The following is a 72089-nucleotide window of genomic DNA, read 5'->3' on the forward strand; positions in this document are numbered from 1 at the left end:
CTGGAAAACTTACTATGTATGATTTCAAGCCTCTTGGGCTTCCCTGGTGACTCAGTGGTAAAGACTCTACCTGCTAATGCAGGAGACATAGGTTTGATCCCTGGGTTGGGAAGATCCCCTGGAGAGGGAAGTGGCAACCCATTCCAGTATTCTTGCCTGGGAAATTCCATGGAAAGAGGAGCCTAGTGGGCTACAGTCCATGGGATCACAAAAGAGTCAGACACGACTTAGCAACTAAACAACAGTGACAACAACACAAACTTATTGAAGTTTGTTTCATGTCCTTATCAGTCAGTTCAGTTCAGTCACTCAGTCGTGTCCTACTATTTGCAACCCCATGAATCGCAGCATGCCAGTCCTCCCTGTCCATCACCAACTCCCAGAGTTCACTCAGACTCACGTCCATCAAGTCAGTGATGCCATCCAGCCATCTCATCCTCTGTCGTCCCCTTCTCCTCCTGCCCCCAATCCCTCCCAGCATCAGAGAGACTTTTCCAATGAGTCAACTCTTCTCATGAGGTGGAAATGATCTAATTAGGAGAATATTCCTTGTGTACTTGAAAAAAATGTGTAATCTGCTGCAGGTGGTGGAGTATTCTTGTATTAGACCTCGTTGATTTATAGTGTTTGTCACATCTTTTATTTCTTTGTTGACCTGATTAACTGATGTATGCATTATTCATAGTGGAATATTGGAGTTTACAGCTATTATTGTGGAATAATCTATCTCCCCTTGATTTTGGTTATTTTCTGCTTCATGTGTTTCGGGGCCCAGTTGTTACATTCATATGTTTGTAATTGTTATATTTTCAAATTCATTGAATCATTCATCTGTTGGTTCATATCTGTCATTAAGCCCCTAGAAGTAAAATTTTAAATTTCAGTTCTATTTTCAAATATCAGAATATTTATTTTTTTCTTTCTTAAAATATAATTTCTATCTCTTTATTGACATTCTCTACTTGATGAGATATTGTCATCATAACTTCCCTAATTTTTTAGGTGTGATTCTTTCTGTTCTTTAAATATGTTTATATTTGCTGCTTTGATGCCTTGTCTTCAAATCCAGTATCTGGTCCCTCTAACAGGCAGTTTCTGTTGTCTGATTTTTTTCCAGTATATGGATCATAGTTTTCTGTGTCTTGTAGTTTTTGTTTAAAACTTGACATTTTAGGTAATATAGTGTAGCAACTCTGGATACTGATTCACCTTCTCTTCTTCTGGGGCTTGATTTGCTGCTCTTCCCTATTTGCTAGATGACTTCGCTAGGCTCTAGTCCACATGTCTCTGTAGCTCAGTTGGTAAAGAATCTTAAGAGCCTCTTGATGAAAGTGAAAGAGGAGAGTGGAAAAGTTGGCTTAAAACTCAACATTCAGTAAACTAAAATCATGGCATCTGGTTCCATCACTTCATGGCAAAAAGATGGGGAAACAGTGACAGACTTTGATTTTATGGGCTCCAAAATCACTGCAAGATGGTGACTGCAGCCATGAAATTAAAAGATGCTATCTCCTTGGAAGGAAAGTTATGACCAACCCAGACAACATATTAAAAAGCAGAGACATTTTTTTGATTGGGTCATTTATTTTTGTGGAGTTGAGCTGTACATTTGAATCAGTTCTAATGAGGTGGATGAAACTGGAGCCTATTATACAGAGTGAAGTAAGCCAGAAAGAAAAACACCAATACAGTATACTAACGCATATATATGGAATTTAGAAAGATGGTAACAATAATCCTGTGTACTAGACAGCAAAAGAGACACTGATGTATAGAACAGTCTTATGGACTCTGTGGGAGAGGGAGAGGGTGGGAAGATTTGGGAGAATGGCATTGAAACATGTAAAATATCATGTATGAAACGAGATGCCAGTCCAGGTTCGATGCACGATACTGGATGCTTGGGGCTGGTGCACTGGGACGACCCAGAGGGATGGTATGGGGAGGGAGGAGGGAGGAGGGTTCAGGATGGGGAACACATGTATACCTGTGGTGGATTCATTTTGATATTTGGCAAAACTAATACAATTATGTAAAGTTTAAAAATAAAAAAAAATTTAAAAAAAAATGGCAGAGACATTACTTTGCCAATAAAGGTCCATCTAGTCAAAGTGATGGTTTTTCCAGTAGTCATGTGTAGATGTGAGAGTTGGACTACAAAGAAAGATAAGCGCTGAAGAATTGATTCTTTTGAACTGTGGTGTTGGAGAAGACTCTTAAGAGTCCCTTGGACTGCAAGGAGATCCAACCAGTCCATCCTATAGGAAATCAGTCCTGAATATTCATTGGAAGGACTGATGTTGAAGCTGAAACTCCAATACTTTCACCACCTGATACAAAGAACTGACTCATTTGAAAAGACCCTCATGCTGGGAAAGGTTGAAGGTGGGAGGAGAAGGGAACAACAGAGGATGAGATGGTTGGATGGCATCACCGACTCAATGGACATGAGCATGAGTAAACTCCAGGAGTTGGTGATGGACAGGGAGGCCTGGCATGCTTCAGTCCATGGGTTCACAAAGAGTCGGGCACGACTGAGTGACTGAACTGAACTGAACTGAACTGCCTGCAGTGCAGGAGTCCCTGGGTTGATCCCTGGGTCAGGAGCATCCCCTGGAGAGAGAAATGGCAGCCCACTCTAGTATTCTTGCCTGTAAAATCCCATGGACAGAGGAACCTAGTGGGATCACACCATGAGATCACAAGAATTGGACTAGTTGCTAAATTAAACCACCACCAGGCTCTTTTGGTGAAATACGTTTCTCCCACCCATTCCTGTCCATTTTGCTGTTGGGAGAAATACCAACAAACTGAGATATGCAGATGATACCACTCTAATGGTAAAACGTGAAGAGGAACTAAAGAACCTCTTGATGAGGGAGAAAGAGGAGAGTGGAAAAGTTGGCTTAAAACTCAATTCTCAACAAATCTAAGATCATGGCATCTGGTCTCATCACTTCATGGCAAACAGGAGAAAAATTGAAAACTGTGCCAGATTCTATTTTCTTAGAATCCAAAATCACTATGGACAATGATTGCAGCCATGAAATTAAAAGACACTTGTTCCTTGGAGGTAAAGCTATGACAAACTTGGACAGCATATTAAAAAACAGAGACAGCACTTTGCCAACAAAGGTCCAAACAGTCAAAGCTATAGTTTTTTCACTAGTCATATATGGATGGATATGAGAGTTGGACCATAAAGAAGACTGAGCACCAAAGAATTGATGCTTTACAATTGTGGTGCTGAAGAAGATTCTTAAGAATCCCTTGGACTGCAAGAAGATCAAACCAGTCAATCCTGAAGAAAATCAACCCTGAATATTCATTGAAAGGACTGATCCCAAAGCTCCAATACTTTGGCCACCTGATGCAAAGAGCTGACTCATTGGCAAAGATCTTGATGCTGGGAAAGATTTAACGCAAGAGGAGAAGGGGGTCACAGAGGATGAAATGATTAGATAGTATCACCGGCTCAAAGGGCATGAAGTAAGCAAACTCTTGGAGATAGTAGAGGACAGGGGAGCCTGGCATGCTACAGTCCATGGGGTTGCAAAGAGTTGGGCATGACTTGCTAAGCTGCTAAGTCGCTTCAGTCGTGTCCGACTCTGTGCGACCCCATAGATGGCAGCCCACCAGGCTCCCCCATCCCTGGGATTCTCCAGGCAAGAACACTGGAGTGGGTTGCCATTTCCTTCTCCAATGCATAGAAGTGAAAAGTGAAAGTGAAGTCGCTCAGTCTCGTCCGACCCTCAACGACCCCATGGACTGCAGCCTCCCAGGCTCCTCCATCCATGGGATTTTCCAGGCAAGAGTACTGGTGTGGGGTGCCACTGCCTTCTCCGTGGGCATGACTTAGCAACTGAATAACAACAATAACAATAACAAAAATTTCCCCTGCAGTATGAAATCTCTGATGTTGCTCCTCAGAAGGTGCAGTCACTGGCATTCACACAATTACCTGGGATGACAATAGTTTTAGCAGTGCTCTCTCTGAAAGTTTCTTTCCTTAATCTCTCTGCTTACCTCTGTGTCTCTATTGGTATTATACCCAGCTGTTAGGCTTACTAGTTGCCAGTTGATTGCACTCTAATTTTTAACAATGCCCATGGACATAAATTGGTCCACAGTCTTATCTAATTAAATTTGGTTTACTTTGCAGGGATAGTTTTCTTGGCCAGCTTTTCAGGTTTCTCTGATCCTAGACGGACTCTTCTCACCTGTTTTTCTAGTTCTTGCTGGTAAACTTGCTGGCCTATGGTTTCTCTTATGGCTCTCAAAGGATTCCCCTTTAAATTGCTTAGCATTAAAATCTGTATCACTTGCAAGAGAACACTTTGACCTGAGCTTACTACCCTATGTTTCAAATTTCCTTTGGGGAGGGCTAGAGCATGACTACGAACAACGCTAGTGGAGGTGATGGAATTCCAGTTGAGCTACTTCAAATCCTGAAAGATGATGCTATGAAAGTGCTGCACTCAATATGCCAGCAAATTTGGAAAACTCAGCAGTGGCCACAGGACTGGAAAAGGGCAGTTTCATTCCAATCCCAAAGAAAGGTAATGCCAAAGAATGCTCAAACTACCGCACAATTGCACTCATCTCACACGCTATTAAAGTAATGCTCAAAATTCTCCAAGTCAGGCTTCAGCAATATGTGAACCGTGAACTTCCTGATGTTCAAGCTGGTTTTAGAAAAGGCAGAGGAACCAGAGATCAAATTGCCAACATCCGCTGGATCATGGAAAAAGCAAGAGAGTTCCAGAAAAACATCTATTTGTGCTTTATTGACTATGCCAAAGCCTTTGACTGTGTGGATCACAATCAACTGTGGAAAATTCTGAAAGAGATGGGAATACCAGACCACCTGATCTGCCTCTTGAGAAATTTGTATGCAGGTCAGGAAGCAACAGTTAGAACTGGACATGGAACAACAGACTGGTTCCAAATAGGAAAAGGAGTACATCAAGGCTGTATATTGTTACCGTGGTTATTTAACTTCTATGCAGAGTACATCATGAGAAATGCTGGACTGGAAGAAACACAAGCTGGAATCAAGATTTCCAGGAGAAATATCAATAACCTCAGATATGCAGATGACACCACCCTTGTGGCAGAAAGTGAAGAGGAACTAAAAAGCCTCTTAATGAAAGTGAAAGTGGAGAGTGAAAAAGTTGGCTTAAAGCTCAACATTCAGAAAACGAAGATCATGGCATCTGGTCCCATCACTTCACAGGAAATGGATGGGGAAACAGTGGACACAGTGTCAGACTTTATTTTTTGGGGCTCCGAAATCACTGCAGATGGTGACTGCAGCCATGAAATTAAAAGACACTTACTCCTTGGAAGGAAAGTTATGACCAACCTAGACAGCATATTAAAAAGCAGAGACATTACTTTGCCATAAAATTTCATCTAGTCAAAGCTATGGTTTTTCCTGTGGTCATGTATGGATGTGAGAGTTGGACTGTGAAGAAGGCTGAGCACTGAAGAATTGATGCTTTTGAACTGTGGTGTTGGAGAAGACTCTTGAGAGTCCCTTGGACTTCAAGGAGATCCAACCAGTCCATTCTGAGGGAGATCAGCCCTGGGATTTCTTTGGAAGGAATGATGCTAAAGCTGAAACTCCAGTACTTTGGCCACCTCATGCGAAGAGTTGACTCATTGGAAAAGACTCTGATGCTGGGAGGGATTGGGGGCAGGAGGAGAAGGGGATGACAGAGGATGGGATGGCTGGATGGCATCACTGACTCGATGGACGTGAGTTTGAGTGAACTCCAGGAGTTAGTGATGGACAGGGAGGCCTGGCATGCTGCATTTCATGGGGTCGCAAAGAGTCAGACACGACTGAGCGACTGAACTGAACTGAACTTGGAGTTTTCAGTTATTATGAACTTTTTTTCTTCCTGAACAAAATCTTTGAGTCCAGCTCTAGGCCAAGAGCAGGGGATTGTAGCCTTTCGTCTTTTAAACTTGCCTCTCCTAGCATAAAATGTCCATCCTATGAAGGAGCTGGACCTGTCATGCCTGGAGTAGAACCTCTGCTCTACCAATAGAGAAGCTGCAGGGTACTGCTAGCTGCACACCATGAATTTAGTCTCTGGAACTCAGAGTCGGAGGGAATGCTGTTCCTATTGGTAAGATACTATACTCTTGATGAGTAGCTATTGGAGAGGGAGCCTCATCTTTTTAGCCACCCTTACCCAGAATTCCTTCAAGCTTAGCTGATGGTGATTTGGGGAAGGAGGAATTTGGTCATGGCTCAAATATAATGCAGACTCTCACTGTTCTAAGATTCAGTAGACTTTTTTTTGAATAAATGTTTCTTCTTCATTATATAATCATAAGACAATGTTTAGAGATTTCATTATTTTTTTAAATAATGTTCACCAGTAATAAGTTTACAGGGCTTCTCATGATGCATTGTGGAGCTGGAAACTCTGTCAGTAGTTTTAAATTAAATTTTGGTCACTTTGCTAGCTCCCCTCTTCTTCCTTCCTGCCATGTGCATGGGTTTTACATAATTTACTTTCCCCTTCGTGTTGTTCTTTATTGTAGTTGACTAAAATATAGCTAACAGGGACCTATGTGATGGCTGCCATTGTCTTCCTGGTTGCTATTTTATTTTGAACTCTTGATTCTCCACTAAATGCAAATACGTTACACTCATAGAGGATCAGATAAATTCTAGTGTCTCCTTATATTTCCAAATAGTCATGTGTGACCTCCCAAAGTTTAGAAATGAGTCATTTAAGTACCACTTTCAAGTTACCTATTTTCATGATAAACAATAATCAAAAGCAATAAGGCTGTTCAGCTATTTACTAGCTATCTACGCTTTGAGAACTTCATTGTTAGGATTTTGAAAAAAGTTTGTGGTGTGATATACTGAGATGTCCATTGCAGTTGTTCCTGCACCCCTTGTTAAAACTTTATTTATAGCATCCATCTTCAGTAAGAAAGCACTGAAGAACATTCTCTTTAGGGAAGGATTGAAGCGAAGCAACAAAAGCTGTGAAATTGAAACCAAAAAGAAATAAAAATAATGACAGAAATTGTGCAAACTAAATGATAAATCTCAGAAAGAGGGCAAGTCATCAAATGCTGTCAGATGATTTATTGCAGCCTCTAAATTCTTTTCCCAATTCCTGTTTTCCTAATCAGCCTTTTCTTCCATTATTAGGATCATGGAATGGCTAAGAATCCAGGGGATATCAAAGTAAACATTGTGAATTTTGGAGGCGTGGGACTAAGAAACCTAGGTAGATAAATAAGGAAGGGAACTGTGGATTTCCTGAGAGTAACAGAAAAATGTGAAAGAAAAACCTATTTCCTTGCTTCTTGCTTTTTTGGCTGTTGGAGCCAAGCAGTAAATACAGCTGATATCTGTAACTGTCTATAACCATCCAAAGCTCTGATGACCCTTGGGACTAAGGAACACTGGGAGAAGAGGGCCAGGACTAACAGTGGTTCCTCATCCCAGGCCCATAAATCCAAGAACCCAAGAAATTGTCTGCACATGGTGGTTGCCCTTTTAGGACCTCTGTTCTCTGTACCTCTACCGGAGGTTTAGAACTATAAACAACCAACATATGAGAAGCAATGTTGGTAAGCAGGCCAAGGTGCATGATTCCTACCAGTGGAGACTCTGGGAGTTCATTCTCATTGGCTGAGGCCAAAATATTAGAGTAAATTCCATTCCATAAGTGTTAGTCGCTCAGTTGATCCCATGGACTATAGCCTGCCAGCCTCCTCTGTCCATGAGATTCTCTAGGCAAGAATACTGGACTGGGTTGCCATTCATTTCTCCAAGGGAACTCCCAGACCAAGGGATAGAACCTGGGTTTCATGCATTACAGGCAGATACTTTACCATCTGAGCCACCGGGGAAGCCCATTAACACTCCATCAGTTCAGTTCACTTCAGTCGCTCAGTCATGTTCAACTCTTTGTGACCCCATGGATTGCAACAAACAGGCCTCCCTGTCCATCACCAACTCCCAGAGTTTACGCAAACTCATGTCCATTGAATCAGTGATGCGATCCAACCATCTCATCCTCTGTCGTCCCCTTCTCCTCCTGTCCCTAATCCCTCCCAGCATCAGGGTCTTTTCAAATGAGTCAGCTCTTCACATCAGGTGGCCAAAGTATTGGAGTTTCAGCTTCAGCATCAGTCCCTCCAATGAACATTCAGGACTGATCTCCTTTAGGATGGACTGGTTGGATCTCCTTGCAGTCCAAGGGACTCTCAAGAGTCTTCTCCAACACCACAGTTCAAAAGCATCAATTCTTCAGTGCTCAGCTTTCTTTATAGTCCAACTCTCACATCCATACATGAGTACTGGAAAAACCATAGCCTTGGTGAGACGGACCTTTGTTGGCAAAGCAATGTCTCTGCTTTTTAATATGCTCTCTAGGTTGGTCATGACTTTCCTTCCAAGGAGCAAACGTCTTTCAATTTCATAGCTGCAGTCACCATCTGCAGTGATTTTGGAACCCTAAATAATAAAGTCTGCCACTGTTTCCACTGTTTCCCCATCCATTTGCCATGAAGTGATGGGACCAGATGCCATGATCTTCGTTTTCTGAATGTTGAGCTTTAAGCCAACTTTTTCACTCTCCTCTTTCACCTTCATCAAGAGGCTCTTTAGTTCCTCTTCACTTTCTGCCATAAAGGTGGTGTCATTTGCATATCTGAGGTTATTGATATTTCTCCTGGCAATCTTGATTCCAGCTTGTGCTTCATCCAGCCCAGCATTTTTCATGATGTACTCTGCATATAAGTTAAATAATCACAGTGACAATATACAGCCTTGACGTACTCCTTTTCCTATTTGGAACCAGTCTGTTGTTCCATGTCCAGTTCTAACTGTTGCTTCCTGACTGGCATACAGGTTTCTCAAGAGGCAGATCAGGTGGTCTGGTATTCCCATCTCTTTCAGAATTTTCCACAGTTGATTGTGATCCACACAGTCAAAGGCTTTGGCATAGTCAATAAAGCAGAAATAGATGTTTTTCTGGAACTCTCTTGCTTTTTCCATGATCCAGCGGATGTTGGCAATTTGATCTCTGGTTCCTCTGCCTTTTCTAAAACCAGCTTGAACGTCTGGAAGTTCATGGTTCACATATTGCTGAAGCCTGGCTTGGAGAATTTTGAGCTTTACTTTACTACAATGTTAAATGAGGGCAATCATGCAGTAGTTTGAGCATTCCTTGGCATTGCCTTTCTTTGGGATTGGAATGAAAACTGACCTTTTCCAGTCCTGGGGCACTACTGATTTTTCCAAATTTGCTGGCATATTGAATCCACTACATAGAAAAGCACTAAATTCATTAAGTTGAGATGTCTGGTTTTCTTTAATTAACAGTAATCTTTTGATGTTCCTGACCACCTGGTTTTTGTTGCAAAATCCTACACATCCTGGCTCTTCCTTTGAGTCTTGGGAGCAGTCCCTCAGAGCTACCTGAGAGGCTTCCTCCTGGACCGAAGCCCTCAGGAAGTCCATCAAATAAAATATTATTCTCAACTTTTAGGTTGTGCACTTTTCCCAGTAGATTTGTTGTAAGAACTGTTGACAAAAGCTAAATTCTCCTGAGAATTTGAAAGCTAAACTCTCCTGAGAAAACCACAACTTCTCGAATCACTAAGCCTTCCATGGCCCATCCTGGCCAGATGTGTGGGTAAGGAATGGGGAAGGACACATTATAGTAATCTTACACCAGTCAGACCCTGTAAAGCAGGAGGAGAATATGTGGGTCAGTAAGAGAAACAAAAAGCAGGCAGGAGAAAAGGTAGAGGAAAAGAGAGTGGTGATCGATTAGATTCCTAGAACTTCTCTATCAGATTACTACAAACTAAAAGCAGGGACATTTATTTGGTAATAGTTTGAGAGTTCAAACTCGAAATGTTGACAGAGCCGTGCTCTCTGAAGGCTCTCAGGTCCTTCCTGGTCTCTTCCGGGCTTCTGGGGTTGCTGGCAACCCTCAGCTTCTAGACATATCACTGCAACCGCTTTCCTCTTGCATTTCACTATAAGCAGAAGGAGGAACCAGGCTGCACCTTCCACACTTTGCTTAGAAATCTCTTCAGCTAAATCATCTACTTTCCACCCAATAGTAGAACAGGCAGTATCCCCAGGATACAGCAAGCCACGTGTCTGACTTCCTTCTTCCCTGAAGGGCCCTGTGGTCTCTTCCAGCTCCCAGGAGAGATGATCAGACACTGAGTCTGACTTTCTGGACAAGATTTAGGTCATTTAACAAGGGTCTTTTGGATCTAACATGATAACTCCAAACAATGAATATAATTTAAGAAATTTTGGTGCTATATCAAGCACATGAAGAAAAAGCTTTCCACTTCACAAAACTGAAGCACCCACCATATTATAGGGCAACATTTCTGTCTCTTTAAAACAGTTTCTTCACTGTCCCCACCCAATCTGCTTCCTGACTCCGAGGTCTCAGAGGTGCAGCAGTTAGAGCAAAATCAGGGGCTCAAAAAGTTTCTCTGGAGGAAACCAGACAGCCCATCAAGTCCTTAAATGAGGTGAGCCTGGCTGAGAACAGATCCCAGGGAGACAGAGCTGCAGGGACAGTAGGGTAGGGGAGTCTGGGGAGGGTGTGGATTCTGGCCTGAGAAGGGACCAGGTGCTGTGCAAACAAGTCAGGAGATGATGCCAGAGTGGGGGAGATGGCAGTAGGGAGGGGAGTAAGGATGTCTGTTAACACATTCTCCATGCGTCTCATTTTAACAAGACAACCTTTTGCTTAATATTGCAACTTTCCTCCAGGAATCCCCAGAGGCTCAGCGGTAAAGAATCCACCTGCAATGCAGGAGATGCAGGAGTCCCTGGGTTGGGAAGATCCCCTGGATGAGGAAATGGCAACCCACTCCAGTTATTCTTGCCTGGGAAATCCCATGAGCAGTGGAGCCTGGGAGGCTGTAGTCCACGGGATCACCAAGAGTCAAACACCACTCAAAATACATGCAGGCATCTTCTATCCAGTTGCTGTTGGGACAGACATTTAGTACCACTTGATAACCCAGAGTTTTCTCTTAGTGTCTTCAAGGCAGGTCTTTAGAACTACAAGGCAATTTAGGCCATTCAGTCTAAATCCCTTGTTAAATTTAATTTTATATTGCAGTACCATTTATTTTTAATGTATTAGTTTCTTGTGTACAGGTAAGCGACTTAGTTATACATATACATATACCCATTCTTTTTCAGATTCTTCGCCATATAGGTTATTACAGAGTATTGAGTGGAGAAGGAAATGGCAATCGTCTCCAGTATTCTTGCCTGGAGAAACCCAGGGTTGGGGAGCCTGGTGGGCTGCCATCTATGGGGTCGCACAGAGTCAGACACGACTGAAGAGATGTAGCAGCAGTAGAGTATTGAGTAGAGTTCAATATGCAACATGCTTTACAGTAAGTCCTTGTTGATTTTATGGAAATAGAATCCCTGAGAGCCTGGTGACTCCATGAGACCTTGGTGAATTCATGAGACAATGGATTACCCAGGTTATTTATGGCAGAGGAAACCTAGAACTCAGTTTGAATTCTTTTCAATACTTAACAGAGAGAAGTTGTGTCCCTAGGAAGATGACAGATAAGTTGAGGAGCAGGTGCTTTGTGGACAGGGTTAGCTATTCTAAAGAAACAATATTTGTGAAACCCTCCCCTTGCCTTCTCTAATTCTACCTGTTAGAATTCTGCTACCTGTTCACCATTTGGCAAAGAGAGTGAACTATTTTCCCCGATCTACCTCTGATCTGATGTAATCTATAAAATGATGAAACAGAGAAGGAACCTAGAAGAGGCTGGAGTATGCAGTGGTTAAGTGTAACCATGGTAGTCAGACAGACTTTGAATTGGATCTCTCTCTGCTCAATACCAATTGGCACCATGACTGTGGGCGAGTGTCTCAGAATTCTTAAGCCACATCAGTTTCTTCATTTAAACAATTCTGATAATAAAATTAGCTTCCCTGCAGGTCTTTTGGGGGAGTGAGACACAATTATCTCTTGAATAACACAGGTTTGAATTGTGTGTACTTTATATATTGTGCATTATTTTTGCATCACATTATCTTCTTGATTTTTATGTAATCAAATTGATATTCTCTTTCCTTACTCTTTTTCAAATCTTGGACATATTTTCCCCCCTCCTCACATTACAAAGATTTACCTATGCTTCTTCTGTTATTTATATGGATTATTTTTTTTTACGTTTAAATTTCTAATTTATTTGGAATTTGAATGGCATCAGGAAATGGATGCAGTTTTATCTTTTTCTATATCATTATTTCAATATTGCTTTTTCAGTTCAGTTCATTTCAGTCGTGTCTGACTCTTGGCAACCCCATGAATCACAGTATGCCAGGCCTCCCTGTCCATCACCAACTCCCACAGTTCACTCAAACTCATGTCCATCGAGCCAGTGGTGCCATCCAGCCGTCCCATCCTCTGTCGTCCCCTTCTTCTCCTGCCCCCAATCCCTCCCAGCATCAGGGTCTTTTCCAATGAGTCAACTCTTCGCATGAGGTGGCCAAAGTATTGGAGTTTCGGCTTTAGCACCAGTCCTTCCAATGACCACCCAGGACTGATCTCCTTTAGAATGGACTGGTTGGATCTCCTTGAAGTCCAAGGGACTCTCAAGAGTCTTCTCCAACACCACAGTTCAAAGCATCAATTCTTCAGTGCTCAGTTTTCTTCACAGTCCAACTCTCACATCCATATGTGACCACAGGAAAAACCATAGCCTTGACTAGATGGACCTTTGTTGGCAAAGTAATATCTCTGCTTTTCAATATGCTATCTAGGTTGGTCATAACTTTCCTTCCAAGGGGTGTCTTTTAATTTCATGGCTGCAGTCACCATCTGCAGTGATTTTTGAGCCCCCCAAAATAAAGTCTGACACTGTTTCCACTGTTTCCCCATCTATTTCCCATGAAGTGTTGGGACCAGATGCCATGATCTTAGTTTTCTGAATGTTGAGCTCTAAGCCAACTTTTTCACTCTCCTCTTTCACTTTCATCAAGAGGCTGTTGAGTTCCTCTTCACTTTCTGCCATAAGGGTGGTGTCATCTGCATAGCTGAGGTTATTGATATTTCTCTCGGCAATCTTGATTCCAGCTTGTGTTTCTTCCAGTCCAGTGTTTCTCATGATGTACTCTGCAGATAAGTTAAATCAACAGGGTGACAATATACAGACTTGATGTACTCCTTTTCCTATTTGGAACCAGTCTGTTTTTCCATGTCCAGTTCTAACTGTTGCTTCCTGACCTGCATATAGGTTTCTCAAGAGGCAGATCAGGTGGTCTGATAGTCCCATCTCTTTCAGAATTTTCCACAATTTTCTTATTAGTCCACCTTTTTTCCTGCTCATGTAAGATGCTGCTTTAGTGAATACAAATATAGCATAATATAACTAAACTGAATATAAATGAGTATAGTGTGATCAATTTAGTCTATTTCTGAATTTTGTTTGTGTTTCACTGTTCTATCTATTCATGCACCAGACTGTTTTAATTATAGAAATGATAATGTTCTACTATCTGGTAAAGCTTCTGGTCTTTCTGGTCTTCCTTCATTGATGACTTTTCTTGACTGTCAAGGCTACATTTTCTATTTTCTTCATTCAAATGAACTTTATAATTAACTGTATTAGTTGCATGAAAAAAAAAGTGATGACAAAAATGTTTTAAATTTATATTTATGTAAAGACATGCTAAAGAAGTATCTAATGTAAATTTTGTAAACTGCCTTAAACATGAATCAGTGTTGAATTTGGCCAAATGACTCTTCTGCACCTAGTTAGTTTTCTTCTTAATCTATAACTAGAATGGTTGTAAGAATCAATTTCTTCATGTTGGGCCACCCTAGTGTTTCTGAAATGATCATACTACCATGGTGCATTCCTTTTTAGTGTCTAATAATGGCCTCTTCTTCCACCATCAGGATCATGGAATGGCTAAGAATTGAGGGGTTATCAAAGTAAATATGGGTTTTGGAGGTATGGGACTAAGAAACCTTTCTAGGCAAATAGGGAAGGGAATTGTGTCTTTTCTGAGAGTAATAGAAAAATGTGGGAGAAAAACACATTTCCTTGTTTCTTATTTTCTTACTGTTGGAAACAAGTGGTAAATAAAGCTGATATCTATAACTGTCTGTAACCATCCATTGCTCTCATGACTGCTGAGACTCAGGAACACTGGGATGAGAAGGCCTGGACTAGAAGTGGTCTCTTACCCCAAGGCCCCTGAAGCCAAGGGCACCAAGAACAGTCCCCTTCATGTAGCCTCCCTTTTACGACCACTGTTCTCTTCACCACTGCTGGAGGTTTATAACTATAACCACCAATCCTGAGAAGCAGTGTGGGTAAGCAGACCAGGGTTCCCAATTCCTGCCAGTGGAAGTGTGGGTATATGTTCTCGTTGTTGCTGTTGTCTTTGTTGTTCAGTCACTCAATCGTGTCCAACTCTTTGTGACACCATGGACTGCATCACAGCAGGCTTCCCTGTCCTTCACCATCTCTCAGAGTTTGCTCAAACTCCCATGTCCATTGAGTCGATGATGCCACCCAACTATCCCATCCTCTGTCGTCCCCTCTCCTGCCTTCAATCTTTCCCAGCATCAGGGTCTTTTCCAATGAGTCACCACTTCACATCAGGTGGCCAAAATATTGGAGTGTCTGCTTCAGCATCAGTCCTTTCAATGAATATTCAGGATTGATTTCCTTGAGGATTGCCTGATTGAATCTCCTTGATGTCCAAGGGGCTCTCAAGAGTCATCTCCAGCTCCACAGTTCAAAAGCTTCAATTCTTCAGCACTCAGCCTTCTTTATAGTCCAACTCTCACATCCATACATGACTACTGGAAAAACCATATCTTTGACTATACAGACCTTTGTCCTCAAAGTCTCTGCTTTTTAATACACTGTCTAGGTTTGTCATAGCTTTTCTTCCCAGGAGCAAGTTTTTCTCCCAAGGAGGGGCCTCTGACTGGAAATAAATCTGCTGCCTGCTGTGGTGCCCTCAGCCACTGCAGTCAACCCCATGGAGCACCCTGAGGGCACTCGATGTGAAAGCACCAGATACTGGCCCCAGATAGCTCAGTGTACATCAAAGGAATCAAAGAGCCCCATTCTTGCACCTTTCCTACATAGAAAACTACTAAATTCACTAACTGGAAATATCTGATTATAGGTAATTTACCATAGTCTTTTGATATTTCTGACCACCTGATGTTTGTTGCAAAATCCTATACATAGTGACTCTTCCCTTGTCTCTTGGGAGTGGACTCTCAGAGCTATCCGAGAGGTTGCCTGCGGGGAGCGAGCTCCGCCCGTGGCAAAGGTCATGAGGAAGGAGGCTTGGCATACTCAAAGGTGGGATCAAGCCTCAGGAGTCTCCCTGGAAATTCTCGAGCATCTACCCCCAAAACCAGAGTCTGCCTACTTCCTGCTTTGTGCTTTCACCTACACCTCAGACTTTATGGGGGCCTGTCTCCCACTACCTCTCTCTGAAAAAAGAGTTAGCTTACAGCTCCAGTTAATAATTCCTGGGTGTGACAGTGTTTCAACCTACAAACTCCTTTGGAAATCCTCTAGGCTGCCTGAATAGGTTTTTCCGGCCACATGTGATTGCTCAGAGCCTCCCAACTGTGAGAGGCATGAGATGTTCTAAACTGTCTAAATACAGATTCCTTTGAGCAGTTAAAAGATTGATTAGAAATTGTATTGGTGAAGGGTTTTTCACTTGTTGGGCCAATGTTTGCTGCTAAGTCTCCATATCCCTTAACTGCTGTGTCCCTGGCAGTGTATTGATTAATATAATTGGTGTAAATAGTAGCTTTAATGTTTGTAACCTGGGACCCTTGAGTTAATTCTTTTTCTTGTTATAGCCCACCACACCTTTGCTCTGTAGGAATGCAACTTTATCTAATGCTTTTGGAGGGTGGCGCTTGACTAATCACCTTTAGAGAAAAATAAGTTTTCTGAAGAAAGGGTCTTAAAATGTTAACAGGTCTCCGGGGCAGAAGATGATGCAAATCACCTAAACTTTTGCATATGATAAGTTTGCAGGAAGAAAGCCTGGCTTACTGCATAACTCTACCCCTTCCCCCATTATCTTCTATGCATAACTTAAGGTATAAAAACTACTTTGGAAAATAAAGTGCGGGCCTTGTTCACCAAAACTTGGTCTCCCCATGTCGTTCTTTCTCTCACCTTCTGGCTGAATTATTCAGCCTCTTTTCTCCACTGAATTTCCTCACTGAGCTATCCTTATTCTATTACTCTTTATATCCTTAATTAAAGTTTAATTAAGCAGTTGTTTCCTGATCCTCGCCGACGCCGTCCCCGCTTCGAATTCCCTAGATCCACTGGGGTTGGACCCTGGCAGTTGCCTCCTGGGCCAAATTCTCAAATAAAATTAATTCTCAGCTTTTAGGTTATACACTTTTTTCAGTCAATTTCTTGTTTAAACTGTTGAACAAGACAGATTCTCCTGAGAATTTGGAAGCTAAACTCTCCTGAGAAAGCCACAACTCTCTCGTCACTGAGACTTCCATGGATGGCCCATCCTGGCCAGAGGTGTAGGTAGGGAATGAAGAAGGACACAATCTAGTAACCGTGTACCGTCGGACCCTGTAAAGCGGGAGGGGAATGTGTGGGTCAGTAAGAGGAACAAAACACAGGCAGAGCAAAGAGAAAGGTGATAGATTAGATTCCTAGAGCTGCTCCAACAGATCACTACAAACTATGGAGCTTGAAAGCAAGACATTTACTGCCTCACAGTTCTAGTTCAAACCCAAGATGGTGGCAGAACCGTGCTCTCTGAAGGCTCTCAGATCCTTTCTGGCCTCTTCCGGCTTCTGGGGTTGCCGGCAATCCTCAGCTTCTAGACGCATCACTGCAACCTCTTTTCTCTTGCATTTCACTGTAAGCAGAAGGAGGAACCAGGCTGCACCTTCCACACTTTGCTTGGAAATCACTTCAGCTAAATGGTCAGGTTCATCACTTACAAGTTCTACTTTCCACCCAACAGAACATGGAGTATCCCCAGTATACAGCAAGCTTCTTCCCTGAAGCACCCTGTGGTCTCTCACAGCTCCCAGGAGAGATGATCAGACACTGTCTGGTTTTCTGGGCAAGATTTAGGTCATTTACTATAACCCCAAACAATAAGTATAATTTTGGAAATTTTGATGTGACTGCAGGCACATGGAGAAAAAGCTTCCAACTTGGCAAACCTAAGCGCCACTTGTGGGCAATATTTCTGTCTCTTTTTTTAAAAATGGTCTTCACTAGCCCCACCCAATTTGCTTCCTGGCTCTGAGGTCTCAGAGGTGCAGCAGTTTAAGCAAAAGCAGGGGTTCAAACAGCTGCTCTGAAGGAAACTTGACAGCTCATTAAGTCCTTAAAGCAGGTGAGCCTGGCTGAGAAGAGGCTCCAGAGCACAGAGCTGTAGGGGCAGTAGGATACCTGGAGTTGGAGAGGGCGTGGATTCTGGCCTGAGAAGGGACCACGTGCTGTGCAAGCAACTCCACCGAGAGGATGCTGCCAGAGTGGGAGTGGTGGAGGGTAGAGAGGGGAGTAATGGTGTTTGTTAGCATAATATCCACGCATCTCATTTTAACATGACAAACTTGCTGAATACTACACCTTCCATCCAGTTGTTGTTGGGATAGACATTGAGAACACTTGATAACCCAGACATTTCTCTTAAGAAGAAATGTGTTCCCAAGGCAGGTTTTTAGAGCTGGAAGGCAAATAGAGGCCACCTAGTCCTAATCTCTCTTTTTTAAAATTTAGTTTCTATTTTATATTGCAGTATAGTTGATTGTAAATCAACTACTTTTTTGGGGGTAAATGGTATTTGAAGACTTAAATCTGGCATTAAGGGTGTTCATTGCTACTGGGCTCGTTTTTATGCTTTTTCAATGAAGTTCAAAACTATACAAACACACACAACCAAGAATAGGATTCCTGAAAATAATTTTTTTGCAGGTTTTTCTGGAGGGAGAATACTGGGGGAAGTTAAATATATCCCACTGGGGATGGACAAAGAAATGACTGCATTGTCAAGTCTCTTGGAACAGTCTTTTGTGTGGTTCATTCATAACACAAAATACAATTAGGCTCATTTGTTTCCTTTGATTTTTTACTAGTATTCTGAAATACAACTTTTGCTGTATAGTTGTGTAAACTATTTATATGGCTTTAAGATCGGCTCAGCTGGTAAAGAATCTGCCTGCAATGTGGGAGACCTGGTTTTGATTCCTGGGTTGGGAAGATCCCCTAGAGAAGGGAAAGGCTACCCACTCCAGTATTCTGGCCTGGAGAATTCCATGGACAAAGTCCATGGGGTCTCAAAGAGTCAGACATGACTGAGAGCCTTTCACTTTTTATTTTCAAGATCAAATCTGTGAAATGTAAGTATATCCCAACAAGTCTAGTTCCCAGCATCTATCCCTGTCCCTGCCTTCCTCTTTTTCCCATCCCCATATAAGTAACTTATTGTTTGTTTAGTTTTCAGATTATTCTTCCATTGCTTTTACAGATGAATGAAAAACATATATACTACATTTTCTATATGTAGGTCTTATTCCTCCTCGTTAGAGAAATGCTAGTAAATTGTACATTATTTTCTTCACTTTGCTTTTTTTTCTTAATGATATATTCTGGAGATGTGTCCATACTGGGATATAGAGATATACTTCATTCCTTTTTACAATTGACTAGTACTGCACTGTGTGACTATACTTTAGTTAATTCCATCAGGTCCCTAATAATGGGCAGTTGATACGTTTTTGGTCTTTTGAGTTTTCAAACAGTGGTGCAATGTCAGGGAATGTTTAACAGGAGGATTCTTACATGCTGTTTCTCATAAATCCTCTGTTCCTTATTAGTTTCTGCTGCCAGAAAGGAGTAGAGCTGCACGCAGTTCTCAGGACTGAGGTCATAGGATGAGACAGGCTTGAGTCTCCTTCAGTAAACATTCTCCTTACAACAAAACTGCTTAGTCTCGATCCTCTTTCTTGAGATATGGTTTGTCTTCTGACCTTGTGACCATTATTAATCCCTTGTTCCCTTGGTAATGGTTGCTGTACATTTGGTTTTCTCATCTTTATCATTGTTGAAAGAAATTTCTTGTATAACAGCCTATATATACTCAGAGAAAGATCATTAAAGCACATTTGCTCCATCAGAGCTTGGGTCCCCGTGTCTTTCTCTCTCTCTCTCTCTCTTTCTCTCTCTCTCTCTCTCCACCCCCTCCTCCAGCTCTCCCTTTCACTTTCTTATCATTGACTCCAGACCACCAGGTTCCGGTCTGCCCCAACAAGTGGCAACCAGAACAGGGACTCTGGTATACGTGGCATTTCAGACGGAGTGACTCAGGGCCTATTGAGGTCAGGACATATTGAGGTCAATAAGTACTAAGACATGGGTCAAACGGCTGGAAAGCCCCATCATTTCTGTACTTTATCTCACCATTTATTTAAGCTCAGGGACTTTTGGTTTCATGCCAATGAATAGAGGCTTGCTTTCAAACAGTGGTTAAATGTAATCCTTGATTCCCTGATAAAGGCAGTTTTGATTTAGAAATCTGGCATCGGGTCAAAGACAATGTTGAATGAGCCGCCGGGCAAGGAGAAAATATTCCAATTGATTTCTGGCCCCTATGGTCTCTCATCTGGAGAAGGCGATGGCACCCCACTCCAGTACTCGTGCCTGGAAAATCACATGGACGGAGGAGCCTGGCAGGCTGCAGTCCATGGGATCGTGAAGAGTCGGACACGACTGAGCAGCTTCACTTTCACTTTTCACTTTCTTGCATTGGAGAAGGAAATGGCAACCCACTCTAGTGTTCTTGCCTGGAGAATCCCAGGGACGGGGGGAGCCTGGTGGGCTGCCATCTATGGGGTCGCACAGAGTCAGACATGACTGAAGCGACTTCGCAGCAGTAGCAGCAGCATGGTCTCTCATTAAAGCTGTAGTTCTGCCACTTCAAAGTAAATTCTAGCCCTCCCAATATTCAACAACTACAGAACACTTATTACATGAATATAAATTAAATAATAAAACTTTACAAAAGGCCCAATTAAAACAACATAAAATATTTCAAAAATTTCCTACTAATCCTACCCCGGCTACTCCAAATGCTCCTCCTCTCCCAATAGACGCAACTCCAAAAGTCTCTCCTTTGCTAGAACCTAATGATTCTAACAATGACTCTCCTGAGATACTTTTTGACATCAAAACTGGCAATACTTTTTTAGATAATAATGATAAGTCCTTAGCACAGACTCATATTTGCAAAAAATCGGCACTTACTCGCTCTCCTCCACAATAGAGGCTCTCTGAATTACTGGCTTTGCAATCACAAGTCTCTGAAGCCAGTGGTTTCTTTGCCTTTCCAGTTTTAAGAAATCCTAATGCTCAAGAGCACATAATACCTCAATATGAAGGTATTAATTTTTTTTTCATGCAACAAATGAAAAAGGCTGTAACTATGTATGGCCCACATTCACCTTTTATTAAAGAGCTTCTAAATGCTGTGGCATTTTCTATTGGAAACTTTATTCCCTATGATTGGTGAATTCTAATAAAAGCTCTCCTTAAACCAGGAGAATATCTTCAATGGACAATGTGGTTTCATGATATAGCCAGAGATCATGCTAACAAGAATGCTCGAGCTGGCACTCCCCAAAACCAAATTACCTTTGAAATGTTAACTGGTGCCAAACAATTTGATACCATAGAAGCTCAAATACAATGCCCTCCCTTGTTACATGAAGAATTAAAAACAGTGGCCCTTGAAGCTTGGGATCAAATTACTCAAGAAGAGTCTACAGGTAGCTACACTAAAATATTACAAGGACCTAATGAAAATTATGCTGATTTTTCCATACTGTAATCAGAGAAGAAACCAAAAAACAGCTAGAGAAATTACTTGCTTATACAAATCAGAAATGTCAAAAAGGTATCTTTCCAATTCATGAGACTGGGACTATTATTGATTATTTGAAGGCTTGTCACAATCTAGGATCAGAAACTCAAAAGATGCAAAGCTAGCTGAAACAATGGCTGCTACCTTTAAAAAGGGAAATAAAGGATATTTTACATATGGGGATAAAAACCATTTAAAAAGAGACTGCCCTAAAAAGGCTAATAAAAAAACATCCAAGAATCTGCCTTCGATGCCATAGAGAAATGCATTGGGCCAAAGATTGTAAATCTAAATTTAATATTGAAGGGAAACCTATTCCAAGAAACTCCAAGCAGGGGACCACCCGCCCCCCACCCCCCACCCCAGGTCCCCTTCAACAAAAACCAGGGGCAAATTCCATCTTTTCCCTCAAACCCTCACCATCCAGCAGTGCTGCCATTGATATACCAGCCCTAAATACTTTTCTCCTTTACCCTCAAGCAGTCCCTTCTAGAATACCTACCAGACTTTCTGGGCCCTGCCCCCACAAACCATTGGTCTTTTACTCGGCCAATCTAATTTGACTTCTTCTTTTTTTTTTTTTTTAACTTTACAATATTGTATTAGTTTTGCCAAATATCAAAATGAATCCGCCACAGGTATATCTGTGTTCCCCATCCTGAATCCTCCTCCCTCCTCCCTCCCCATACCCTCACTCTGGGTCGTCCCAGTGCACCAGCCCCAAGCATCCAGTATCGTGCATCGAACCTGGACTGGCGACTCGTTTCATACATGATATTATACATATTTCAATGCCATTCTCCCAAATCTCCCCACCCTCTCCCTCTCCCACAGAGTCCATAAAACTGATCTATACATCAGTGTCTCTTTCGCTGTCTCGTACACAGGATTATTGTTACCATCTTTCTAAATTCCATATATATGCGTTAGTATACTGTATTGGTGTTTTTCTTTCTGGCTTACTTCACTCTGTATAATAGGCTCCAGTTTCATCCATCTCATTAGAACTGATTCAAATGTATTCTTTTTAATGGCTGAGTAATACTCCATTGTGTATATGTACCACTGCTTTCTTATCCATTTATCTGCTGATGGGCATCTAAGTTGCTTCCATGTCCTGGCTATTATAAACAGTGCTGCGATGAACATTGGGGTATACATGTCTCTTTCCCTTCTGGTTTCCTCAGTGTGTATGCCCAGCAGTGGGATTGCGGGATCATAAGGCAGTTCTATTTCCAGTTTTTTAAGGAATCTCCACACTGTTCTCCATAGTGGCTGTACTAGTTTGCATTCCCACCAACAGTGTGAGAGGGTTCCCTTTTCTCCACACCCTCTCCAGCATTTATTGCTTGTAGACTTTTGCAACGCAGCCATTCTGATTGGTGTGAAATGGTACCTCATAGTGGCTTTGATTTGCATTTCTCTGATAATGAGTGATGTTGAGCATCTTTTCATGTGTTTGTTAGCCATCTGTATGTCTTCTTTGGAGAAATGTCTATTTAGTTCTTTGGCCCATTTTTTGATTGGGTCATTTATTTTTCTGGAGTTGAGCTGTAGGAGTTGCTTGTATATTTTTGAGATTAGTTGTTTGTCAGTTGCTTCATTTGCTATTATTTTCTCCCATTCTGAAGGCTGCCTTTTCACCTTGCTAATAGTTTCCTTTGTTGTGCAGAAGCTTTTAGGTTTAATTAGGTCCCATTTGTTTATTTTTGCTTTTATTTCCAATATTCTTGGAGGTGGGTCATAGAGGATCCTGCTGTGATGTATGTCAGAGAGTGTTTTGCCTATGTTCTCCTCTAGGGGTTTTATAGTTTCTGGTCTTACGTTGAGATCTTTAATCCATTTTGAGTTTATTTTTGTGTATGGTGTTAGAAAGTGTTCTAGTTTCATTCTTTTACAAGTGGTTGACCAGATTTCCCAGCACCACTTGTTAAAGAGACTGTCTTTTCTCCATTGTATATTCTTGCCTCCTTTGTCAAAGATAAGGTGTCCATATGTGCGTGGATTTATCTCTGGGCTTTCTATTTTGTTCCATTGATCAATATTTCTGTCTTTGTGCCAGTACCATACTGTCTTGATAACTGTGGCTTTGTAGTAGAGCCTGAAGTCAGGTAGGTTGATTCCTCCAGTTCCATTCTTCTTTCTCAAGATAGCTTTGGCTATTCGAGGTTTTTTGCATTTCCATACAAATTGTGAAATTATTTGTTCTAGCTCTGTGAAGAATACCCTTGGTAGCTTGATAGGGATTGCATTGAATCTATAAATTGCTTTGGGCAGTATACTCATTTTCACTATATTGATTCTTCCAATCCATGAACATGGTATATTTCTCCATCTATTGGTGTCCTCTTTGATTTCTTTCACCAGTGTTTTATAGTTTTCTATATATAGGTCTTTAGTTTCTTTAGGTAGATATATTCCTAAGTATTTTATTCTTTCCGTTGCAATGGTGAATGGAATTGTTTCCTTAATTTCTCTTTCTGTTTTCTCATTATTAGTGTATAGGAATGCAAGGGATTTCTGTGTGTTGATTTTATATCCTGCAACTTTACTATAGTCATTGATTAGTTCTAGTAATTTTCTGGTGGAGTCTTTAGGGTTTTCTATGTAGAGGATCATGTCATCTGCAAATAGTGAGAGTTTTACTTCTTCTTTTCCAATTTGGATTCCTTTTATTTCTTTTTCTGCTCTGATTGCTGTGGCCAAAACTTCCAAAACTATGTTGAATAGTAATGGTGAAAGTGGGCACCCTTGTCTTGTTCCTGACTTTAGAGGAAATGCTTTCAATTTTTCACCATTGAGGATAATGTTTGCTGTGGGTTTGTCATATATAGCTTTTATTATGTTGAGGTATGTTCCTTCTATTCCTGCTTTCTGGAGAGTTTTTATCATAAATGGATGTTGAATTTTGTCAAAGGCTTTCTCTGCATCTATTGAGATAATCATATGGTTTTTATTTTTCAATTTGTTAATGTGGTGTATTACATTGAGTGATTTGCGGATATTGAAGAATCCTTGCATTCCTGGGATAAAGGCTACTTGGTCATGGTGTATGATCTTTTTAATGTGTTGTTGGATTCTGATTGCTAGAAATTTGTTAAGGATTTTTGCATCTATGTTCATCAGTGATATTGGCCTGTAGTTTTCTTTTTTTGTGGGATCTTTGTCAGGTTTTGGTATTAGGGTGATGGTGGCCTCATAGAATGAGTTTGGAAGTTTACCTTCCTCTGCAATTTTCTGGAAGAGTTTGAGCAGGATAGGTATTAGCTCTTCTCTAAATTTTTGGTAGAATTCAGCTGTGAAGCCGTCTGGACCTGGGCTTTTTTTTTGCTGGAAGATTTTTGATTACAGTTTCAATTTCCGTGCTTGTGATGGGTCTGTTAAGATTTACTATTTCTTCCTGGTCGAGTTTTGGAAAGCTCTACTTTTCTAAGAATTTGTCCATTTCTTCCACGTTGTCCATTTTATTGGCATATAATTGTCTCTTATGATCCTTTGTATTTTTGTGTTGTCTGTTGTGATCTCTCCATTTTCATTTCTAATTTTATTGATTTGATTTTTCTCCCTTTGTTTCTTGATGAGTCTAGCTACTGGTTTGTCAATTTTATTTATCCTTTCAAAGAACCAGCTTTTGGCTTTGTTGATTTTTGCTATGGTCTCTTTTGTTTCTTTTGCATTTATTTCTGCCCTAATTTTTAAGATTTCTTTCCTTCTACTAACCCTGGGGTTCTTCATTTCTTCCTTTTCTAGTTGCTTTAGGTGTAGAGTTAGGCTATTTATTTGACTTTTTTCTTGTTTCTTGAGGTTTTGGGTTGTTGTGTTTTCATTTTCATTCGTTTCTATGCAAATTTTGATTTCTTTTTGTATTTCTTCTGTGATTTGTTGGTTATTCAGCAGCGTGTTGTTCAGCCTCCATATGTGGGAATTTTTAATAGTTTTTCTCCTGTAATTGAGATCTAATCTTACTGCATTGTGGTCAGAAAAGATGCTTGGAATGATTTCTATTTTTTTGAATTTACCAAGGCTAGATTTATGGCCCAGGATGTGATCTATCCTGGAGAAGGTTCCATGTGTGCTTGAGGAAAAGGTGAAATTCATTGTTTTAGGATGAAATGTCCTATAGATATCAATTAGGTCTAACTGGTCTATTGTATCATTTAAAGTTTGTGTTTCCTTGTTAATTTTCTGTTTAGTTGATCTATCCATAGGTGTGAGTGGGCTATTAAAGTCTCCCACTATTATTGTGTTATTGTTAATGTCTCCTTTCATACTTGTTAGCATTTGTCTTACATATTGCAGTGGTCCCGTGTTGGGTGCATATATATTTATAATTGTTATATCTTCTTCTTGGGTTGATCCTTTGATCATTATGTAGTGACCATCTTTGTCTCTTTTCACAGCCTTTGTTTTAAAGTCTATTTTATCTGATATAAGTATTGCTACTCCTGCTTTCTTTTGGTCCCTATTTGCACGGAAAATCTTTTTCCAGCCCTTCACTTTCAGTCTGTATGTGTCCCCTGTTTTGAGGTGGGTCTCTTGTAGACAACATATGTAGGGGTCTTGTTTTTGTATCCATTCAGCCAGTCTTTGTCTTTTGGTTGGGGCATTCAACCCATTTACGTTTAAGGTAATTACTGATAAGTATGATCCCGTTGCCATTTATTTTATGGTTTTGGGTTCGATTTTATACACCGTTTTTGTGTTTCCTGTCTAGAGAATATCCTTTAATGTTTGTTGGAGAGCTGGTTTGGTGGTGCTGAATTCTCTCAGCTTTTGCTTGTCTGTAAAGCTTTTGATTTCTCCTTCATATTTGAATGAGATCCTTGCTGGATACAGTAATCTGGGCTGTAGGTTATTTTCTTTCATCACTTTAAGTATGTCTTGCCATTCCCTCCTGGCTTGAAGAGTTTCTATTGAAAGATCAGCTGTTATCCTTATGGGAATTCCCTTGTGTGTTATTTGTTGTTTTTCCCTTGCTGCTTTTAATATTTGTTCTTTGTGTTTGATCTTTGTTAATTTGATTAATATGTGTCTTGGGGTGTTTCACCTTGGGTTTATCCTGTTTGGGACTCTCTGGGTTTCTTGAACTTGGGTGATTATTTCCTTCCCCATTTTAGGGAAGTTTTCAACTATTATCTCCTCAAGTATATCCTCATGGTCTTTCTTTTTGTCTTCTTCTTCTGGGACCCCTATGATTCGAATGTTGTAGCGTTTTAATACTGTCCTGGAGGTCTCTGAGATTGTCCTCATTTCTTTTTATTCATTTTTCTTTTATCCTCTCTGATTCATTTATTTCTACCATTCTATCTTCTAATTCACTAATCCTGTCTTCTGCCTCTGTTATTCTGCTATTTGTTGCCTCCAGAGTGTTTTTAATTTCATTTATTGCATTATTCATTATATATTGACTCTTTTTTATTTCTTCTAGGTCCTTGTTAAACCTTTCTTGCATCTTCTCAATCCTTGTCTCCAGGCTATTTATCTGTGATTCTATTTTGATTTCAAGATTTTGGATCAATTTCACTATAATTATTTGGAATTCTTTATCAGGTAGATTCCCTATCTCTTCCTCTTTTGTTTGGTTTGGTGGGCATTTATCCTGTTCCTTTATCTGCTGGGTATTCCTCTGTCTCTTCATCTTGTTTAAATTGTTGAGTTTGGGGTGTCCTTTCTGTATTCTGGCAGTTTGTGGAGTTCTCTTTATTGTGGTGTTTCCTCGCTCTGTGTGGGTTTGTACAGGTGGCTTGTCAAGGTTTCTTGGTTAGGGAAGCTTGTGTCAGTGTTCTGGTGGGTGGAGCTGTATTTCTTCTATCTGGAGTGCAATGAAATGTCCAGTAATGAGTTATGGGATGTCTATGGTTTTGGGGTGACTTTGGGCTGCCTGTATCTTGGAGCTCAGGGCTGTGTTCCTTGTTGGTGGAGAATTTGCTTGGTATGTCTTGCCCTGAAACTTGTTGGCCCTTGTGTGGTGCTTGGTTTCAGTGCAGGTATGGAGGCATTTGATGAGCTCCTGTCAATTAATGTTCCTTGGAGTCAGGAGCTCCCTGGAGTCAGGATTTGGACTTAAGCCTCCTGCTTCCAGTTATCGGTCTTATTTTTACAGTAGTTTCAAAGCTTCTCCTTCTATACAGCACCATTGATAAAACATCTACGTTAAAGATGAAAAGTTTCTCTACCATGAGGGTCACCCAGAGAGGTTCACAGCATTACATGGAGAAGAAAAGAGGGAGGAGAGATTTAGAGGTGACCCAAATGAGATGAGGTGGAATCAATACAGGAGAGAGTGGGCTAGCCAGTAATCTCTTCCTTATGTGCACTCCACAACTGGACCACTCAGAGTTGTTCATGGAGTTATACAGAGAAGAGAAGAAGGAGGAAGGTGACAGAGGTGGCCAGGAGGATAAAAGGGGGAAATGAAAAGGAGGGAGACAGATCCAGCCAGTAATCAGTTCCCTAAGTGTTCTCCACCGTCTGGAACACACAGAAATTTACAGAGTTGGGTAGAGTAGAGAGGGGTTAGGGAGGAGACACAGGCGACCTGGTGGAGAAAAAGGAGAGTCCAAAGGGAGAGAGAGCAGTCAAGCCAGTAATCTCGCTCCCTAGTGAAAAATGGGTACTGAAGATTGGGTTCTTAAAGGTACAAAATGGGTAACAAATACATAAAAGCAAAAATTAAAAATCTAGAGTAGAGTTTGGAATTTCAAAAATATGATGTTAAAGAAAAGAAGAAGGAAAAGAAAGAAAAAAACGAACAAATAAAAACAAACAAGGTCGCAAAAATTATAAAGAAAATATAGGTACAAAATTGATAACTAATACCAAAAAGCAAAAGTTAAAAATCTAGAGTAGAGTTTGGAATTTCATAAATACAATGTTAAAAAAAGAAGAAAAAGAGAGAGAGAGAGAGAAAAAAAAAACAAACAAGAACAAACAAAGTCACATAAATTATAAAGAAAATACAGGTACAAAATTGATAACAAATCCCAAAAAGCATAAATTAAAAATCTAGAGTAGAGTTTGGAATTTCAGATATACAATGTTATTTAAAAGAAGAGAAAGAAACAGAGAAAAAGAAGAAGAAAAAATAAAAAAGGGCCACAGAAATTATAAAAAAAAACTATAGGTACAAAATTGATAACAAATACCAAAAAGCTAAAATTAAAAATCTAGACTAGAGTTTGGAATTTCAAAAATACAATGTTAAAGAAAAGAAGGAGAAAAAAAAAAAAAAAAACCAAGGTCAAAAAAAAATTATAAAATATATATATATGAAGTTTGCTTAAAAAAAAAATAGGGTCTTCTTTTTTTTTTTTTTTTTTTTTGCAAAGTAATCGGTTATAAAAGTGGAAATTAAAGGAATAATAGAGGACTTAAAAATTTTTTTTAATTTAAAAAAAATTTAAAAAAAGAAAGAAAGAATGATCGTAAAAATAGTAAAAATATATCTAGGACTTTCTCTGGTTTTGTTGTGAGTATTGTGGGTTCAGTTCATTTTTGGCTAGTTCCTTGGTCTGACTTATATTTCTCAAGATCTATAGGCCCCTTCCTATGTAGTTGGTTCTAACCACAGGGTTTTAATCTATTGCCTGTAGTTTCCAAGGCGGATCCCTCTGTTATAGCTTCTTCTGTTTGCTGGTCTCTTCAGTGTCTGGTTTCCACCCTGACACAAAGGGGACGGTGGAGGACACTTTTTTTTTTTTTTTTAGGCTCACTTGTTCATTCGCGCTGTGGGGAGGGAGGGAGGGATACTGCAAACAAATAACACTGGTGTGTGCTCGCAGTGCCTCAGCCACACTGGGTCTGCCCCCCGTTCATGGCGCGTGTAGCCTCCCTGCCCACGCTGCTCAGGCTCTAGGTTGCTCTGCTGGGAACCATCCGTGGCCGGCCCTGGGCTGCCTGTGCTTCCCAGGTCCAAGCCACTCAGGTTCAGGCACTCGGGTAGTCCTCAGACGTGCAGACTCTCGGTTGGGCCTGCGTTTTGTGCCCTTCCCGGATCCGAGCAGCTCAGGTGATGAGGTGTTTGGCGCGCGTTGCTGCGACTTATCGCCTCCCCACCGCTCGGTTATCTAGGTGTGCAACCAGTGCACCTTCTCAGGCAGATGTTGACCATCCAGACCCCCAAGAAGTTTTAGTTAGCAAAGAAGCCTGCTTACAGTTTTATAGATAATGTCTCTCTGGGGCTGCGATTGTCCCCTTCCGGCTCTGGCTGCCTATCACCGGAGGGGGATGGTCTGCCACCGGCTATCTCTGTTCAGTCCTTTGTTCCGTGTGCGGGCCTGGCGGTGTCTTAGGTTAGGTCTGGCTTTTTGCGTGGTAGATACCCCACAGTCTGGTTTGCTAGCCCAAATTATTTCACTCAGATAGTGCTCGGGGTATTCAGGCCAGATCCTTGCGATGCAGCCCTCGCCACGCCTCCCTGCCCAGCCCCCGCTTGCTAATGGCAGATGCAGGTGTCTGTGCTGCTTCTCCGCTGGGGGAGTTACCGTAGGGCTCGCAATGTGCGGGTTTTAATTGTTTATTTATTTTTCCTCCCAGTTATGTTGCCCTCTGTGCTTCCAAGGCTCGGCACAGATTCGGCAGTGAGAAGGTTTCCTGGTGTTTGGAAACTTCTCTCTTTTTAAGACTGCCTTCCCAGGACGGAACTCCATCCCTCCCTCTTTTGTCTCTGTTTTTGTCTTTTATATTTTTTCCTACCTCCTTTCGAAGACGGGTTGCTTTTCTGGGTGCCTGATGTCCTCTGCCAGCATTCAGAAGTTGTTTTGTGGAATTTACTTGGTGTTTAAATGTTCTTTTGATGAATTTGTGGGGGAGAAAGTGTTCTCCCCATCCTACTCCTCTGCCATCTTAGCTCCTCCCTCTAATTTGACTTCTAAAGAAATTGCTGTTCACCCTGAAGTAATTAATTCAGATTATAAAGGAAAAATTCAAATCATGATGTCATCTCAGATTCTATGGCAATTTAGAAAAGGGGACAAAATTGCTCAATTACTTCTTTTGCCTTACATTTCTATTAACTGCTCTAATGATGTACAGACAGGCAGATTCAACAGTAAAGATCAAAAACAATCCTTATAGACATCATTGGTATCTGAATATGCCTGACTAAATATAAATATCAAAATTAATGGTAAAAGATTTTCTGGTCTCCTCAACACTGGATCTGATATTACTATTATTTCCAAAACACTCATGGCCCAAATCCTGGCCTATACAAAAAAAATCTCTTGCCAAATTGCAGGAATTTCTCAAACCAAAGTACAAGAAATTTATCAAAATGTTCAAATCTACCCATATGAAGAACCAAAAGGCAAGCCTACAACATTAAGACCTTATGTGATAGATTCACCCCTTAATCTAATAAGAAGGGACTTACTTATGCAATGGAAAATTCATATATACATTCCACATTTTTTCTAGGGGCCACTGCTCATTTAACAAACAAAGCAATTATTAAAATAATAGCTTATAGACACACAATTAGAATTGAAACATATTGAAGAATCTTGCTCTCCTTGGAATGCTCCTATTTTTGTTATAAAAAGGAAATCTAACAAATAGCATCTCTTAACAGACCGTTAAAAAGTTAATGCATCTGTGAAACCTATGGGTGCATTACCACCAGGGATCCCATCACCTACTACTATTCCTTAAAATTGGCACATTATTATTACTGATTTACAAGATTGCTTTTTAAATATACCTTTACACTCTTTAGACCAAGAGAGATTCACTTTCTTTCTCCCTTTTCCTAATCACATCAGGCCTCATAAAAGATTTCAATAGACTATGTTACCTCAAGGTATGCTTAACAGTCCTACTATTTGTCCAAATTTTGTAGCCAAGGCTTTACATCCAATGTGATAGCAATTCCCACATTCATATAGCATTAATAATATACTGTAACTTCAAAAAGGAGAAATGATATTTTTGACACTGAATGTCCATGATATTCTTTAGACTCCAGAGAAAACTGATTAAAATAAAATCTTTTTTGAAATTGCAAAACTGGTTCTTCTTACACGTGCAGTCAAGAAAAGGTTAACTTGTTAATATATTTTTTGGAGTTCCAATTCTGCCTGGGAAACAAAAAGAGGCTTAAGAAAAAACTTAAAGTTAACTCTTATCATGTCCTTGGGATACACAGCCCACTCTATCCAGGACTCGAACCATAAACAAATTGGTGGAACTCAAAAAAAAAAAATATATATATATATATATATGTATATATATATATATATCTCAAAAAGATATTTTAAATTTCAAGCAGAAAACTATGTCTATCTATCTAAATTTATCTATGTCTCAATGTCTATCTTTGTTTTTAAATAATATGAAATTAATTTATAAATGAGCTTTGTTTAAATTCAGGTTCACATGAACTGAAAAATATTCAATATTAAATATAATGTTTATTTAAATATAAATATAATTTAAATTGTTTACTAACGTAATTAAGACATGTCTTAAATCATCAACATTATGTAATACTTTTATTATGCCTAGGTTTAAGGTAAACTAAATTTGTCAACAAAAAGGTAACTCTTTATATATACATATATATATATATAAATGAGATGAAAACTTTTAAACTCTATTTAAAATAATTATATTTATTTTATATATATATAAATAAAATTATATATTATTTTCCACAGTTTGTTGTGATCCACACAGTCAAAGGTTTTGGCATAGTCAATAAAGCAGAAGTAGATGCTAAAAAAAAATAAAAATAAAAATAAAATAAAATAAAATAATTATATTTAATAGAGTAATCTATTATTATAATCTAAAATAATCTATTATTATAATCTAAAATAATCTCTTAATATTGGGGTAACTTAAATTTCCAGAGTTGTACTAAACTAAATAATAAAAGTTTATTAAATAGCTAGGTCATTTCCAAATAAAGTAAGATTTTAAAACATTAACTACTGAACACTAACTTCCTCTTACAAAAAGTTTTTCTTACCGAAAAACTAAAGAGATTTTAGACTATTAATAAATATATATATAAATAAATATATAATAATACATAATATAATAAATATATTCACCAATCTATAAAATGCTAACATACAAGACATTTCATAGTTGCTAAAGAAAAGTAAGACATACACTTTTAATAAAAAGATATAAGAAATGGCAAATAAAATGATTAATACAAAAATATAAAAAAGGTCTATGACAAATGAAAGAGAATTTTATGACAAATGGATATAACTCATTCCCCTGAACTTTCTTCCTCTTCCTTCTTACATGTCTCAATCGATACAAATTCTTCTTTTACGTGGGCCACACGTCTCCAAGGTGAAACTACACAACATGTTATAACCCCCCTGTTAGCTTACTTTGCAATAATGAGAACACCTGATTCTATAAAAACAGACAATGGCCCTGCCTATATGTCTAAGCAGTTCAAACAATTTTTACATTCATTCTCTATTAAACAGATTATAAACATTCCTTATAATCCACAAACACAAGACATAATTAAACAAACACATTACATACTGAAACTACAAATAAAAAATTAAATAAGGGGGAATACACAGGAACACTTTTATCTTCCTTATCCACAGCAAACTTTACTAGATTCTAATGCAATATATTCTTTAAGCCTATAACTATTGTTAATATAGCTTTATTTCTGTTTCCAGTCTGTAAGATTCTTAAAACAAAATAACATCAGCTTCAGTGCCTGTTTCACAATACAAAACAAAAACAACATAAAAAAGACACCATTTGCTGAATAAGTTATTTGTTCCTAAGAGTACCAAAAGTGCAAAATATTCACCTTCTTTTCAGGTCGGTCTTGAAAGTATAATCATCTTCTTTGACACACTGAACAGAGAGATTCAACAGCTGCTAGGCTGAGTTTCTTTTCCCAGGACAAGGTCAGGTACTTGGATGTGAGCAGCGTTTCATTCGTCAAGTTGTTCTGCATCAGCTTTTCAGTAATTTCACTTAGGATAAAATGTTTGAGTGTTTGCTCCTAATCCTTTGCCCCAAATAACACAAACCACTTAAAACACAGTCAGATCCCATTTCTTTTTATATCAGGAAAAATGTATGTACTGAATGAAGAAAAAATCAACCCATTATTTCAAAACCACATCCAAATTTTCATGGTTAGTCAGTGATGGCAGCAAGACTGTGGTGCCTCATGGGAGTTAGGGCAGGCTTGCTTACTGACACGTTGCTTGGTTGGAGCTGATGAACTCTACATTAGACAGACTGTGCCACCGACACCTGGGCCTAATGAAAAAATATTTTTTAAGTGGGTGTATATGTCTACAAAGGCTTGTTTTAGGCCAGTGACTGTCCCATCTATTAAACATGAGACATAAACTGTATCAACCAGACAAACCTACCTCTAACACCATCAGTGTTGTCAGTTCCAAGATACCCAAAGACCAAGAAGTTAACTTAGAGCCAAAATTGGGTCTATTTGATTTACATATGTGAAAAAGAGAAACAATAGCATTGGCTGAGCAAGATGGTGGCTCATACATTTGACATGGAAGTAAACAAATTCATGGAAACAACATTCTGGAGGAAAGGCTTAGGTAGTCAAGAGTCAAGGTCAATTTAAAATGAAAGCTTCTCAGTGTCCTCTTGGAGGACATTATCTACCAGTCCCCAAACAGATCTCTAGATGATTTTTTTTTGGACTGAAATATTTCCTAGGAATGTTTTCATCATTATCACTTTCCTTTCTTTCTATAACTATTGTTAATATAGCTTTATTTGTTTTAAATTTACTGCAAGGAGATATTTTGACAAAAGAAGAAAAACATTTCGAGACATTGAAGGACACCTCCCTTCCTTTGCCCATGTGGTATCAGGACGGGTTGACTAATCAATGGGAATCTAGGAAACTAATCTTTCAGGGAAAGGGGTATGCTTCTATTTCTCCAGATGGATCCAGCGAACTCACATGGCTTCCTCTTTGGAAGATTTGACCTAAGGGGGCCCCCAACATTCAAACTAGAGATGAAACAACAAAAACCCCAAGAGGAAGAAATTCCAATACAAGCCATGACAACTTTAAAAATTTCCAAAAAATACTGCACTCAATGTCATCGACCTTAGGATCTCCTTACTTGGGGGACAGATAAAAACCCTTACTAATCAAGCTGAAAATCTGATTTCTCAACAGGGAATGCCTCGGAATCCTGAAACTATTTTTGTCGCTATGCTTGCTTTGCTTGCTTTTGCTTCCCCTGCTCAGGCTGACTTGATTGATCACACTTATTGGGCTTATATACCTAACGCCCCCCCCCCCCACCTTTTTATTGTAGGTTGTAGAATGGACAGATATAGGACCAATCATATCCACTAATGCCACTAGTCAACATATATGCTCCTTCCTTGGAGCTTGGAAGGGCCCTTTCATCCTGAGGAAGAAGGAAGACTAATTAACATTTCTCTAGGCTATGAAATCCTTTCTTTATGCATGGGCCCAACAAAATTACGTATTTAATGTTAGTCAACAAACATGGGCTTTCATTCTGCCTCCAAAAAGGAACTTCCACACATTGCTTGGACTGTTTACTGCCCTGTTCTTTCATAAAAATCATATCAATACTATCAAAACTCTAGGAAAAGGACAAAAGTTAGAATGTAAGGGGTTTATTTATAAAGACTTTAAATATACTCCTGTTTATTGAGATAAATGTCAAGCTAAATCAGGGAAATTTATGTTTTTGGCCAATTACACCATTGTTGATTGGGGACCCCATGGTATATGGCTACCTAACTGCTCAGATGATATTAACAGTACTATATGTGATTATGTCACTTAAGTAACATAAAAGATTACCAACAGTTCAATGAAACACTTCCATGAAAAGGACTCCTTGGCTGGCTTGATGGCGAAATGACAATTTCTCACCCTCAAATCATCCTCAATAAACAGATTGGGCTTAAACAATGGGACATCTGGAAACTTGCTGCAAGCACCGAAGAACTTGGGACTTAGACTGGACATTTCACAGAGACCACTCATAGTCATATTAATTATTTCTTTCACTATAATCAATCATATTTCATACAAGCCTGTGTTCCACTTCCTTTTGTTGTAGCTATAGGAAATTTACAATTCAATAAGACTTTATGTTCTGTAACTTGTATAAACTGCAAATTATATACTTGTCTTAACTCCTCTATTTCCTTAAGAAATGATTCCCTTTTTTATTCTTCTATCTCGACGTAATCCGTGGTTACCAATAAATCTCCAGCAGCCCTGGGAAGCAGGTCCCATAGCTGAACTTGCTTCCCAGTTACTTACTAAGTTGCTCTGGTGATCTAAACGATTCATTGGATGGCTGATTTTTGGCATTTTGGGATTAATAGCTATTTGCACCACTGCTGCTGTCACTGGCATTGCTTTACAAACCTCAATTCAAACACATAATTTTATCCAAAATTGGACTAAAGATGCTCATTCTATGTGGGCCACTCAGGCTCAGATAGATGAGGATATTAAAGATGAAATACAGGAACTAAAAACAGCCATCAGATGGGTTGTACAAAATAGATAGATGTACAAAATAGATAGATGTACAAAAACAGGTGATGCTAAAATGTGATTAGAATTCTACTCAATTTTGTGTTACTCCTGTGTAACTGGGAACAAATCAAATTTCATTCACAAAACATACATGATAATTCCTCTCTGAATGTACAATTATTACAAAAAGAAATCTTTGAAACCTTTTCTAAAAATCTGTCCTCTTCCACTAATTTGCAAACTTTAGCTGAACAACTAGCTGATCAATTATCTGGGCTAGACCCACGCGGATGGTTTCAAACCTTTACTCACAGCATCGGGTCTAGAACTGTAATTTTGGTGATTGTCTTGACAATTATATTTGTCATCTACAGTTGCCTTCATGCAAAAGTTGTTAAAACTAAACAAACTCAAATGGTCAGAACCCTTTTTACAAACATTATAAATAAATAAGGGGGAATTGTCAGGGAATGTTTAACAGAAGGATTCTTACATGCTGTTTCTCATAAATCCTCTGTTCCTTATCAGTTTCTGCTGCCAGAAAGGAGTGGAGCTGCACGCAATTCTCAGGACTGAGGCCATAGGATGAGACAAGTTTGAGTCTCCTTCAGTAAACATTCTCTTTACGACAAAACTGCTTAGTCTCGATCCTCTTTCTTGAAATGTGGTTTGTCTTCTGACCTTGTGACCATTATTAATCCCTTGTTCCCTTGGTAACGGTTGCTGTACATTTGGTTTTCTGATCTTTATCATTGTTGAAAGAAATTTCTTGTATAACAGCCTATATATACTCAGAGAAAGATCATTAAAGCACCTTTGCTCCATCAGAGCTTGGGTCCCCGCGTCTTTCTTTCTTTCTTTTCTCTTTCTCTCTCCCTCCAGCTCTCTCTTTCACTTTCTTATTATCGACTCTGGACCACCAGGTTCCAGTCCATTAAAGGATCCCAACAGTGAAGTTAACAGCCTTTTGCATAATTTTCTTCTGTTTTGTTTGTTTGTTTGTTTGTTTGTTTGTTTTGTTTGTTTGTTTGTTTTGTCGGGGTGCCTTTGGGATAAATCCTAAAATTGTAATTGATAATCAAAGGGTAAATGCATATGTACTGTTGCAAGTACTTGCTAACTTCTCTGTTTCTCTTAGACTGTTTTTCTCTTCCCAATAGTCATGCAGGAGAGAAACTATTTTCCCTAAACCTTTTATTTTTAAATATTTATCTATTTGCCTGTGTTGGGTCTTAGTTGCAGCATGCAAGATCTTTGTTGCCATGTGGGATGTTTCCTTGGGACAAACGGGCTCTCTGGTTGTGGTGAGATTAGTTGCTCCATGGCATGTGGGCTCTTAGTTCCCCAACCAAGGGTAGAACCTGCATCCCCCACATTGCAAGGTGTATTCTTAACCACTGGGTCACCAGGGAGTCCCTCCCCTATACCGTTTACCAATAGATTGTATCATAAAACTTTCAAGTTTTTGCCAAACCTGTACATGAGAAATAACATCAAAGTATAACATTAATTAATTAATTTTAGGGTTTTTTCTGTTTAGATATATTTTTGTCTATTATGAGTGAATGTTAATATCTTTTTATATATTCAAGCGATATTTACATTTTTTTCTTGAACTTGTTCATTCAAATCTCTTACCCAATTTTCTATTGAGTTATTGGTCTTTTGTTTCTCTACTTTTAGATATTGTTTGCTTTCTAAAATATTTTTATTGAAGTATAGTCTATTAACTATAATTGCAGCAGAGTGATTCAGTTATATATATACAGATAGATAGAGAGATAGATAGATATTCTGATTCTTTTCCATTATAGGTTATTATAATTTTTTGAATATAGTCCCTTTTTATTATAGAGTAAATCATTGTTGCTTATGTATTTTATATATAGTGGTTCAGTTCAGTTCAGTCACTCGGTCGTGTCCGACTCTTTGCCACCCCATGAATTGCAGCATGCCAGGCCTCCCTGTCCATCACCAACTCCCAGAGTTCACTCAAATACACATCCATCGAGTCAGTGATGCCATCCAGCCATCTCATCCTCTGTCGTCCCCTTCTCCTGTCCCCAATCCCTCCCAGTATCAGGGTCTTTTCCAATGAGTCAACTCTTCACATGAGGTGGCCAAAGTATTGGAGTTTCAGCTTCAGCATCAGTCCTTCCAAAGAAAACCCAGGACTGATCTCCTTTAGAATGGACTGGCTGGATCTCCTTGCAGTCCAAGGGACTCTAAAGAGTCTTCTCCAACATCACAGTTCAAAAGCATCAATTCTTCAGACCTCAGCTTTCTTCACAGTCCAACTCTCACATCCATATATGACCACTGGAAAAACCATAGCCTTGACTAGACAGAGCTTTGTTGGCAAAGTAATGTCTCTGCTTTTCAATATGCTATCTAGATTGGTCATAACTTTCCTTCCAAGGAGTAAGCATCTTTTAATTTCATGGCTGCAATCACCATCTGCAGTGATTTTGGAGCCCAAAAAATAAAGTCTGACACTGTTCCCACTGTTTCCCCATCTGTTTCCCATGAAGTGTTGGGACCAGATGCCATGATCTTAGTTTTCTGAATGTTGAGCTTTAGGCCAACTTTTTCACTCTCCTCTTTCACTTTCATCAAGAGGCTTTTTAGTTCCTCTTCACTTTCTGCCATGAGGGTTGTGTAATCTGCATATCTGAGGTTATTGATATTTCTCCTGGCAATCTTGATTCCAGCTTGTGCTTCATCCAGCCCAGCATTTCTCATGATGTACTCTGCATATAAGTTAAATAAACAGGGTGACAATATACAGCCTTGACGTACTCCTTTTTCCTATTTGGAACCAGTCTGTTGTTCCATGTCCAGTTCTAACTGTTGCTTCCTGACCTGCATATAGGTTTCTCAAGAGGCAAGTCAGGTGGACTGGTATTCCCCTCTCTTTCAGAATTTTTCACAGTTTATTGTGATCCACACAGTCAAAGGCTTTGGCATAGTCAATAAAGCAGAAATAGATATTTTTCTGGAACTCTCTTGCTTTTTCCATGATCCAGCAGATGTTGGCAATTTGATCTCTGTTTCCTCTGCATTTTTCTATATAGTGGTATGTACCCATAAATCCTATATTCCCAATTTATCCCTTTTCCCTAACTCTCCTATTTGGTAATCGTAAGTTTGTTTTCTGTGTCAGTGAGTCTGTTCCTGTTTTGTAAATAAAGTCATTTATTTTTTTAGATTCCACATATAAATTGTACCATATTTTTTTTTCTGTCTGACTTACTTCACTCAATATGAAAGCATCTCATTTCATCCATGTTGCTGCAAATGGCAATATTTCATTCTCTTTTATGGCTGAGTAATATCCCACTGTATATACAAACCACAGCTCCTTTACACATTCATTGTCGATGGACAATTAGGTTGTTTCCATGTCTTGGCTATTGTAAATGGTGCTACTATGAACATAGGGCTGCATGTATCTTTTCAAATGAGAGTTTTATCTGGATAATATGCCTAGGAGTTGGATTGCTGGATCATATGGCAACTCTATTTTGAGTTTCTTGAGGATCTTTCATACTGTTCTTCATAGAGGTTATACCAATTTATGTTTCCACCAACAGTGGAGGAGGGTCCCCTTTTCTCCACACTCTCTCCAGCATTTATTATTTGTAAAATTTTTGATGATGGCAATTCTGATTGCTGTGAGGTGATACATCAATGTAGTTTTGATTGCATTTCTTGAGTAGTTAGTGATGTTGAGCATCTTTTCATGTGCTTATCAATCATCTGTATAGATATTATTTGTATAAAAAGGTAAATTACCCCTCTTTTATATAAGCAGGAATAATTTTTCCCCTAGTTTGACATTTATGTATTGTGTATGGTGGGTTTTATCCCCACAATATCTGTTTGATTTTTATGTAATCAAATTTAGGAGTCTCTTTTCTTACTCTATTTCAAATTTTATAAATATTTTACCTATAACCAGGTTACAAAGATTTACCCATGTTTCTTCTATTATTTATATGGATTAACTTTTTTATATTTAAATTTCTAATCCATTTGGAATTTGGAAGGCATGAAGAAAATGGATGCAGTTTTATTTTTTCTATGTGGTTATCTCAATATTGCTTACTAGTCCATCTTTCTTCACATTGATGTGAGATGCTACCTTACTGAATATAAATGTAGCATAATGTAAATGATTTGAATATAAATGAATATAGTGTGATCAATTTAGCCTATATTTGAATTTTCTGTTTTTGTTTCACTGTTCTGTCTATCCATGCACCAACATCATACTGCTTTAACTATAGAAACTGTTGTATTTTACTACCTGGTCAGGAAACAACAGTTAGAACTGGACATGGAACAACAGACTGGTTCCAAATAGGAAAAGGGGTACCTCAAGGCTGTATATTGTCACCCTGCTTATTTAACTTATATGCAGAGTACATCATGAGAAACACTGGGCTGCAAGAATCAAAAGCTGGAATAAAGATTGCCAGGAGAAATATTAATAACTGCAGATATGCAGATGACACAACCCTTATGGTAGAAAGTGAAGAGGAACTCAAAAACCTCTTGATGAAAGTGAAAGAGGAGAGTAAAAAGTTTGCTTAAAGATCAACATTCAGAAAACGAAGATCATGGCATCTGGTCCCATCACTTCATGGGAAATAGATGGGGATACAGTGGGAACAGTGTCAGACTTTATTTTGGGGGGCTTCAAAATCACTGCAGATGGTGATTGCAGCCATGAAATTAAAATACACTTACTTCTTGGAAGGAAAGTTATGACCAACCTAGATAGCATATTCAAAAGCAGAGATATTACTTTGCCAACAAAGGTCTGTCTAGTCAAGGCTATGGTTTTTCCAGTGGTTATGTACAGATGTTAGAGTTGGACTGTGAAGAAAGCTGAGCACTGAAGAACTGATGCTTTGAAGTGTGGTGTTGGAGAAGACTCTTGAGAGTCCCTTGGACTGCAAGGAGATCCAACCAGTCCATTCTAAAGGAGGTCAGTCCTGGGTGTTCTTTGGAAGGACTGATGCTAAAGCTGAAGCTCCAATACTTTGACCACCTCATGTGAAGAGTTGACTCATTGGAAAAGACCCTGATGCTGGGAGGGACTGCGGGCAGGAGGAGAAGGGGACGACAGAGGATGAGATGTCTGGATAGCATCACCGACTCGATGGACATGAGTTTGAGTGAACTCCAGGACTTGGTGATGGACAGGGAGGCCTGGGGTGCTGCAATTCATGGGGTCCCAAAGAGTCGGACATGACTGAGTGACTGAACTGAACTGAAAGCTAATCTTCCCTCTTTTTTTTTTTTGGCTTCATTGCCCAGGCTAATTTTTTTTTCTTCATCCAAATAAATTTTATAGTCAATTGCTTTAGTTGCTGGGTTTCCCAGCTGTGAAAAGTGAAAGTCATTGAATCATGTCCAACTCTTTGCAAACACATGGACTATACAGTCCATGGAATTCTGCAGGCCAGAATACTGGAGTGGGTAGCTTTTCCCTTCTCCAGGGGATCTTCCCAATCTTGGGATCAAACCGGAGTCTCCTGCATTGCAGACAGATTCTTTACCAGTTGAGCTATTAGGTCCCAGCTGGTTCACCAACTGAGTCAGGTGGCTCAATGGCAAAGAATCTGCCTGCCAATGTAGGAGACTTGGGTTGGATCCCTGGGTCAGGAAGATACTCTGGAGAAGGAAATAGCAACCCACTCTAGTATTCTTGCTTGGGAAATGCCATGGACAGAGAAGCCAGGCAGGCTACAAAAGAGTTGGACACAACTTAGTGGCTGAACAACAAACAATTTTAGTTGCATGAAAAAGCAAGTGATGAAAATTTTTAAATATATATATATATATATATATAATCACATTAAAGAAGAATCAATTAACCTAAATTTGATGAACTGCTTTAAACATGAAGCAGGATTGAATTTGGCCAAATGACTCTTCTGCATCTAGTTACTTTTCTTCTTAACCTCTTAATGGAATGTATTGTAACAGTCAAAATCCTCATGTTGAATCACCCTAGTATTCCTAAAAGAATCATACTTACTCATGTGATACTGCTTTTCACATCTAATAATTTATTTAGAACTTTTTACCAATATTTATACATGAGACATGTCTATAGCTTTACTTATTGTGAAATCTTTGTTAGCTTTTGGAGTTAACATTACACTTGATTCATAGAAAAAACTGAACATTTTCCTTCATAGCTATGTGATCAGGAATAGTTTGAGTAACACTGAGATTATCAGGTCTTTAAAGGTTTCATGAGTTCCCTGTGAAACCATCAGGACCTGACACTTTTGTGGGGACACTCTAACTACTTGGTTATTTCTTAAATAACAATTCAACTGTTTAAATTTTCTGTCTCTACCGGGGTCAATATGCATGAGAACATTAGAAACTTTCAGGGAGGAAAAGAAAGAGGGGGAAAGAGAGTGGGAATGGTTCCTACTTACCTAAATTGACCGTTTTCCTCTCTCCTACCCTTTCTTAAAGTGGTGTGGGTGCCTGTGCGCCAAAATCTCTTAATGTAAACATGGCTGCCACGCCAAACAACGCTCTGAGGATCCTGCTGGTCAGGAAGACCAAAAGTGGGAAAAGTGCGACTGCAAACACCATACTGGGGGGAAAAGTACTCGAGTCTGAGATTGCTGCCCAAGCTGTTACCAAAACTTGTCAGAAGCATCCCTGAAACCGAAGGGGAGAGAGCTTCTCGTTGTTGACACCCCAGGGCTCTTTGACACCAAGGAGACCCTGAACACCACCTGCAGGGAAATCAGCCGATGTGTCCTCGCCTCCTGTCCCGGGCCTCACGCCATCGTCTTGGTCCTGAGACTGGGCCGCCACACACAGGAAGAGCAGCAAACCGTGGCATTGGTCAAGAATCTGTTTGGGAAAGCAGCCATGAAGTATATGATCATCTTATTCACTCGCAGAGATGAACTGGGGGACCAGAGCCTGAGCGACTTTTTGAAGGATGCAGATGTAAACCTACGAAGCCTCCTCCAGGAGTGTGGAGACAGCCGCTGTGCCATCAGTAACAGCATGAACACAGAGCAGGCTGAGAAGGAAGCTCAGGTACAGGAGCTGGTGGAGCTGATAGACAAGATGGTGCAGAACAACCAAGGGGCTTACTTTTCTGACCCCATTTACAAGGACATAGACCAAAAGCTGAGACAGCAGGAGGAACACTTGAAGAAAGTCTATGTTGATGAATTACAAAACAAAATTAAACTAGTAGAAAAGGAATATGTCCATAAACAACCAGCAAAAAAGGAGAAACAAATAAAGTTGCTAATGCAGAAGCATGATGAACGAATGAAAAATATAAGGGGAGAAGCTGAGATGAATATATTTCAAGTTGCATTCAACATGATTAGAAATGTGCTTTCAAAAATATGGCACATGTTGTGGTAGTATAAAGTTTATTTTTACTCCTCAGTTTACTAAACCTTGTTAATGCGGTAATGTTTATTTTCCAAAGATGGTTAAAACCCTATCTTCTGACTTCTTACAATCTGAATCCTCTTATGATCTCTCTCCCTTGAGCTATGGGTCTATGTCCCTAACCTTGAAATTGGAGGAATTTTGTGACTGCTTTGAGAAATAGTGGGTGGTTGAAGGAACACCATATGACTTCTAAGATTAGATAGGGAAAATGCCTCCTTGCTCTTCCACATTGGTTACCCTTGGAATTTGCCCACCCTGTTGTGAGGAAGCCTGAGTAGAAGCCCAAGTTGCCCCCATGAAGAGAACCTGAAGTCACTGCTCCACTCCCCTGGCTGACATTTCATCTGCCATCCAGAATCATCTTGCTGGCCTTGCAAGTGAGGCAACACAGAGTGGATTCTTCACCTGCCAACTGATGAAACTGCAAAGAGCAAAGATGAGTCTTCCCCATGGGGTCCTGCCCAAATTGCAGATTCATGAGAAAAATAAATGATTGCTATTCTTTTAAACCACTATGTTTTGGGATGATTTGTTATGCAGTGAGGACTGCATGCAAGCAGGCTAAGTTGTTTCAATCCTGTCCTACTCTTTGCGACCCTATGGACTGTAGCCCACCAGGCTCCTCTGTCCGTGGGATTCTCCAGGCAAGAATATTGGAGTGGGTTGCATGCCACCTTCCAGGGGATCTTCCTGAACCAGGGGTCAAACCCACATTACTTACATCTCATACATTGATAGGGGGATTCTTTACCACTAGCATCATCTGGGAAACCCATGCAGTAAGAGTTAACCAGAATTAAATAACTTTCCAGCTCATTCCCCAGCACTCCTGGCTCCTACCTGTCCTTCCACACAATGCCAATAAATTTAAGAGTTTATGAAATTGACATAACCAGGTAATGATCCATTTTGTAGAGTTCAAAGATTCAATTTGGGAAAATTCAAATAAGAAACATTGCCTATGTTAAGTGTAGGCCCCACTGATCTAGTAACTAGTATATTATTTGAATCTACACCTATGAGAACTTTGTTTGTGAAGCATGGGCTTCTCTGGCACCATTACTCTATGGTTCATGGAGATGTGGAAGTTGGCAAATTCTCTTGTTTTATTCTCTCCTCTTTTTGCTATTAAATGTATCTCTCTTTTTTTTTTTTTTTGCTATCAATGCCATCTAAGTATAGTACAGATTAACATGACTGTTATTCTATACAAAAATATTTTATATGTCATTTTATTTAAATTAATTATTATAACAACCTTATAGAAAAGATGACAGTGAGTCTCAGGACTGTAAGTAATTTGACTAGAGCCATCTGAATTTTTGCCTAGAGATCAATAGAGCTGAATTTTGATTCATATCTGCTGGCTTTTAAAGTTAAAGCTCTTTCAAAGGCACTAGTTCGATCTTTTTAGACATCTTAATTTTTTTAATTGGAAGAAATTGCTCTCCAGTATTATGTTGGTTCCTTCCATATTTCAACATGAATCAGTGATAGGTACACATATGTCCCCTCCCTCTTGAACCCCCTTTCCACCCCTGTTGGTTGTCACAGAGCACAACCTAGGGATTTGAGATCTCTGCATCAAACAGCACATTTGCTAATGGAACGTTAATTGACAGGAGCTCTCCTAAAGGCCTCCATATAAACACTAAGACCCAGCCCCACCCAAAGACCCGAAATCTCCAGTCCTGGACACTTCACGCCAAACCATTTGCAAAACAGAAACACAACCCTGATCATTAGCAGAAGGACTGCCCAAAGCCATATCAAGCCCATAGACACCCGAACACACACTTCTAGGCACAGCACTGCCTTTCAGAGAGACAAGGTCCAGTTCCATCCACCAGAGCAGAGGCACAAGTCCTCCCAACTAGGAAACTTTCACAAGACACTGGTCCAACCCCACCAGTGGGCTCTCTCCCTCTTTTAAGGTACTGTCCTAACTTCAAGTGCTCCTAACTGTAATATAAAAACCTCTTCTCTATCAAATAGTTTTTGTTTGCCTCTGCACATCCACACTTCACCCCCCTTCTCCCTTTCAATCTAACTTGTTGCCTGGGAGGCTGATCTGCGTGGACTACATCAGTGGGATCTCTTGCTGTCAGTCCTCTGCTTGGTTTCTGCCAAAGGAAATCCAAGCAGGAGATCTCTTGAAGGTAGAAAAGCAAGATCAGTATATCTGTTCTCCTGCCTTTCTCCCTGTGGTGTCATCTCTGAGTAGTTGCTACCCCTAAGTTGAAGGTCATAGCTCCTCTCCTTGAGATCTCTCCACCCAACTCTCCTTCTGGATTCCGCCTTTTGTTCACCACTTAGGTTACTGATATAATTTCCTCACTGTTACTGGACCTCTCCCTTGTCATTTCCAAACCTTGTATCCATCACTCATAGGAAGCCTCTTCACTAGACTCAGATTCAATTATGTCACTACAGACCATCTTTTTTCTGCTAGAATCCTGATGGATACATCTTATGATACCTACTTCTTTTTCTATTTGAAAGCATTCCCTGATTTTTATTTTTTTCAATCCCCTGACAGCAGGAAAGTCTCATGTGACTGTTGAAATCTCTGGGAAAATTTTACCCACATAGACTGTGACATTGCCAGTGAACACATTAAAGGTTCTCTCTTGCTAAAATCATTACAAAACTTCAGTGATACAGAGATGAGTGTATATTAAAACACATATGGTAGACAACTCAAACTCAAATATCTGGAATTTTTACAGCTGTCTTTTGTTTTGTCTGTGAAAGTGACAGTGTTTACTGCATCCATGAAACTTAAGGACACAGGGATTGGAGATTAAATCTCAAGAAAATAACATCTCAAATACCTGCTCATTCTAAGGTTCATCACAAATACTATGAATGGAGTAAGACAACGTGGAAGAAAAGTCTGTTGTGAGAAACATTCATAGTATATGTGAAATAACACTGTGGGCCCCAACTGCTATTTGCTATAAAAGAATCTTATGTTTATAGTTAGTTCCTTGTGAGTGATTCATCAGTGCTACATTATCTCTAGAGAGTGAACAATCATGCACTGCCCAGACATATTTCCTTTATAAACCATTTGGATGATATTTTCTCTCAGGGATTTGCAGAAGCATTATGAAGTCAGTTAGCTTGTGTGTTTCTAGGCTTGTGTTAGGACCTAATGAAGATGCAACTTAAAGGAGTTGATTTCGTTTCTCTCAAACCTATATTCTATTTTTGAAGGTAAAACATACTTAGAAGAAAAATGAGTAATTGAAGTGAATCATATAGGTATCATCTTTTCCTTGATGCGTGAATTCTTGACCATTAGATTAGCTTTACTTTCATCATATCCCAGTTTTCTCTGAAGGTGGTTCTGAACCCTGAGGTCTCAGGAAGTTCCCGTACTCACTGTGTGTACTATTCCTATGGTTGAAATATGCCACAGCCATGATCCGTAGTTGGGGAAAGTAGGATTCATAGGAGAAGACTTGAGGAAGAATTCCAGGTTTGAGGTCTACTCTGAAGGATGTATAGGATGTGTGCATGTGGATGATGGGATGATAAGCCCCTTTCTTTGCAGAAAGAGGAAAGTTAGGGTCTGGAGGTGAGACCACCAGGGTAGACTCAGAAGTGACAGCCTTCAATTAGGTTTGTGACAAGGTGAGTATCAGAGTCAAAGGGAGGGTCTGACACTGAAATTTTAAACTGAAGTTTATGTGAGAGGCCTAGGGTGAATGTGGCAGGATATTAACAATAAATATTCATTTCAACTGACTCAGTACTGACAACATCCCCACATTCCAGTCTTATGTACTAAAAGATTTGTGTAGAACTTGAAAGGAAGCAGGTGGTGACCAGTTCTGTGAGGTGTAGTTGTTCAAATAATTCAGTAGATATTTGAAGAGTTCAAGAGGAAAGTGAAAGTGAAAGTGGCTCAGTTGTGTCCAACTCTTTTCGACCTCATGGACTGTAGTCCATGGAATTCTCCAGGCCAGAATACTGGAATGGGTAGCCTTTCCCTTCTCCAGGGGATCTTCCTGACCCAAGAATTAAACAGGGGTCTCCTTGCATAGCAGGCAGATTCTTTACCAATTGAGCTATGAAGAAAGGGCTTTGTAAAAGAGGACAGTTTGATTGGAAGGACAACAACCTTCAGGGTTGGCAAATTTAGGGGTTTTATGCCTAGAGTAGTGGCTCCCCTAATCAAGAGGGTGATCTCTCTGTAACCATGGCCTTTCATAAGGGAGGCTCCACGGGGAATTCTCTTGTGCTCTACCTAATAGGACAAGAGATCTCTTGCTTCACACCAATAAGATGGCCCCCTGGGTCTTGATGATGCCTAAGGACATTAGTGCTGCATGGTAAGAGATTCCTGGGGGGCAAGACCTCTGGAGTGAAACTTTAGAGCCAGATGCTCTTGGGGGAAATATAAAAGATGTTGCCACGTGCCAGAGGATAATGATTGAGGAGGCTGATTTGAAGCAACCATAGCTTTCACTGACTGTGGGACCCAAGTGTGTTCTTCCCACAAGTCAGCTGTAGGTCACACAGGATGGAGCCAGCCAAAGCTGGCTTAAAGGGGACTTGACTGGAAGTCTACCAGGGATCCCAACTCTGCCAGGAACTGGAGTTGAAATGACCAGCTGGAGGGCAGATAGCAGTCAGCAGTTGGACATGTAATGGTAGATTTCCAGGGGAGGCTATCTGCCAAGTCATTAATGGAGCTCCATGAGGAAAAGAGCCACTAAGTGTGTCTCCATTCCCCAAAGACCAGATTGCACTGGACTTGTCTTCAGTGGTTTCTTTTCTGTCCTCCAACCAAGGAGGAGTCAGAAGCAAGGCCAGTGGCTGGAGGAGGAGGAGGTGAGGGCAGGGGTGCAGATGGAAGCAGCCCTGTCCACACTGCTCGGCCTTCAGCAGAAGCTGGCAAAAGCCATGGGAAGGAGAGGCTTTACCCTTCAAAGAAATTCAGCTTGATTATTGGGTTGGATGCTTTAAGTACACAAATGGATGAGCAGTGGTTGGAGAGAGTTTCTGCTTAGGGTAGCAGCTATCCAAGATTTCCTTCATGAGACACTAATGGAGCCAACATGACAAGTCTGTAGGAGACTAGAATAAATGTCTTCCTTCTTTGTGATGTCTTTCTTACTTAATGCAGGGCTTAGATATAGATCACCTCGTTTGCTGTGGAGGAGAGCACACTACAGAAGAACCCCAAGATCTTCCCCTTCTATTCCTGAAATAGCAGCATTGGGTGCTCTGAGTGGTGTAGCAGGAGTCCAGAGAAGCACTGTGCTCCTTAAGATTATGGGAAGAAGTTTGAGGTGGCCACATCCCTCTCACAGACTGGTAATTATATGTAAATCCCACAGTCAGAACAGTCATAGAGGTGGAGTAGAGCCTGCATGTGTGAAATGGTAGAAGTGTCCCTCAGAGCCCTGATCCTTATGTACTCAAGATCAGTCAAAGACCAGCCTTGACCAGCTAAGCATCTGTGCAGTGGAGTCTCCATGCCCTTGGGACTGAAGAGAAAGCAGGTGAATGGAGACTCTCACAACAAGTGTAGGGGATAACTCTAGCAAACACTTTCACTGTTCTTAGAGAACAGAACTTGACCTCATGGAATGACTTTAGTTTTTGGCAGAGTCTCAATCTGGTGAATAAAGTCAATAACCAAGCTTGAATACATGCTTTGGTTGAAAATAAAAAGAAGCTACAAATAGACTTGTTTTCTTTCCACTGTGGCATTTAAGTTCAAAGATGACTCCACCAGAAGGGTTCCAGAGATGTTGAGTAACGAGTCTCAAGGTCAAGGAAGCATGCACAAAATGCAGCAGTCGTTTGTAAAATGCTGTGTACAGAACCCATGAACAACCAAACATTTGTGACAATCAATCTGTTGAATGTAGACTCAAAATTACATATTCCTGGAAGATAGCACACATAGAAGCCCCTGATGACTTCACCCAGCAAGTCTTAAATGGTGACCAACAGAGCCTATCCTTACTGAACGTTGACGTGTCTCTAATGAGAAAAGCTGGCCTCAAAATTACCATGTCTCTTAGTGAAGACAGAATGAAAACCACAATCACAGAAAACTAATCAAACTGATCACATGGATCCAAGCCTTGTCTAATGCAATGAAACTATGAGCCATGCCATGTAGGGCCACCCAAGATGAATGGGTCATGGTGGAGAATTCTGACAAAGTGTGGTCCACTGGAGGGGATTTCCTGATAGCTCAGTTGGTAGAGAATCTGCCTGCAATGCAGGTGACCCATGTTCTATTCTTGAGTCAGGAAGATCCACTGGAGAATACCCACTCCAGTATTCTTGGGCTTCCCTTGTGAATCAGCTAGTTCACTGGAGAAATGAACAGCAAACCATTTCAGTATTGCCTTGAGAATCCTATGAACACTATGAAAAGGCAAAATGATATGACACTGAACAATGAACTCCTAAGGTCGGTAGAAACCCAATATGCTACTGGAGAAGAGTGCAGAAATACCTCAGAAAAGAATGAAGAAGCTGAGCCAAAGCAAAAACAGCACCCAGGTGTGAATGTGACTGGTGATGGAAGTAAAGTTCAATGCTGTGAAGTACAATATTGCATAGGAACCTGTAATGTTAGGTCCATGAATCAAGGTAAATTAGAAGTGGTCAAACAGGAGATGGCAAGAGTGAACATCAGCATTTTAGGAACGGGTGAACTAATATGGACTGGAATGGGCAGGTTTAATTCAGATAGCCTTTGCACCTACTACTGTGGGCAAGAAATGGACTAATCCTCATAGTCAACAAAAGAGCCTGAGATGCAGTACGTGGGTGCAGTCTCAAAAATGACACAATGATCTCTGTTTGTTTCCAAGGCAAACCATTCAGTATCACAGCAATCCAAGTCTATGCCAAAACCACTAATGCTGAAGAAGCTGAAGTTAAATGGTTCTATGAAGACCTACAAGACTTTCTAGAACTAACAGCAAAAAAAAGATGTCCTTTTCATTGTAGGGGACTGGAATGAAAAAGTAGGAAGTCAAGAGATACCTGGAGTAACAGGCAAGTTTGTCTTTAGAGTACAAAATGAATTAGGGCAAAGCCTAGCAGAGTTTTGCCAAGAGAATGCATTGGTCATAGCAACCACTACCTTCCAACAACACAAGAGAGGACTCTTCACATGGACATCACCAGACAGTTAACACCAAAATCAGGTTGTTATATTTTTTGGCAGCCAAAGATGGAGAAACTCTATACAATCAGCAAAAACAAGACTTGGAGGTGACTGTGGCCCAGATCATGAACTCCTTATTGCCAAATTCAGATTTAAATTGAAGAAAGTAGGGAAAACCACTAGACCATTCAGGTATGACCTAAATCAAATCCCTTATGATTATACAGTGGAAGTGACAAATAGATTCAAGGGATTAGATCTGACAGAGAGAGTGCCTGAAGAACTATGGACGGGGGTTCATAACATTTGTACAGGAGGCTGTGATCAAGACCATCCCCAAGAAAAAGAAAAGCAAAAAGGCAAAATGGTTGTCTGAGGAAGCCTTACAAATAGCTAAGAAAAGAAGAGAAACTAAAGGCAAAGGGGAAAAGGAAAGATATATCCATCTGAATGCAGAGTTCCAAGGAATAGCACGGAGTGACAAGAAAGCCTTTCTAAGTGGTCAATGCAAAGAAAGAGAGGAAGCTAATAGAATGGGAAAGTCTAGAAATCTCTTCAAGAAAACTAGAGATACCAAGCAAATATTTCATGCAAAGAAGGGCACAATAAAAGACAGAAATGATATGGATCTAACAGAAGCAGAAGATTTTAAGAAGAGGTGGCAAGAATACAAAGAAGAACTATACAAAAAAAAAAAAAAAATCTTCATGACCCAAATAACCATGATGGAGTAATCAATCACCTAAAGCCAGACATCGTGGAATGTGAAGTCAAGTGGGCCTTAGGAAGCATCGCTAAGAACAAATCTCATGCAGGTGATGAAATTCCAGCTGAGTTATTTTAAATTCTAAAAATTGATTCTATCAAAGTGCTGCACTCAGTATGCCAACAAATTTGGAAAACTCAGCAGTGCCACAGGACTGGAAAAGGTCAGTTTTCATTCCAATCCCAAAGAAAGGCAATGCCAAAGATATTCAAACTACTACACAATGGCACTCACCTCACATGCTAGCAAAGTAATGCTCAAGATTCTCCAAGCTAGGTTTCAACAATTCGTCAGCTGAGAGCTTCTAGATGTTCCAGTTGGATTTAGCAAAGCCAGAGGAACCAGAGATCAAATTACCAACTTCCATTGGATCATAGAAAAAGCAAGAGAATTCCTGAGGAACATCTGCTTCATTGACTCTGCTAAAGACTTTGACTGTGTGGATCACAACTAACCATGGCAAATTCTTCAAGATATGAGAATACCAGACCATCTTACTTGCCTCCTAAGGAATCTGTATGCAGATCAAGAAGTAATAGGTAGAACTGGACATGGAACAACGGACTGTTTCCAAATTGGGAAAGGAGCATGTCAAGGCTGTATGTTGTCACGCTGCTTATTTAACTTCTATGCAAAATACATCATGCAAAATGCCAGGTTGGATGAATTACAAGCTGGAGTCAAGATGGCAGGGAGAAATATCAATAACCTCAGGTATGCAGAAAACACTATCTGAATGCCAGAAAGTAAAAAAGAACTACGGAGTCTCTTGATGAAAGTGAAAGAGGAGAGTGAGAAAGCTGGGTCAAACCTCAACATTCAAAAAATGAAGCTCATGGCATCCAGTCCCATCACTTCATGGCAAATAGATGTGGAAACAATGGAGATAGTGACAGACTTTCTTTTCTTGGACTCCAAAGTCAATGCAGATAGTGACAGCAGCCATGAAAGTAAAAGACGCTTGCTCCTTGGAGGAAAAGCTATGACGAACCTAGACAAAATATTGAAAATCAGAGAGACATCATTTTGCCTACAAAATCTGTCTAGTCAAAGCTATGATTTTTCTGGTAGTCCTGTATGGATGTGAGAGTTGGACCATAAAGAAGGCTGAGCACCAAAGAATGTATGCTTTTGAACTGTGGTGTTGGAGAAGACTCTTGAGAGTCCCTTGGATTGCAAAGAGATCAAACCAGTCAATCCTAAAGGCAATCAATCCTGCATATTCATTTGAAGAACTGATGCTGAAGTTGAAGCTCAAATATTACCACCTGATGAGAAGAACTGACTGACTAGAAAAGACTGTGATGCTGGGAAAGATTGAGGGCAGGACGAGAAGGGGACAACAGAGGATGAGATGGTTGGAAGGCATCACCGACTTGATGGACATGAGTTTGAGCAAGCTCCAGGAGATAGTGAAGGACAGGGAAGCCTGGCGTGCTGCAGTCCATGGGGTTGCAGAGTCAGAGATGACTGAGTAACTGAACTGAACTGAAAAAGTGGCCTTGGACATGGTCACTTCCTCCCTAGGAAGCATTGGCACCATTATCCAAACAGAATATAGTGTGTTCCTACTGATGAAACTGTTAAGGTGTCCTCTTTATTAAGTCACACGAGGGCACAGTGAACACCCTGAGGGATCCCAGCCCCTATGTGTGGGACGTTGTAAATCCAAGATTCAGGTCATAGGATTTTCGGCAGAAAAAGTTGTCATTCCGTTGGGAATGACTGACTTCACCCATGTTCTCTCACATGTGACTCTATTGTTGCTGTGGCATCTGCCTGCATTGCAGCCAGGGAGCCACCAGAGCAGCCGTCTCCATGCTGGTGAAAGGCCAGGGAGAGGGGAGCCTGTGAGATCGCGAGAGCTGGTCACGGGGTTGAGAGGTGGTCCAGCAAACTGCACCCATGCAATCGAGGACTCCCCAGTCGTTCCCTTGTCCTAGAAATGTGCCTTCTGCTTGCCTTCCCCACTTCCAGAAGCCCCTCTAAGGATGCAGCCTCAGGTAGAAACTGATACTGTCTGGATCGTATAAGTGATTGAACCCACTTAAGGCCTCTCTATAAGCGTTTCAGATTCTGGCAGACAGGTGTGAAGAACTGCTTTTCTTGGGGCTGCCCAAGACAAACATCTTGAGTCAGTCCCCTGTGTATTAAACCTGCCAGCTTGCAGCCTGGAGTGGTATGTTTCACCATCAGGTTTCAGATGAAACCTGGATAGATCCCAATGAAGCTGCAAATCAACGTACATTTTTAAAAATCAGTCTTATCTATATTTATAAACAATGTTTGTTGGAATATCTAGGGAAATCATTCTCAAATATTTTTTGCTTGTGTAACAGCATTCTTATTATCTAAATCCCTTCTGAACCTGGGCTGCATTCTCTGGGATATGGAATGAACAAGTTGCCACGTTGCATAATAGGACTTGGTAGGTGTTTGCTTTCCACACTGTTGAAGTTTCACCTGCCTTCCCGCTCTGGGTCCTCTCTACCATGCTCCCTGAGTTCTTATTCTTACATAGGGGAATGTCTTCTGTAATGATTCTTTATTTTATCAATTATTCCTTTTCTGTTTGTTGTTTTTCCCTTCAAGGAGCACTGATAGGTCTGGAGAAGCAGGGATCTTTATCTGCTATCATGTGCTAATATATCCAGTTGGCTAGAACAGCACTTGGCATGAAATAGGCTCTCACTAGACACTGAAAGGCCTATTTCATTTGATATATTGTTTGTGTTTGTTTAGAATTGTATTGCTGTATTTTGCCTTTACTTCTGCTTTCAAACTACCTCTAGTTTCATGTTTTAGATTCAGATTACTTCTGCAATCCACTTAAAAAAACATTTATTTTTGTAACTGAAGTCTGTGCTGTGTTTATCATAATTATAATCTGTAATCTATTTGGATGCATTCATAATTTTATTTTCTACTGTCTACGTGTCCAACCTGTTTCATAATTTGTGTTTTGTTTCTTCTTTGTATCTTAATTTGGATTATCTGGCTATTTTTTTCACTGTCTAATTTTTTCCTTTACTTGTATGGAAATTTTTAATGTTCTTTCAATTTTACAGTTCAGTTCAGTTCAGTCGCTCAGTCGTGTCTGATTATTTGCGACCCCATGAATTGCAGCAAGCCAGGCCTCCCTATCCATCACCAGCTCCCGGAGTTCACTCAGACTCACATCCATCCAGTCAGTGATGCCATCCAGCCATCTCATCCTCTGTCATCCCCTTCTCCTCCTGCCACCAATCCCTCCCAGCATCAGAGTCTTTTCCAATGAGTCAACTCTTCACATGAGGTAGCCAAAGTACTGGAGTTTCAGCTTCAGCATCATTGCTTCCAAAGAAATCCCAGGGCTGATCTCCTTCAGAATGGACTGGTTGGATCTCTTTGCCGTCCAAGGGACTCTCAAGACTCTTCTCCAACACCACAGTTCAAAAGCATCAATTCTTAAAGGTTACATATCTCTTACAGTTATAACAAAATATTGGCTTTATTCCCTATATAACATATATTCTTACTTTGTCAAAGTTTAAAAGGAATTCTGTTTTCATCTTTCTGTTACACAACAAATATTTTAGAATATTTTAGTCTTTATTCCCACCTGCCACCCTTATCTCTACATTATTGTTGTTGTGTATTTTAATTTTCTTATTTTTTTCCTTTTTAAGCCCTGGTGATTTAGTCTGTAAGTCGAGTCCAACTCTTATGATCCCATGAACTGTAGCCTAACAGGATCCTCTGTCCATAAGGTTTCCCAGGCAAGAATATTGGAATGGATTGTCATTTCCTTCTCCAGGGGATCTACCTGACCCAAGGAATGAACCTGGGACTCCTGCATTACAGTCGGATTCTTTACCAACTGAGCCACCAGGAAAGCCCTAGAAAGTATTAATAGTATCTTATTTTTTTCTTTCTTTCTGCTTCTTTTTCACCTATGATTTACCATCTGGGATTACTTTTCTCTTGCTCAAGTACACTCTTACAAATTCTAGTTAAGTTTTGCTGCTGGTAAGACTGTCTGGGGAGGCCTTACAAATAGCAGTGAAAAGAAGAGAAGCAAAAAGCAAAGGAGAAAAGGAAAGATATAAGCATCTGAATGCAGAGTTCCAAAGAATAGCAAGAAGAGATAAGAAAGCCTTCCTCAGCGATCAATGCAAAGAAATAGAGGAAAACAACAGAATGGGAAAGACTACAGATCTCTTCAAGAAAATTAGACATACCAAGGGAATATTTCATGTAAAGATGGGCTCAATAAAGGACAGAAATGGTATGGACTTAACAGAAGCAGAAGATATTAAGAAGAGATGGCAAGAATATACAGAAGAACTGTACAAAAAAGATCTTCATGATCCAGATAATCACGATGGTGTGATCACTGACCTAGAGCCAGACATCCTGGAATGTGAAGTCAAGTGGGCCTTAGAAAGCATCACTACAAACAAAGCTAGTGGAGGTGATGGAATTCCAGTTGAGCTATTTCAAATCCTGAAAGATGATGCTATGAAAGTGCTGCACTCAATATGCCAGCAAATTTGGAAAACTCAGCAGTGGCCACAGGACTGGAAAAGGTCAGTTTTCATTCCAATCCCAAAGAAAGGCAATGCCAAAGAATGCTCAAACTACCGCACAATTGCACTCATCTCACACGCTATTAAAGTAATGCTCAAAATTCTCCAAGCCAGGCTTCAGCAATATGTGAACTGTGAACTTCCTGATGTCCAAGCTGGTTTTAGAAAAGGCAGAGGAACCAGAGATCAAATTGCCAACATCCGCTGGATCATGGAAAAAGCAAGAAAGTTCCAGAAAAACATCTATTTCTGCTTTATTGACTATGCCAAAGCCTTTGACTGTGTGGATCACAATAAACTGTGGAAAATTCTGAAAGAGATGGGAATACCAGACCACCTGATCTGCCTTTTGAGAAATCTGTATGCAGGTCAGGAAGCAACAGGAAGCAACAGAACTGGACTTGGAACAACAGACTGGTTCCAAATAGGAAAAGGAGTCCGTCAAGGCTGTATATTGTCACCCTGCTTATTTAACTTATATGCAGAGTACATCATGAGAAACGCTGGACTGGAAGAAACACAAGCTGGAATCAAGATTGCCAGGAGAAATATCAATAACCTCAGATATGCAGATGATACCACCCTTATGGCAGAAAGTGAAGAGGAACTCAACAGCCTCTTGATGAAAGTGAAAGAGGAGAGTGAAAAAGTTGGCTTAAAACTCAACATTCAGAAAACGAAGATCATGGCATCTGGTCCCATCACTTCATGGCAAATAGATGGGGAAACAGTGGGAACAGTGTCAGACTTTATTTTTCTGGGCTCCAAAATCACTGCAGATGGTGATCACAGCCATGAAATTAAAAGATGCTTACTCCTTGGAAGGAAAGTTATGACCAACCTAGACAGCATATTGAAAAGCAGAGACATTACTTTGCCAACAAAGGTTCGTCTAGTCAAGGCTATGGTTTTTCCTGCGGTCATGTATGGATGTGAGAGTTGGACTGTGAAGAAGGCTGAGTGCCGAAGAATTGATGCTTTTGAAGTGTGGTGTTGGAGAAGACTCTTGAGAGTCCCTTGGACTGCAAGGAGATCCAGCCAGTCCATTCTGAAGGAGATCAGCCCTGGGATTTCTTTGGAAGCAATGATGCTAAAGCTGAAACTCCAGTACTTTGGCCACGTCATGCGAAGAGTTGACTCATTGGAAAAGACTCTGATGCTGGGAAGGATTGGTGGCAGGAGGAGAAGGGGATGACAGAGGATGACATGGCTGGATGGCATCACTGACTCGATGGGCGTGGGTCGGGGTGAACTCCGGGAGTTGGTGATGGACAAGGGAGGCCTGGCGTGCTGTGATTCATGGAGTCGCAAAGATTCGGACACGACTGAGCGACTGAACTGAACTGAACTGAAGACGCTCAGTCTGTATTGTCTGAAATGTGTTTCTTTTGCTTTATTTTTGATACCTATTTTCCCTGGGTGTAGAATTTCAAGTTGAGTCTTATTTTCTTTGAGCACACTGAAAGCCTACTTCTACTGTTTTGTGGCTTCCTTTGTCATTACTAAGAAATCAGCCCAGTTCCTTTCTTTTTTCAAAGGTCATCTGTCTGTTCATTCTGGTGCATTTCTTTCCCCACAGTTTCACTGCTATACATTAAGGAGTGAATTCTTTCCTAATGAAATTCTTTGGTATTAGATTTCTTGAATGTGTTAATTGCTGAATTTCATCAGCTCAGGAAAAAAAAAATTCCAACCATTATTACTTTACAGTCTTCCTCTAGCCCATTCTCTCTCTCTCTTTTTCTATAAGCATCTTTTGCTCCTTAAACTTCATTCCGATCTTTTCTTTTTCAAATCTCTCATCCATTTCACTGACTAGAAGTCACTGACCCCTATGTCACCCTTCACTGAGGGCGTGTCCCTTTGGACTTAGCGATACAGGTTCCTCTATTAGCTACCCGCCCCCTCCCACCTTGAATCCCCCTTTGCCTTGACTATGATTTTCATGTCAATGTGGCTTCCAGAAGTAAAGTTTCAATTCTCCAGAGCTGGTAAAGTATCCTCAGAGGGACAGCCTGCTGTTGCACTCTACTTGTCACCCACTTAGTTCTGGTCTGAGAATGCTTATTACTTGCCTACTCACATATGCTTTTAAGAAAAGGTATCTAATGTTTTCGGCATTTTTAGTTGATTTCAGTGGGAGGATGATTAATCTAGATATCTGAAAGAGAAATTTATTTACCCTTGGTTAGTTTTTCCATGTTTTTGTTTGCTGAGTTAATGGCCCCCTTAGGGTTAATTTTTCTGTTTATCTTTGTCTCTTGCATCTCTCCATCATATTACAGTTTGTCCTCAAATGGCAGTTCTCCCTGTTTACCTTTTCAAATTTTGGAATAAATCATTAGAAAACCTGGAAGTTTCACCTGTGAGTGAGGGTTCTGAGTGCAGGTCTCATCTGAGGTAACTGCGGGACAGGCTGTTATGGAGAGGGAACCCAAAATGCCTGAATGTGGAGGATTTTCTCTGGAGATGCTCTAATCATAGGGCCGAATCCTTCAGTTATGCACTCGGGAAGACAGACCTTGAAGTGTGAGCCTCTGAAGAGGGGGACGTGAGGAGACAGTTGGGCCAGCAGTCTCATGGTCACATCCTCAACGAATCCTCAGCCCCACCCCTTCGCAGCTGAAATGTCTGAAGCCCACCTCCCCACGGTGCTTCTGTCTCCTCCATGGATACCTCAGTGATAGCCTCTCTGGGCCCATGCTGACTGTGAATGTTTGGCCCCAGTGCTCTTTCCAGAAATTGTTGCATCCTCTTGTATCTGATATGTATGCTCCTAAGTTCGCTGTGACATCCCAGTTTTATTAGGGATTTCAAAAAGAAAATGTCGGTGGTCTATAATTGATCTCAATCCATTTTCCAGAATGGTTGGCATATGACTAGTTTGCTAAATTGATGCTGAAATCTCTGATCTCCTGTTACATAGAAATAAAGTGCAATAAGAGAGAATGTGCAAACTACTCTTACATATTTATACACAGAATTATTTGTGGTCATCTACAACTTGGAAGTAAAGGCTTTTTAATACTAATTTCAAATTTTTATTACTTCAAAATAGGCAAAGAGAAATAAAATTGGCTTCTTAAGTTTTCTATTATGTTCAGGCTTTTAAAACTCCATCCTCAGGAAGGCAGAAGAACCTGCATCCACTGATCGCACTGGTTCTTTCACTCAGCTCAGGACAGACCTGCGACTGCCTCAGTCAGGCCTCCTCAGCAAGTCTGAGTCCACTGTGAGCATCACCCCACGAAGAGGAGGGAAGGGGACCTTGGTCAGGCCAAAGGTGAAGGAGGTGAGGCAGGAAGGAAATGGGTGTGCCTGTGTACATGTGAATTTATAACAGCCACTCTTGTTATTGTGAGAAGATTCTGAGAAATGGGTCAACCACAAACTTCTTGGGGACTGTGCTGTAATGTGTGTGAAAATCATCCTCTGGTCTCTTTATCACAGAATTTCTAGAAAATAGGTACAGATATTTTTACATGCATGAGAAGGTAGTCTGTGGGCTGAAAAACAACAGGAAATGAAAAATACAAAACCAGCAAATGCTTAAAAGAGCAGAAACTATTGAAAGTAAAACTGCAAAGCCTTTGAGGCTTTGAGCTTCAAGAAGTGCAAAACTAGATCCTAACTCTGCATTAGAAGAGATCCAAATTAACATCTTAAAAGGGCCTGGAGACAAGGTAGTTTGACAACTTAGACAAATTTTACAATCAATCTCTTACATTTGACTTTTCAACTTTATTGAATTTCAATTTGCATGAAATAAAAATTCATGCATTTTCCAGGAGATTCAATAATCAATCAAAAATATTTCTAAGTCTTGGTATTTCCCATTAGGTTATATATGTGTATACATGTTGCATTGAGTATGCGTTTTATTTTATTTTATTATTTTTGCCTTTTGATCCCATTCACCCATTTCTCCCACTTCCACTATCAATCCCGACTGCTGGCAACCACCAATATGTTCTCTACATCTATGAGTTTGGCGTTTGTTTTGTTTACATTCCACATATAAATTTGTTTGCACAGACTTTGTTTTTCTGTTAGACTTATTTCACTTACCATAATGCCCTCCCGTCTATCCATGTTGTCAAAGGGGCAAGATTTCCTTCTCTCTTATGGCTGAATACTATTCGTGTGTGTATGTGTGTGTGTACACTAAATTTTTTATCCATTCATCCATGACTGACACGGAAGTTGTCTCCATATCTTGACTATTGTAAATAATGCTGCAATGAACGTGGGGGCACAAACATCTTTACTTGTTAGTATTTTCATCTTCTTTAGATAAATACCCAGAGCTGAGATTTCTGGATCATATGGAGTTCTATTTTAGACTTTTGAGGAGCCTCCATAATGTTTTTTGCAGTGGCTGCACTTTTTTGTATTCCTATTGTCAGGCGAGTGTATGTTCCTCGGTTCTGTCTCAGCACAACGAAGATTTGAAGTGACGGACATTAAAGCCCTCGGCAACAGCTCTCGGGTCTTGGACAGAGTGCGTTATAGCTCTCAGGTCTTGAACAGACTGTGTTCTAGCTCTTAGACAAATCAGTGTTACACCTCTGTGTTACACGTTTATTTTATTTAGAAAATAGCAGGAGAATCCATCCTCCAGGGGTGAGGGCAGTTCATTTCAGTTCAGTTCAGTCACTCAGTCATGTCCGACTGTTTGCGGCCCCATGAATCGCAGCAAGCCAGGACTCCCTGTCCATCACCAACTCCCAGAGTTCACCCATACTCACGTCCTTCTAGTCAGTGATGTCATCCAGCCATCTCATCCTCTGTTGTCCCCTTCTCCTCCTGTCCCCAATCCCTCCCAGCATCAGAGTCTTTTCCAATGAGTCAACTCTTCGCATGAGGTGGCCAAAGTACTGGAGTTTCAGCTTTAGCATCGTTCCATCCAAAGAAATCCCAGGGCTGATCTCCTTCAGAATGGACTGGTTGGATCTCCTTGCAGTCCAAGGGACTCTCAAGAGTCTTCTCCAACACCACAGTTCAAAGCATCAATTCTTCGGCGCACATCTTTCTTCACAGTCCACTCTCACATCCATACGTGACCACTGGAAAAACCATAGCCTTGACTAGACGGACCCTTGTTGGCAAAGTAATGTCTCTGCTTTTCAATATGTTATCTAGGTTGGTCAAAACTTTCCTTCCAAGGAGTAAGCGTCTTTTAATTTCATGGCTGCAGTCACCATCTGCAGTGATTTTGGAGCCCCAAAAAACAAAATCTGACACTGTTTCCACTGTTTCCCCATCTATTTCCCATGAAGTGATGGGACCATATGCCATGATCTTCGTTTTCTGAATGTTGAGTTTTAAGCCAACTTTTTCACTCTCCACTTTCACTTTCATCAAGAGGCTTTTTAGTTCCTCTTCACTTTCTGCCATAAGGGTGGTATCATCTGCATATCTGAGGTTATTGATATTTCTCCTGGCAATCTTGATTCCAGCTTGTGCTTCTTCCAGCCCAGTGTTTCTCATGAGGTACTCTGCATAGAAGTTAAATAAGTAGGGTGACAATATACAGCCTTGACATACTCCTTTTCCTATTGGAACCAGTCTGTTGTTCCATGTCCAGTTCTAACTGTTGCTTCCTGACCTGCATACAAATTTCTCAGGAGACAGGTCAGGTGGTCTGGTATATCCATCTCTTTCAGAATTTTCCACAGTTTATTGTGATCCACACAGTCAAAGGCTTTGGCATAGTCAGTAAAGCAGAAATAGATGTTTTCCTAGAACTCTCTTGCTTTTTCGATGATCCAGCGGATGTTGGCAGTTTGATCTCTGGTTCCTCTGCCTTTTCTAAAACCAGCTTGGACATCTGGAAGTTCATGGTTCACATATTGCTGAAGCCTGGCTTGGAGAATTTTGAGCATTACTTTAATAGCGTGTGAGATGAGTGCAATTGTGCGGTAGTTTGAGCATTCTTTGGCATTGCCTTTCTTTGGGATTGGAATGAAAACTGACTTTTCCAGTCCTGTGGCCACTGCTGAGTTTTCCAAATTTGCTGGCATATTGAGTGCAGCACTTTTACAGCATCATCTTTCAGGATTTGAAATAGCTCAACTGGAATTCCATCACCTCCACTAGCTTTGTTCATAGTGATGCTTTCTAAGGCCCACTTGACTTCACATTCCAGGATATCTGGCTCTAGGTGAGTAATCACGACCCAAAGATGCAAACCAGTGTGCAAGAGAAAGACAGAGCAAGAGAGAGCCCTTTGGCTCCTCCTTTGGCTCCTCTTTTTATAGTTTTTTCCTCCCCCTGGGCCTGCCCTATGTAAATTGGGCTAGCCAGGAGTGCTGTTTGTTTTACCTGAGGTCCTCACTCAGGTCTTCAGACCCTCCTTTGACCTTCCTTTGTTCTATTTTCGAGGTCTTTTCCCTTCCTTGTCTTTTAGCCCCCGCCATTTTGGACTCCTGTTTCCTATTCTAACTACCTAACATTCCCTCCTCAAGAGACGGAAGGTCAAATTCTTTGGGAATAGGGACACTGAGGGCTTTCTGGCTACTTCCTGCTGAACTGGGACAGCAAGGGGCATTGGGCCTCCGCCTTTTGCTAGTGTCAGGCCTCAGAGTCCTTATAGCGGTGTCCATCTAAGGGTGAGTGATATTTTCCTTTGGCCGGCTCTAGTTTTATATCTTTGTTGAACTGGCACTGCATGTTGTAGCTTTTTGACCTGGTCAGAGACAACCAGTTTAGACAATTGATAATACATGGAACAATCATAACCAGCATCAATATGGCATAACAAGGACTAGTAGGGGCATTAGCCAATTTCAAATTCCCATTGCCAGGATGGCTCAAGTCCCTCCTTATTCAGGGATCAGAAGATTTATCTCTTGCCTGTTTTGGAATACAGTCTCTACCAAGCTGTGTTGTCTCTTTGGAGCTGTCCTGAGAAATCTTATTTCCAGAAACTAGATTTTGGGGTGTTTATTAGAATGGCATTATTGGTAGTTCTAAATAGGTATCTGAGATCTCTCAGGGGCTCATAGGTATATTGAGTGTCCTCTTCTGTTTTCTTTCATGGCTTAACTCGTGAGTAGTGAATCCAGTAGTCATGTCCTAGTACCTTGACTGCTGTGGGGGTAGAAAGTATTACAGTATAGGTGCCCTTCCATATGGGCTGGAGTTGAGCCTTTGGGGACCCATCTTACTAGACTTTAATTAGGATTTGAGTCCCTGGAGCATATAGTGGTGACTCTTTAGAATCTTTTGGGTCTTGGTTCATACCCCACAAGCGCATATCCTGTTGGAATTTCCCAGTGGCCATGGTATAAGTCTGGAGGGTTTGAACCTCTGGATCTAGGAAGAGGTCATTGACATAAACAAAAGGTCTCCCATATAGCATCTCATAAGGAGTAAGACCAACTTGTTCCTTAGGGGCATTATGGGTGCAGGGGAGAGCTATTGGTAAAGCCTCTTTCCATCCCAGGAAGGTCTCCTGGGTTATCTTTTTTATCGCTGATTTTAAGAATTGGTTGGCTGTTTTGACGTTTCCTAAGGACTGAGACCTCCAGGCACAATGGAGATAATAAGTAATGCCCAATGCTTTAGAGACCCCTTGGGTGACCTTCAAAGTAAATGATGTCACTTTGCAATGACCTGGGCAGACCAAATCTTAATGATTTCATGGAGCAGTTTTTTTACCATCTCCTCAGCCTTTTCAGTCTGGGTGGGAAAGCCTTCAATCCACCCTGTGAATGTATCTATCATGACTAATAGGTATTTTTATCCTTGAGAAACTGGCATCTGGGTGAAGTCCATCTATCAGTTCTCTCCTGGGTAGGTCCCATGTCGTTGGATGGGCTGAGCCAGCTGGGGTCTTTGAGCTCCTTGGAGGTTGTTTAATTGGCAAGTGGGACAAGAGGAGACAACTTGCCTTATAGTTGTTTGGAGGCCTGTTCCTCTGAAGGACCTTTCTAGTAATTTTTGGAGGGCCTTTTCTCCTAAATGAGTGGTGGCATGTAAGGAGTTAACCAACTTCCATTGGAGGTTCCAGGCAGAAAAAGGAGTCCCTCCTTTTGGAACCACCCCATATGATCTTCTCGAAAGCCCTCATTCTTAGCTTTAAGAGTCTCACCATCAGGATATGAAGGAGTTTCTGGCAGATTAGTCTGTGGAACTAGGGTGGCAACCCCTATTAGGTTATTGTTCTGTAATGCTCTCTTAGCTGCCTGATCAGCTGCTTGGTTCCTTCGTGCCACTTCCGTGCTCCCTTTTTGGTGTCCTTTACAGTGGGAGACTGAAACCTCAGTGGGCAAATGGACCGCCTCCAAGAGTCTAAGAATTTGCTCCCCATATTTGATTGGGGACCGTCGGGTGGTCAAGTGGCCCCTTTCTTTCCAAACAGCAGCAGGTGCATGTAGCACCAGAAAGGCATATTTGGAGTCAGTGTAAATGGCTATTCTTTTTCCTTTTTCCAGTTCTAAAGCTCGAGTCAGGGCTATGAGCTGAGCTAATAGGGCTGAAGTACCTGGTGGCAGAGGCTTAGCCTCTATGATCTCAAAATTGGAGACTACTGCATATCCAGCTCTTCTTTTTCCATCTAAGATAAAGCTGTTTCCATCAGTGTACCAGATTTCCTCAGGTTGGTCAGAGGATCTTCCGACAATCCCTCTTGGGGTTTTGTCCAGTGGTCCAAGGTTTCTAGACAAGAGTGAAAGGGGAGAGACCCCTCAGGGGTAGACAGGAGGGTGGCTGGGTTAAGAACCCCACAAGGGGATATAGTGAGGCCTGGATTTTCCACCAGCATTACTTGATATCTGAGGATTCTTTGATCAGACATCCATAAATGGCCTCTCACATTTAGGAGTTGTTTTACTTGATGGCTGGTAAAAATAGTTTGCCCCCAAAGGAGAGTTTTAAAGCATCTTTTATCATGACTGCAATAGTTGCAATATTTCGAAGGCAGTTGCCAGCCTCAGATGGTTGGATTGACCATCTTGCATAAGTAAGCTACAGGCTGGGGCTCAGATCCCAACCTTTGAATTAACACTCCCAAGGCTATTCCCTCTCTTTCGTGGACATAAAGTTGGAATGCTTTTTCTGGGTCTGGCAACCTTAAGGCAGGTGCCTGAGTTAAGGCTTGTTTTAGTGTAGCCTCTGCCTTCTTTTGAGGAGTTCCCCACATCAGTGGGATTGAATCATCTCGTCCCTTTAAGCTTTCATATAAGGGCTGGGCAATTAGACCATAGATGGGTATCCAGATTCTACAATACCCAGTTAGCCCAAGGAAAGCTCTCAATTCTTTTCGAGTTGTGGGGGAGGGCAACTGGAGGATTCCTTGTACCTGATCAGAGGACAGCCTCCTGGACCCATGTGTAATCTGAACTCCCTGGTAAGTGACCTTTGTCTCAACCATCTGTGCCTTAGCACGGGAGACTTTATATCTCCTTTCTGCCAAAATGTTTAGAACCTGAATTGCATGTTATTGGGCATTTTTCTCATCTGGAGAGCAGATTAGTAGGTCATCTACGTATTGTAATATTTTCCCATTATGTCCCAGGTCCAGATCTAGGAGATCCCGGCTAAGGGCCTGTCCATAAAAGTGGGAGCTATTTCTGAACCCCTGAGGTAATACTGTCCAAGTCATCTGTTGGTGTTTTTCTCCTGGGGCCTCCCACTCAAAGGCAAAAAGGTATTGGGATTCTTTAGCCAGTGGTAAGCAAAAAAATGCATCTTTGAGATCCAAGACTGTAAACCAGTTGGCACTGGGTGGAATTTCACCCAAGATTACATAGGGATTGGGTACTGTGGGTTGGAGGGGGACTATAGCTCATTTATGATCTGGAGATCTTGAACCATTTACCAGGTTCCATCCTTTTTCTTTACTGAGAGGATTGGGGTGTTACATGGTGAATTGGTGGGGACCAATAGCCCACAACAAAAATTTTATTTATTAAAGGCTGTAGTCCCTCCCAAGCCTCTCTTTTGAGGGGATATTGTTTCCGGTTAGGAAACCGAATGGGATCTCGGAGGACAATGATGACCAGTTCAGCTTGGTGGGCTTGTCCAGGAATCCCCTGGTCCCACACCTGGGGGCTAATTTTGTCCTCCCATAGTTTTTGGTCCCTCTCTATTGGAGAAGGTGTAATGGGATTTTCAGTAGTAATCAGGAGCTGTAGGGTTCTAAGGGCTGAAAAGCTTCCCAGCACAAGGGTGGTCTCCAGTTTAGTGAGTATATCTCTTTCCAATAAGGGAGTAGGACTCAGGGACCACCAGAAACTAAGGGGAAAATATTTGCCCATCCCAGCAATAAAGAAGTGTTCAAGTGAATCTTTTTGTAATTATTTTTCCTGGAGCACCCAAACTAGTACAGATTTGGGAGGAGAAGGCTCTGCAGTAGGAAGTCAGGACAGAGTAGGCAGCCCCTGTGTCAACCAAGAAATTCTCGGACCTATCTGCCTCATCCAATTGTGCCCTTGGCTCCATCCCCATGGTGGTTATCTGTGACAGGTGGCCTGGCTGGAGTGGACTGCTTCAGTCCTGTTGATCCATCGTGAGGGAAGGCTTGGTGCTTGACCTTGAGGCTCTTGGGTCCCCAGGGGAGAGTGCCGCCCAATGTCCCAGTTGATGGCATTTGTAGCAAACCATTTTAGGAGACTTGTCACGTTTGGACACTCTTTGGCCCAATGCTCCACCTGCCTACAGACTAGGCATTTGCCTCGTGCCTTGTCCTTTAAGGACTCAGGGTTTGAAATAGAGCTTCCCTAGAGGGCGGCCAGCATCTGGGCATGCCTTATCTCTTTCCTTCTCTCCCTCTCCTGGGCCTTGGCCTCCTTCTCCTGTTCTCTGTTATAAAAGGTATTGGTGGCCATCTGGACCATCTCATCTAAAGAAGAAGCAGGGTCCTGCTGCTATAGCTGTTGTAACTTAATTTTGATATCTGATGCACATTGGGACAGGAATTTGTCCTTTAAAATCACCTGTCCCTCATAAGAGTCTAAGTCCAGATTGGTAAACTTTTGGAGGGCCTCTTTTAGCCTTTCCAGAAAGGCAATGGGGTTCTCATTAGGCTCCCGATTTATTGCTGAGGTTGGGCATAGTCCCACAAGTAATAGGCTTCCTTCTATTTCCATGGGTGAACTTTCTTAGGGGTGAGTCTTTTTGAAGCTTATCCTACCCAGTACTGTGGCAACCTGAGAGCCAGGCGTCCCTGGGTCAGGGTGCAGACCCCCAGGCAGGCTGAGGAGTGTCAGCTTCCTGGAGATTGAATCCACAGGCAGGTCAAGGCGTGATGGCCTCCTGAGAATTGGGTCCCTGGGCAGGATGAGGTGCGACGACCTCCTAGGACCCCTGGACTGGCAGATCCCTGAGCAGGTTTAGGTGTGACAACCTTTCGAGGACCAGACCCCTAGGCAGGTCAAGGCAGGTTGACCTCCTGGGACCCCCAGACTGGAGTTGGGCATCTCCAAGGTCTCCAGCATGACCAGTGCTGGGTAGGATTAAGACGTTGTGATTTTAACTCATTGCCAGTTTGTTCACGACAGATAGGAATAGATATCATGATGTAAAGCAATCCAAGCCTGTGCCCTGAGACTGGGAAACAGTGAAACAGTCACAAGCCTTGTCCTCTTACTGTTCTAAGGGATTTAAGTCATTGATTTCTTCCCCTAGTCCTCCTTAAGAGCAAGTTAGGGTGTCTCCACAGGTAAATAATTCGTTGTCATAGACCCACGTTAGGTAATAACGGAAGTAGTGACAAATGAGTGGGTTATCTGGCCCTGTTAGGGACATGAAGGTATTTTAATAATAGGCTGGGTGGAGCAACATTGCCTACAAGGGGGCAGGGTCCTGATTGTAGGAGTTAGTCATTGGCTTAAGAACAAATTTGTCAAGAGGCAACAGACCAAATGTTCCGTAAAAGTGGAGTGGAGATTTGATCCAGGGGTATTATTGTAAATTTAGGAGAATGGTGGTAAGGGTTTGAGCCCAAACGGCCTGCAGGGCTAACTCCCAAAGTGGCAAACATTATCCCTGGAAGTCCAATTGCCTTTGAAGGGATGCCAACTGATGGACTTATAGCAGGCATTGTGTGCCTGTCCCCCACCCTAGGGGGTTCACTGAGAGATGCTGATGTTGCACATGTTGTAGGAAACATGGAAGATGAAGGCTTGAATATCTAGATGGATTGGATATTATACAGTATTTCCCTTCCAAGGGCCAGCTATTTTCTGGTTGTCCCTCCAGAAGATTGTAGAGGTGACATTGTGGGCCTGGGTGGGGCTTAGGAAACGAGCATGAAACAGGAGGGAAGGGGGCAGGGCACGACCTTTGAAAGAAGCACATAGCACAGGGACATAATGTAAATCGATTAAAATCAACTGGGTCCAAGATGACAAGTCAAATTCAAGTAAACCTTAATCCCCAATCTGTAAGCCAAAAGACACACCCAGAGGTGGCAGGACAGCTCTAAGGCACTGTCAAAAGGTGGAGGAGGGGGTGATTCCCCAATGGTTGGGATGATCCTCCCCCTCATCAGCATATGAATTCATTTTGGCTAACAAAACCTAGCCAGGCAGCATTCCATGGACAGAGCCCTTGTCCTCAACAATGGCCCATGCTCTGCAGAAAACAACAAATCCACCTCTTATTGCTTTGTCTCTCACTGAATTTTTGCAATGAGACATCAGAGCCCGAGCTTCCTTAGGTTCTGAAGCCAGGCATCCTGGGTTTTGGCCGGGCTCAAGTCTCAGAAGAGATCTGAAGGACAGGAGGAAAAAGCAGTGGGAAAACCGTGCCAGGAATCCCCTTCACAGCCTGCCGGAAAATCTGCTAAATATCTGCTAAAAATCTGCTAAATATCTAAAATCTGACCAGTGCTCACAGTTTTCATTGGCCTGATCCTTGGCACAAAGAAGAGTAAGGACAGAAGAACCCCCACCAGCTTGGGTAACAGCTACTGGGGCTCAGCAGATAGTGCCTTTGGGACGTACCTAAGAGTAGCCTCTTGAGAGTCCCTCAATTGTGCCCACTGCTGCCCATCTGTTCATGGAAGATTTGAGGAAACAAGAAATGAGAGATTGTAAAGGAATTGAGATTTCATTAGGCATATGTCCCTACAGCCATAGGAGCGAGGACCTCCTACCTTAACCAGAGGTCTTCTGGAATCTGAGACTGAGCTGCGTGAGCTTTCTGCTGAGTTCGTTTTTCGCTGTCCCAGTTTCCAGCACAATGGGCCTCTTGTCAGTTCCCTTGAGCTGAGGTTTCTTCGTGTTCTGCTTCTACTGTGGGAGCTTTTGCTGAGTTGGGCTCCTGCTGCTCTTGGCCTCCACCTTGGGGAGGCCACGCGGAGGTTCTTTCAGCCAGGTTAAATCCGAGTCACGGCACCATAGATGTTAGGCGAGTGTATGCTCCTCCGTTCTGTCTCATCACAACAAAGATTTGAAGTGACAGACATTAAAGCCCTCGGCTTGTCACAGCTCTCAAGTCTTGGACAGACCATGTTATAGCTCTCAGATCTCGAACAGACCATGTTGTAGCTCTTAGAGAAATCAGTGTTGCAGCTCCGTGTTACAGCTCTATTTTATTTAGAAAATAGAAGAAGAATCCATCCTCCAGACAAAGGCATGCCGACCAAAGACGAGAACCAGCGGGCGGGAGAAAGAGATAGAGAAAGAGAGAGAGAGAGAGAGCCCTTTGGCTCCTCCTTTGGCTCCTCTTTTTATATGTTTTTTCCTCCCCTTGGGACTGCCCTATGTAAACTGGGCTAGACAGGAATGCTGTTTGTTCTACCTGAGGTCCTCACTCAGGTCCTCAGACCTTCCTTTGACCTTGCTTTGTTCTATTTTCATGGGCTTTCCCCTTCCTTGTCTTTTAGCCACCTCCATTTTGGACTCCTGTGTCCTATTCTAACTACCTAACACTATCAATAGTGCATGAGGTTCCCTTTTCTCCACTTCCTCACAATGCTTGTTTCTTGGCTTTTTGATGTAGTCATTGTAAGGTAAAGGAACTAGAGAAGGCAAGGTTCGGAGAAAGAACAAGACCGATACTCTACAGAAACAGATCACCTTTAATAAGGTGAGAAGGTGCAACAGTCAGACCAGGGGAACTGCTGCACTAAGTCAAGAAGAGAGTGGTATATATGGAAAACATATGTATGCAGAGATATATTGTTTTGAGGGGGTCTGTTTTTCCTCAAGATTGCTTTTGATTAGTTCACTTTCAACAACTGGGGCAAGGAATTCCTGAGACGGGCCACAGACTGGGATCGGCTGGGAGCTGAACATAACCAATCTTCATGTTGATTCCTTTCTTCGGGTAGAAAGTTCTTTATTCTGTGTTAAATGGTGGGGAGGACCTGGAGAGGAGTTTTAACTCCAGGCTATTTTGAGCCATGTAGCTTTCCTTCATTGCAGACCCTAGGAATATATAGAAAGAGACAGAGATGGGCATTGTCAATGTTCAGGCTTCTCCATGCTGGTAAATGAGGGGTGGGGGCTTGTGGTCTGGGAGGAAGGAAGTCTAAGGCCCGTAATGTTGATTTTCTATTCTAGCTGCCAGGGTCTCGAGCAGAAGAACAGTCTTGACTTGATCTCGAGAAATGGCTCGAATTCAGTCCTGGAGGAATCCCTGGAAAGATTAAAGAAACAAGGTCCAAACGTGAATAGGAGGATAATGAATATGAATGGTCCAAGAAGGGGCAAAACCCAAGGCATCCGGTTCCAATCCGCCAACCATGACTGTAGAGGTTGCTTAATCTCTGGCCAATTTGACAGGCTCGATTTGTAAGGTGTTTTGCAGCTTCCTGGAAAACACCCGATTGGTTGGCATAGAAGCAGCAGGATTCATCCAGAGAAAGGCACAACCGCCCCCCCCCGCCCCCCCCCCCCCCCCCCCCCCCATCTCCTTTTCTACAGTGAGTAGATCTCATCCCCTTCTATTTTGTAACACTAGAGCCGCCAAGGAATCGAGTTGATTTGGAATAGTTATTAGAACTTGGGATCCTTCCTGGAGGCTGTCTGATAGGTCTTTAGATAGTGCCTGGTAGTTTTGGATGGAGGTGGTAAGGCCGGCAGTTCCAGTTCCAATTCCAGCCACTCTTCCTAGTCCCACTAAGAGGGGAATAAATGAATGGCTCGCTTTGTTTGCTTGCGAATGAAAGGAATAGGTAGGGGTTGATCATTGGGGGCTATAAAAATGTTAGGACTGGAATATATCAGGGTGCAGGTTCCAGTCCAATTAGTAGGTAAACAGAGGTATGTAGATGCCGCACACAAGAACAACAGGCCAGGTGTCTCAATACAACAGCTGAAGTCGATGGCGAAGAGGAGTCAAGGGAAAGGGGGTTAGATCATTCGTTCAAGAATGGTCAGGGACCCTGCTAAAGTGGCCCCAACGATGGGAAAAGTGGAGGACTATGCTGAGGGAAATCGTCCTATAAAGGTTAAAGATTGTCCTGTGGGACCAGAAATATTATATATAGCCTTTCCAGTGGCAAAGAGTAAAGTGAAGGTATGGTTACACATGGGTTTAGGGATTATGCCCAAGGATTGGTCATATGAACTGTTTTGGGAATTTCTAAATATGCAAAAAGGAGCTGGTTGTAATAGTCTTACTTTCTAGGTGATAGGGCCTCATATTGGAGGTTTTCTGTTGTAGGAGGGAAGGTCAGTGAGCAAAGATTCTAAGAGTTTGTCCGAATTCCAGATTTGATCACTCGTGTGAAGATGTTTAAGATGTTTAAGATGAGATGAATAAAGGCTCCCCATGATATGAGTGGTATAAGGATATGTTACCAGTGGTCCAGTCGAGGATGGATATGGGGAGGGCTGAATCTCCCAAGGAGTTATGGATGGATATATCCAGCAGTCTTTAGCCAATCGTGGGTTAGAAGCATTGAGAGTATGGGTTAAATTAAGGGTCCAGAATAGATAGTTGTGGTTAGGGTTTTGAAAGAGTTCTGGGGTCAGAGGAAAGAAAAAAGATAAGATGATGCTAACCAACATTTGTGTAAGTAAATATAAGATAGACTACTATGCACAATTGCACTCATCTCACACCCTAGCAAAGTATTGCTCAAAATTCTCCAAGCCAGGCTTCAGCAATACTTGAACTTCCAGATGTTCAAGGTGGCTTTACAAAAGGCAAAGGAAGCAGAAATCAAATTGCCAACATTTGCTGGATCATGGAAAAAGCAAGAGAGTTCCAGAAAAACATCTATTTCTGCTTTGTTGACTCTGCCAAAGCCTTTGACTGTGTGGATCACAATAAACTGTGGAAAATTCTTCAAGAGATGGGAATACCAGGCCACCTGACCTGCCTCTTGAGAAACCTGTATGTAGGTCAGGAAGCAACAGTTAGAACTTGACATGGAACAACAGGCTGGTTCCAAATAGGAAAAGGAGTATGTCAAGGCCTTATATTGTCACTCTGCTTATTTAACTTCTATGTAGAGTACATCATGAGAAATGCTGGGCTGGAAGAAGCACAAGCTGGAATCAAGATTGCTGGGAGAAATATCAATAACCTCAGATATGCAGATGGCACCACCCTTATGGCAGAAATGAAGAACTAAAAAGCCTCTTGATGAAAGTGAATGAGGAGAGTGAAAAAGCTTAACTGAGCTGGACTGACTATGGAGAAAAATTGGATTTCAAAAGGGTAAAAGTTATAAATGGTTCCCTGCAGCCACAGGGTGAAGATGTAATGTTCAACGTGTTCAAATGTGG

At 41.1% G+C, this 72089-nt stretch overlaps 1 pseudogene; it reads left to right on the forward strand.

Moving 5' to 3' along the window:
- Window positions 1-10450: 10450 nt before the first annotated feature.
- LOC101902675 (GTPase IMAP family member 7-like) lies at window positions 10451-43432 on the forward strand (annotated as a pseudogene).
- The last annotated feature ends 28657 nt before the right edge of the window (window positions 43433-72089 follow it).

The sequence above is a fragment of the Bos taurus genome, chromosome 4, assembly GCF_002263795.3.
Source record: "Bos taurus isolate L1 Dominette 01449 registration number 42190680 breed Hereford chromosome 4, ARS-UCD2.0, whole genome shotgun sequence".
Taxonomy (NCBI): Eukaryota; Metazoa; Chordata; class Mammalia; order Artiodactyla; family Bovidae; genus Bos; species Bos taurus.